This window comes from Vulpes vulpes, unplaced genomic scaffold (genome assembly GCF_048418805.1).
Source record: "Vulpes vulpes isolate BD-2025 unplaced genomic scaffold, VulVul3 Bu000000765, whole genome shotgun sequence".
Taxonomy (NCBI): Eukaryota; Metazoa; Chordata; class Mammalia; order Carnivora; family Canidae; genus Vulpes; species Vulpes vulpes.
Window position 1 is genome coordinate 1 of NW_027325727.1, and position 62,811 is coordinate 62,811.

The 62,811-nt window shown below is 38.9% G+C and overlaps 1 long non-coding RNA gene across 1 annotated transcript; it reads right to left on the reverse strand.

Moving 5' to 3' along the window:
- Positions 1–8,051: 8,051 nt before the first annotated feature.
- Positions 8,052–30,838, reverse strand: LOC112923621 (uncharacterized). The gene is made up of 7 exons (XR_011998622.1): positions 30,693–30,838; positions 28,467–28,630; positions 17,005–17,115; positions 15,169–15,207; positions 13,375–13,417; positions 10,889–10,977; positions 8,052–8,411 (listed from the first exon to the last, which is right to left on the reverse strand). It is a non-coding gene; the product is annotated as an uncharacterized lncRNA (long non-coding RNA).
- Positions 30,839–62,811: the final 31,973 nt, after the last annotated feature.

Below are 62,811 nucleotides of genomic sequence, written 5' to 3' on the forward strand. Positions count from 1 at the left end.
ATAAGTATACTACATTCTGAGACATGCAAGGCATTGAGAAGGGCTGGTTTAGAGGGCTGACCCATACGCAGGTAGTTGTCCAATATGCAGTAGTCCAAGCTCGAGAAGTCTGGAAGGAAATAAAAACCACCAAACACAATGTGAAACATCTGAGTTTACTGCTTGCTTGGCAAAGCAGAGACCCAACACTCAGGGGATAAGTTCAGCCCCTCCCCCAATGGGAAGAACTAGATATGGAGTGAATAGAAGGAAGAACACCAGATAAGGCACAGATCTGAGCTCCAGATCTCTTTGGCTCCAAGGTGGACTGTAAATTTTTCACAAACGAGCACGCATGTTGCTGATGCTGTTAAGATGGGTTTTAAATGCTCTAGGATGAGTTGGGTGAGACGCAGGAGGGCATGGGGTTATTTCATAGACCACCTTGCTCAAGTTTGCAGGATTTCTTTAAATAAAAGAAAGCAGGAAGAAGCTCATTAGGGATTCTGTGGCATGCTAAGAAATTTCACCTCTCTTTCACCTCATTACTCACCAGCCTTCTAGTTGGCTTCTCTTGCTTCAGCCCTGCATCCCCACAGCCCTGCATTCTCTACACCTTGTAAACCAAAGTTTGCTGGTGTCCACTCAATGGATATTTCTCAAAGACCCATTAAATGCAAGCCACTCTTTGATTCCCCTGTTTAAAGTTCTTGTTACTTATAAAGTCCAAGGTCCTTGCTGGGACATGGAAGGCTGTCTAAGATCTGATACCATTTTCCTTTCCTGTGATGTCCGTCATCACTCTCCCGATTAAATCATCTTCCAAAAGCCAGTCGTGCTTTGAAGTTTGGTTATTTTTAGCTGAGTTGTCCATAAGGCCATATGTCTTTGGGTATGTTTCTTAGCCCCTCAAAGTCTCAGCTTCCCCATCTATCATATAAAGTAATAATGGTGTCTATCTTCTAGGATTGACTTACAGATCAAAAGTAATCTTGCTCATAAATTACTTAGCCCTGAGCTTGACATATAGGTGAGGTTCTGTGAGGACAGATGGAGAAATTCAAATGTCTGCCTGTCCCCCCAACTTTTCCCCAGTAATGTTGAATGGCTTGATGCCACTTCAAAACCTATATTCTTCAAATACTTGTTCAAGATTCATTTGGAGGGTGCCTGGGTGGCTCAGTCAGTTAAGTGTCTGCCTTCAGCTCAGATCATGATCCTGGGGTCCTGGGATCGAGCCCCACCCACATCAGGCTCCCTGCTCTGTGGAGTCTGCTTCTCTATCTCCCTCTGCGCCTTCCTCTGCTTGTCCTCTCTCTCTCTCTCTCTCTCTTTCTGTTAAATAAATAAATAAATAAAATCTTTTTAAAAATATTCATTTTGAGGAGAGTTGACCTGCTCAGAAGATGTCAGGTGCTCCCCTCTTGAATACATCTCTTTCATCAAAAGCTAATCAGGCCCACTCTCCTTAAAAGACAGCTTGTCATCACCAGCATTCAACTTCTCCCTGGAGTCACTCATTGCCTTCCCACTCCGCCCAGTCATCCTAGGTCCCAGTACTATATGAGTTCCTTGGCAAGGGACAAATACAGAGGAATTTACCATCAGCTTGCAGCCAAGTCAGCATTAATGTTCCAGCAAGACAAGCAAGGAGAATGGTTCTTTTTATTACTTTTCCTAGGGCAAATATCCAATGACAGCTTTCTTTTTACCATATTTGGAATATAAGAGGACAAATTCTTCCTAATTTTTAGAGAAACGCATAGAGCAAATAGAATGTGTGTTATAAAAAAACTATTATTTTGATAATAATGTATTTTCAGAACTTCAGTGTTCCTTCTCATTGTAGATATGCAGCTCATGCTGTAGAAGGTCTAGCTGAACCTTGCCAAAGAACACTAGATAGCAGTAATAGGACACTAATGGCAGAGTCAGGAATCTAAAACCCCACCTATGGACTGTTCCTGAGGATCTTCCATAAACAGCTGCCAGGCTGTCTTACACCCCAGGCCTCTACTACTCTGAGTCTCCTGTTTACTCTTCTTCCACATTCTTCCATGTTTCATCTGTATTAGATTCGTAGGGTTGCAGTAACAAACCACCAAAAACTTGCATGCTTGAAAACAACAGAAATCACCTCACCAGTTCTGGAACCTAGAAGTCCAAAATCAAGTTTCCAGCAGAGTTGGCTCCTTCTGGGGACTGGGGGGAGAGTCTGTTCTATGCAGCTCTCCTAGTTTCTGCTGGTTGCCAGAAATCCTTGGTTTTCTTGGACTTGTAGACACATCATTCCCATCTCTGCCTCTGTTGTCACATCCCATTCTCCTTGTACATCTGTGTCCATGTTTCCTTCTTCTTATAAGGACACCAATCATTGCTTTCAAGCCCACCCTAAGTCCAGTATGACTTCATCTTAACTTGATTTCATCTGCAAAGACTCTGTAAGACCATGTTCATAGATACTGGAAGTTAGGACTTGAACATATCTTTGGGGGAGTACAATTCAACTCACAATCACCTCTACTTAGCAGACACCTAGCTATCGGAAAGACTCAGCTTACTCATATCAAAACTATGACCCAAACATAATTTTTTTAAATAGCTGTGTCTCTTGGGTTCTGAAACTGTTTTTTTCCACTCATATCACTAACTTGATGGCCAAATCAGTTACTTCTTTTCCTATTTTCAATGTACTAACTTAAGAGATCTATATAGATTGAAGGGTTTTATAGATTCTGAATAGGCTCATGATCAATCTATATTCAAACTTGAGCCTCAGTAGTTCTTATTTTACCTAATGTGCCAGGGGATACATATTCAATACTGATTATAAAGGCAGCATTTTTTGAAAAATAGAAGAATAAAATATTTTATAAGTACCATATCTGTATACTTTTAGTTCTCAGTATACATATCTTTAATTTTTATATATTATGCCCAAGAATATCAACTGTTATGACAATGGGAAGCAAATAATATATTAATGGATTATATTTCTATCTTTTCTAACTATTTTATTTAGCAAGTAAAATTATTATAATTGTGTTTCCAAAAGTGAATTTTTGTGTCTTCTGTAATTGTACAAAAAGTATCTGGGATTATAATATACTTCCATGTTAAGACAGAAGGCTTTAAGCACTAACATTCTGAGATTTTAATTAAATGATTAGCTTTGGATATATATATATATATATATATATATATATATATATATATATTTACTATAATCTACATTTATTTATATGGAAACTCAAAGCTGGTATATTATATACACAAATTCAAAGATAATTATGTATATAATTATATAATTCAAAACTAATTATTTATATATGTATGGAGAGGGGAATGGGCAATTACTGTCAATTACTGTCAAATAGGTACGAAGTTTTAGTTTGGGATGATGAAAAAGTTCTGGAGATGTATAGTAGTGATAGTTGTGCAACAAACTGAATTATTTAATGACATTGAAATGTACACTTAAAATGGTTAAATGTTAAATTTTGTTTAAAAAAAGAAAAGACTTAGCTTAACGGTACCTCACAGAAAATACCTCTGGTCCAATCTTCCCAAGTAGAATTGACCACTCCCTTGTGTGTTCCCTCTGATGCTCTGTACAATTTTCTGCCACCTATATCCTACAGCTTTATTTGTTCGCTCAAAATATTCAATCATCAAAAAATGTTCAAGCATCAATATTAAGAGCTTCTCGCTTCCTTTCTCCCCCTTTTTGTCCTACTCCCAAAGATATGTATATTTGTGTTGGGAGCTATTTTGTGCTGGTCAAAGTAATGGGCACAGCTGACAGAATCTAAAGGAGGCAGCTAACTTGATTTACATGAGAAATGGAATGAACCACTCTCAGAGGAAGATAATACATCCAGAAGTCAAAAGGAAGATGGAAAGATTTGAAAGCCCCTTGAGATCCAACACACACATCATATCTTTTTGATTCACCAGTGAATACCACAGTCCCTGGATCATGGTACGTACTTATTGAATAATGACTAATTTTGTGATCTTTGGGAGCCACTGAAAGATTTTAGGGGTATGAAAGTGGAGACACAAGAAATTTTGTGCTTTAGAAAGATCGCTGTCGCAGAAGTCTGGAATTTATGGAGATACATCCTAAAGATCTAGAACTTCTAGAACTCAGGTTCCTTATATCTTTCACAAATGGTGACATCAGGGAAAAACCAGTGAAATCTGAACAAACAGTAGAGCTTAGTTAACAGTATTGTACCAACGTTGGTTCCTCAGTTGTGACAAAGGAGTCATAGTAGTGTAGGATGCTAACAACAAAGGAGCTGGGTAAGGGGTATAGAGGACCCTCGGTATCATCTTCACATTCTGAAATCTACAGTAATAAAAGTTTATTTTTAAAAAGTTTGGGGGAAAAAAAAGTTTGGGAAAATCAATGTTATTTACTCTGTATAAACAAAATCCCACTTTCTTGCCTTATTAAATGCTCTAAACACACTTGACACATTCTTTAACATTTGAAGAACTTATCTCAAACTCATGATCATCAGTCTGAATATCCAGGCCACTTACAGGGTTATTTAGCTACAGTGTGAAGCAGAAGCCTTGAAATTCTTGAATTTCAAAAACCAGTAAAAGTTCAGATAAAATCTAAGAATCTCTGAGTATTGTATATTATTCATTTTGTCAAATGAGAACAATAGCTTTATGGGAAAACTGCCATTCTATTGCTGCCAGTACATTATAAAAGAATGATCATTTTCACAACCCAAAATAAGAGTAAAGAAAGCCCTCTTACTTTTTTTTTTTTTTTTTTTTTTTGGAAAGTCTTTTTTGCTTTAGGATTTCCTACATCTTGCCACACACGATAATATGGATGAAATTTGAGGACATTACGGTAAGTGAAAATAAGCCAGTCACAGAGGATCATGTACTACATGACTCCACTCATATGATATATTTAGAATAGCCATACCCATATAAACAGAAAGTAGAATGGTAGTTGTTAGAGTCTGGGGAGACAGAGAATGGGAATTCACTGTTCAATGAATCTAAACTATCAGTTATGCAAGATGATTAAGTTCTAGATCTTTGCTATACAACATTGTACCTATAGTTAACAATATCGTATGGCACACTTAAAATTTTTAAGAAGGTAGCTCTCATGTTAAGTGTTCTTACCACAGTAAAAAAAGAAAATGAAAAAAGAAAAGCCCTTTTATTTGAATATTTACCTTTATGAAAAGCTTCTGCATGATTCTTATTTTTCTCACTTTGCTGCAGCTTGGCCAAAACTGTTTCCTAGATATAGATCAGCATTTGGGAATCGAGGGCATAAAGAATGTGGCTAAATGTGTACTGGCCCCAGGAAATCATTGGAAGGGCTCTCTGTTTTGTTCTGTTTTCTATTCAACAAATTGCTGATGTAAGTTTATTTCCTCATGATTTAGCTCTTTGTCCTTTTTTTTTTTTTTTCCTAAAGAGATTTTTGGAGCCAGTAGAGGTGTATTTGCTATTTAGAACCTTAAAATCAGAGTTTACTGCTGGTTTTTCCCATGTGGTGGTTGTAAAACCTTGATCCAGTTGCTTAATCTCTTTAACATTTTTTTCTCCCATAGCAAAGCGGGGATCATAATGCTGTGGGAAGCAACCTCTTAAGGGTCCCTGATCATCCATTTCCTGGTATTCATGCCCTCGTGTGATCCATTCCCCTTGAGTATGGGCTAGAACCATGTTTACTTCTAACAGACTGAGGTGAAAGATGAGATGTCACTTCTTAGCTTAGGTGACAAAGAAACTATGGCTTCCAAATTGAGGGCATTTTCTACTTTCTTGCTTAATCACTATAAGGGGAATTAGCTGTTGCAAAATGCTTTGTGGGGAGGCCATCATGGCAATACACTGAGGCTTATCTCAGCTAGGCTAGGTACTGAAGCCTCCCAAGGGTCATGTGAATGAGCTTGGAATCGGATCCACTCCTTCCTTCAGATGAGACCACAGGCCAGACCAGCCTTAGAACTGGAGCCTCCTGAGAGACCTTGACCCAGAGGTACCCAGCTAAGCCATACCCAGGGTACGGACCCACAGGAATTGTAAGATCCTGAGTATTGTTGTTTTAAGCTGCTAAATCTTAGTGTAATTTGTATATGGCAGTAGATACTAATACAAATGCCTACCTCGTAAAAATTGTTGCAAAGAATAATTGGGAAAATGTGCTTAATTAGATTATATATGCTAATGAGCTAAAACGCATAAAACAGGAAGCACAAAATCCCTAGCTCCCAAAAGACAGCCTTGAAATGTTAGTTCCCTCCTCCGTTCTCCTCTAAAATGAGAACAATCATACCTGCTCTATTGTGAAATGTTTTGAAAGCTGTAACGCACTATAGAATTATAATACATGTAATATTGTAAGCTATTATTGTAATAGGGAAGAAAACATTGTTACTTTAAAAGCTGTTTGCAGTTTACCTTGGCCCAGAAGGAAGGCAAAATTCTTCTTATGAAGAAACTAGCTCTTTTGTCAAGGAGGGAAAAAATCTAACTCAGCAGGTATGATTATGAAAAAGAAAGGAATCCAGTGGGAGCTGGAATTCAAAACAGGAGGTGAACGCTGGTGGTGCAAGACCTCTGAGAAACTCTGGTAATCATGGAGAAGGTGTGGTTTGGTGACATGGGGCTACCTACTATTTAATGTATATATTCAAAGAAACCAAGTTCCTAGAAAGGTAGAAAGCCTGGAAGCACATGGACAGGAAATACATAGATCACACAATATGTACAGGACTGAAATTTGTCCCCAGAATAAAGCTTTGAATTATTTGAGGACAGACTCTAAAATGAAAGGGTAAATTATTATGTAAACACTCAAGGAACATGCTCTTTCCTGAAACATGGAGTACAATAGGTTTGTTATAAAAAATGTTTACTAGCTTTCTTTTTATTTGTTCTGATTTATCTTGATTACTCTTATTGATCATTAATTAATCAATCTTACGAATCTCATCAATTTAAGGGATACAAAGGAGGTGTGTTATTTACTAATCAAGGACCTGAGTCCACGGTAAGTAAAAATTTCCCAAACTTGTATTATTTTTAATAAACCTTTGTGATTCCTTGGGTGTTTTTCTTTTTCTTCTTTTGATGTGATTTTTTTAAAAAAAAGAAAAGAAACAGAATACTAAGAATCCGGGCAGTTCAGAGAATGAGACATTCATATACCCAGCTTTGGTGTTTGCCTACAGACAGGGCTGTGTCTCTCTTTTATTTATATGTTTCACAAGCCTCCGGACAGAGTCTACGCTGCTTGGGGGCTGCATTGAAGTTCTTTCATGATCTGCCTTCTGAGCATCTCTCCAACTTCACTTCCCACCCAGTCCTTACCTGTCTTGCAACATACTCTGACACCAAACTGCCCACGTTCCAGAACTCACCCTGCTTTTTCAGACTTCTCTGCCTACAATCCACCACCTCCATCATTTGGAAGAACCCAACTCAAAGGTCACCTACACCAGGAAGCATCTTCCATCCCCCACTAGTCCCTTCCCTCAGCCCCTTCTGTCCTGGGCATCTGTTTCCAAAACTAACTGCATGTATGGCTGACAGTGTGGGCTGCCTGGAGCCATCACTCACTAGTTGTGTAACCTTGGCCAAGTTTTTCACTCTTCTATCTCCCAGATTCTTCATTTGTACAATGAGGGCAGGAATAGCACTTGTAATAATAGGTTTATCGTATGGATTAAATGGTTGATACTTACAAAGCATTTAAAACAGTGCTTGGCGTATAGTAAGTGCTCAATAAATGTTATTGTAATTATGAATTTGCTCTTCTTTGTTTGCTTATGTGATTCTGAGTGCCTTTGCCTTAAAGACACCACAACGCCTAGCATATGATAGAGCTAATGAAAATTGTGTGTGTGCATAATTTTTTAAATCAGAATCTTCTGTGGCTATGGATTCCTTAGTGAATTCTTTAATAATCCCCAGATGTTACAAATATGAGCCAAATTTAATTTTTTAGATCCCATGAGCAGCTACTGATAATGATAATAAAATCCTATTTTTGTTTAAAAACAAGCTCCAAAACACAATGCTCCCAGTCCATGGTACTCTATATTTTCCTTCATGGAAACAAAACATCAAATTTAATTTGCATTTGCATCAAGAAGTTTTTAAAAAAGGATTTTCATTAAGAGCAGAATATGGCATTTAGGGAGGATAATTAAATGCATCTGAAACCCAGGAGATAAAAAGAGATGAAGAATTTTGTAATAAAAACAGCCTAGCTGGATCCCTTCCCCCTCCTTCTAGGTTCAAAAATTACTGTCCTTGGAAGACAGAGTGGGCTTTTCATTTAGAGCATCACTGAAGGCTTAGTATGGCTTTTGTCTTTGGGAGCCTCCATCTCCTCTTGATGCGTGAGGTTGACATTGTCACAGAATTGGCCTTGACTCCTAGGAATAAAGACAGGCTTAGGAATATTTCATTTCCAACCCCAATTTTCCCTCCCTTCCTTCTCCTCACTTCTCTGTTACAGAAACATTCTAGGTTTCCTTTCTTTTCTTCTTCCTTCCTTCTTCCCTCCCTTCCTTCCTTCCTTCCTTCCTTCCTTCCTTCCTTCCTTCCTTCCTTCCTTCCTTCCTTCTTATATATTTCCCTTCCTCCTTCTCTTTCTTTCTCCCACACCTCTTTTTTCCAGATTGTGTTTCAGAAAGAAAATGTTCCTAGAATATCATCGAACCAGCTAATGGAATGACAGCAATGATTAGTGGAGGCGTGAAGCCCGCCAACATCCCTAGGACAAAATGCCAGCCTCCCCCGTGTCTCTGGTGAACTTCCTCCTTGTTAGCACCTGCCCCCTCCCACCTCAACTCAATACTATCTCTTCACTGGATCCTTTTCCTCTGTTGCCAAACAAGCTTGTAGCCCCCCCAATAATTTTTTTAAAAATGTTTTGCTTGCCTCTTCTGCCTCTTTAAACTACTATGGAATTTTTTTCCTTTCAAAGCCACATTTCTTGAATATGTCACATACTATTTTTGTCTTCCTCACTACCTGTTTAGTCCACAACTCGCTACAATTCACTACTCTGTAAAACAGCTGTCTAGACAGCTGTTCTTAAATTTGGAAGATAATTCAAAATCTCTTTGGCAATCTGGTGGAAGTTATAGACTACTTCATCAAAACAAAATAAATTTTTTTGGTAATTTTTTACAACAAAAATTTCCACATAACTTTAAAGATTAATAAACTTCCTGAAGCTTATCCAGGGAACCCTGTAAGGACCAAAAGATTACAATCCTTTGCTCCAACAAGTCACATCTTCATTTCCATTTTTGAAAGGTTTAGGGGAGGAGCAAGCACTTTGGATTCATACCAAGAACTTGGATTCAAATCCTTCTACTTATGAACTGAATGACCTTGGCCAAATTGCATTGTGTCTCTGCCCATCAATTCCCTCGCCTGTAAAGTGAAGATGGTAATATCCATCTCAGAACTTATGGTGGACATTCCATGTGTTACAACATTTGGGAAACACCTAAGATCGCATTTCACATCTGTGAGGCACTTGGTGGATGAAACTCTTCATTCTTCTTTCCATAGCCTTATACATCTCTCTTTCAAGCATTTGGACTCTTCCTTCTTTGCTTAATTTATTGGCTCTATTTTATCCTGCTGTCCTATCAGCTTAGATGCTTCCTAGGATTCAACCTTGACTGGCCTTGTCCATCCTTCCTCAGAGGATGTTTCTGTTCCCACCTCTTCCCTGACTGAATCTCTGCTCCCTGTGTTCCTATCTCCAGCCTTACTGAAATGGCATATTTCCACCATCACCTGAAGCCTAGCATCAGAAGCCAAACTCACCTCTTCCCTCCAAAATATATTCTTCAATTTCGACTTTCCAATATTTCTCTATCAGTCTCCCAGTCGCCCAGACCTCTGGGACACTTGGCATGATCTCTGCTTCTTCCTTCTTCCTTACTTCATATACAACCAGACACTAAAGTCCTTCAAAGCCATCTCTTTCCTTTCTGCTGCCACTGTCACCTCACAGTAGAGCTTTGCCACCAGCTTCTCTGGTTGTCCCTCCGTTCAGTCCATACTAAATAACACTTACTGCTCTACCTCACCCCTGTTTTGTATCAGCTCCACACTGCCTATTGCTCTGAACTCAACATTTGGGTCCAGGAGTAAAATGAAATCAACCACAAATTTTAGTAACAACTAAAATTTGTTCATGTTCAAATACTTTTTAGAAATAGATTTATTCTGTGGAGGGAAAAAAATCCCAGCTTGTTCTTAACATAAAACCAATTAAAGAGGACAATAAAAATAAGTCTACTTAACAACAACCAATGATGCCAAGACAATGAAAATGAAAATTCTGGTTCTTTGAAAAATTTGAATCACAGAAGTATATTGTGGTTTGCAGACATTGAGAAGAATGCCATGTAGTATTGGCATTATTCACCAAGGAAGGACTACACTGGTACTAAACACATAGCCCAGTACCCTAAACAACTCTCTAGATTAGAACACATGTCATGAGATATTGGAAGTAAATCTGATTTGGGGTTGTCGGCTAGTGGTACTGCCCTACACAAAGGGAGCCTTGAGCAGAAATCTCTATGCATTCAAAGAGACACCAAAGAATGAGGGAAGTGTAGGTAAAGAATCAATATGTAAATCTAAGCATGTGTTCATGCATTTCTTAAAATCTGAGGAGTATTGGAGTATTGTTTTTCATATTGTTTTTCTCACAGATCTGACTCAGGTCATACAACCCCCATGTGTTCTTTCCTGGCCACTCCAAACCTCTCTGAATTCATAGTACCTACTATCTAACCCAGAAATCTCCAACTTCCTCTGTTCATAGGCTCTTAAGTGTCTCCCTTTTTTCTTCATGGTGTCCATTGACCAAAAGACATACCTAATAGTCTTCATCATTTAGTCGTTATGTCCAAACAACTCAATAAATCACATTCTGGCAACTTAGCAGCTGTTTGGATGAAATAGTGCCTGTGAATTAAAAGAAAACAGCTATTTACAATTTTATTCTAATATAATTATAATTACTTACTAATGGATGTATGTGCCTATAGGGCACTGCACAACTTCTCAAATTTAGAAATCAGATTAGACACCACCACCCTCCTTGCCTATTCCACATAGTTTTTTGTACAGTACTTGCATATTTATCACAATAACTGCCAAGAATCCAGCTTTGCAAAGATGTAAGATTAAAGCAATGTAGCATGACCTAATGTCAAAACTATGAACTAATAGTAGCTCACATGGCAGATGATGAGCATTACTGTTTTGTTTTGTTTTTTTATAAAAAAATATCCCATAGTGCCCCTGTAAATTTACTGTGGTACCCTGGGGTGCCTCATCATACAGTTTTGGGATCTCAGACCTAATCTCTGGCTGCCCAAAATTTGGTCATAAGCCATCAGTGTTGGCATCAGCAAAGAACTCATTCCCAACCCCCCGCCCAGATTACTGAATCAGAATATGCATTAAAAAAAAAAAAAAAGATGGGACTCCTGCGTGGCTCAGCGGTTGAGCATCCGCCTTCAGCCCAGGGCCTAATCCTGGAGACCTGCGAACAAGTCCCACGTCGGGCTCCCTGCATGGAGCCTGCTTCTCTCTCTGCCTGTGTCTCTGCCTCTCTCTCTCTCTCTTCTCTCTCTCTCTCTCTCTCTGTCTCATAAATAAATAAATGAAATCTTTAAAAAAAAAAAAAAGAAAAAAAGAAAAAAGAATGCGCACTTCAACAAGACGCCTAAGAGATTTGTATGCAGTAAAAGCTTGAGAAGCACAGTTATAAACCATTATTTGTCACCAGATCTTATCCTATGGTTGTGGGATGTCTTCTATTTTGCATATTTTTTAGTTCTTGCACTATTATTTAATCTTTTCTGCACAACCTTCCCAAGCGGACAGTTAGTTGAATGGAGGACAGAGATATCATTATGTTTTTATGCTTTGTGGTTCCCCCAGTGTCCAGCACAGTACGTTGTATGGAGGAAGAGGCTCAAATATCTGCTGAATGACTGGATTCAATCTCTAGGTTTCCCAGACATCCTGGGTAGAGTCCACTTGTGTAGGAAAATTGTTGATAAAGCCAGATCCAATGATACTAATAACATTCTTAGTAGGTTTATTTATTTATTTATTTATTTATTTATTTATTATTATTATTCATTCTTAGTAGGTTTAAAAAGAACATGGCATTTTAAAGATCTTGGGCCTCATATGTTAGTTCTTCAAAAATGGACACATCCCATTATTTGAGTCATGGTGAGGAGAGAATTATATCTTACTATTCAGCTTGATAAGGAATATAGTTATGTTGTAGAGATATGTAGCCCAACACTACAGTGACATGACTATATAAAAATGAAGACTGACTGAGTAAAAGTAGTCAAAAGTTAGGTAGGCTACATTTCCTAAAAACATAATGCACTAAGTATTCCAAAATAATGCTGCCATTTATTAATTGCACTCGTGAATCATTTGAATGCCAAGATCTGCATGTGTGCAAAATGCCATGGAAATTGGATTTAATTCTGTTTGAAACAGCTGTCTCTACTACAGCCAGTCTGAATGTAGCAAGTTCTTGGGAACAAATTTGAGAGAGAAAGAAAGCAGAAAGGAGTCTGCTTTGTCAGAAGGTTCAGGTTTGTCTCAATGCCACGAGGTACTCTCTACTTATTTAACCATTAGAGATATTTCTCCCATCGGACAATCCTTTGCTTCAGTGAGATGAAGCATCATGGTAGCAGAGGCAAGGTCAGTCTGTGATTTCTCTGCAGCCACTCAAGTTGATCTCATACCCGTGAACCACTTTTCTCACCCTAATCAACCGCCTCCTACATGTAGGATGGGAGAGAGGGGAACTCAGATGGGAGCATGGAAGAATGGAATCTTCTAGACAAATAGATAAAAAAAATCATAAACATCCACTCCTTAGCAAGTACTCTTGGCTTAAACTCTGTGACATGTCCCAACTCTCTTTGTCCCATGACCTCCACCACTACCATCATCTCTCAGCTGGATTGCTGCAGCATATCTAGTGCCTTTGCTTCATTCTTACCCATTAATACAGCCCACCTCCACTCAGCACCTTGAGTCATCTCTAAAAACAAAACAAGGCAAAAATGCATCACATACTCACTTGACTAAAACTGTTCAATGGGTCAAATTGCTCATGACTACTAGAATAAAACCTAAACCCCTCCTACAGCCAGCCATACCTTACAGAACCTGGCCACTGGCCACTATTCAGACTTCATTGCATTTCACTTTCCTTGCCATTCACTATGCTCCAGCCACACTGATCACACTTATCCTAGAATAGTCCACTATTTGGGACCTTGCTCTAGCTACTCTTATTGCTTAAAATGCTCTTACCTGAGACCTTGGGGGGAATAACTCTTTCTCATCATTCAGGACTCTGAAAAGAAGCAACCTCATCAGAGAAGTTTTCTTCATACCCGTCCCGTAGAAATAGTTGATCCCAACAACATACATCTCCCTATATATCATTACCCTATTTCATTTTCTTAAATACTTATCCCATCTGAATGGGATCTCCTATTGTTTATTAATTAATATGTCTGCTTTACAAATTATGCTGTCATAAAAATGAATGCTCAAATGGGATCAGGATCTTATCTGTTTTGTTCACTCCCACATTCCTTCAGAAGAACCTGACATAATAGGCACATGCTTGTAAAGTCTTTAGAAATGATTTATTCCTCCTCTCTTGTTTCTAAGAATAATTGAGATCCAGAAAAACCATTGGCTTGTTCTGCATCATATGGGAAGTTAGTGCAAAGCCAAAACTCGGACTCAGTCTTGGAGTTTCTGGGCCACCTCTACTTCTGTTACACCCCCTGGCTGTTCATTCAAAGATAACATAACCTCATCCAAGTAGTTTTAAACAATTGTTCAAAAGAAGTTCAGGTAACTCTGAGTCAGGAATGCCCCATCTTTGGATATGAAAAATGGTCTGTGAAGTTCATCATGCAAACCCTTCTCTGCCAAGACCTCTTTACTTTGCCATACTTCCTTGGGGTATTAACATACAAGTTGGTTTAGACTTCAAGGTGGAAGGCTTTTCTCTTTTTGTTTTTTAGTTTCTTCTTCCATTATTAAAATAAATCTGTTGACGAAATTAACATATCAGATGGAACAACACAACTAGAAATAACTTAGATCTCTGAAGATAATTTATTCATTAGATTAGAACTTTTAAATACAGGCAAAAGAGAAAATAACTATTATTAAAATGTTCCAACCAAATTGCTGCTTATCTTACACTATGCTAATTAGTAACAGCACCCAAAATTCACTCTTCCACAACTATCAGAGAAAATTGGAGATTGGAGAAAAGCTGTGGGAGGGGGGTGAAAGGCAGGGGGTGGGGTGCTACTAGTTATTAGAAAGGCTGAATAATAGCCATTAAGGTTTGAGTTCAAATTCCATCCTTAGGATTTGTGCCCAGATTCTTAATACTTCTTTTCTCTGCCTACCACGCTGAGGACAAATCTTTCATATGTGGATTTAGATTTCAAACAGGATTAAATCCCCTTCTATCTATTTTCTGCACAGCAGACAGAATGATCCTAACAAAGCTCAAGTTCTATTAGGTCATGTTTCCACTTACGACCCTTCCATGACTCCTGTTGCTCTTAGGAGAAAAATGCAAACTCTTTAATGTGAACTACTGGTCCCATTATAGTCGTACACCTGCTATACAAATTTTATCTTTCCCCTCTATTCTCTACCTCAGCCATATTGAATTATAGTCAGTGTTTTGCCTGAGAGCCTTTATAGATGCCTGACCCCTTTGCTGGGATGTACACTTTTCTTTTAAATTTTGGAAGTATTACACAATAGTATATTCTAGGGACTGAATTGTGTCCTCTTCAAATCTATTTATTGAAATTCTAATCCCACAATGTGACTGTATGTGGAAATGAGGCCTTTAGGAGATAATTAAGGTTAAGTGAAGTCATAAGCATATGGTCCTAATCTGATAGGATTAGTGTCCTTCTAAGAAGAGAAACTTGATAACTCACTCTCTTTTCTTCTCTTTCTCTATTTTTCCATATGTGCACAAATAAGTGATCATTGAACATACAGCAAGATAGATGGTGTCTACCTACAAGCTAAGGGAAGCAGCCCCCAAATTAAACCTACCTTGCTGGCATCTTGATCCTGGACTTCTGGTCTCTAGAACTGTGAAAAAAAAGATTTCTGTTGTTTAAGCCTCTCAGTTTGTGTTATGTTTGTTGTTTGCAGCCTGAGTTGACTAATATCTATAGTATTAAAATACAGTGATGTAAAAAAAAAAAAATAGCAACAACAACAATAAGGTACTTTGTGTGTTCCAGGCATTGTGTTAGTCATTTTATATGGATTACCTCACATAATCTTCAAGACAATTCATTGCATAGCTTGTAGCTATTACTGGCTTCATTTTATAGATGAAATAACTGAAGTTCAGAGAGATCATATCTTTCTTTTACAAATGATAGACCTGAAGTCAATAAAGGTTAAGTAACATACACAAGTCACACAGCAGACTTGAGGTGTATCACGGAGCAAGGATTATGACTTGGCTTTATCTGACTTCATGCCCTTTGCATCTAATTGCTACATGACTCAGTGTCTGCCTTAATGAGGATTAAAGCCGTAATGTCCCATGAGGGACTGCTGAATGATTTTGGAATATTTTGCATAGACATATATGTGGTAACTGCCTCAAGTATCTAAAGGATTATAAAAGGACTAGATTTCTTTTCCAAAAACTTAAGCAAGAGCACCTGAATCCATGGCAGGAAGAGTCATAAAATTGCTTTCAGCCCACTGTACCAGAGAATTTTCTAACAGTCCATATACAGAATGGGCTGTCTGGAGACCTGGGTCTCTTTTCATGAGTGGGATCAAGAAGGAACCAGCAATTAATTCAAAGGCAGTATGGAGGTGACCAGACAGCAGATGGTGGTTGAAAACAGATGAACTCTGAGCTTCCATCCAGCTCCAGGAATAAATGGCACTTGGTTTGGACTGTTCATGACCTTATTGTTGGTACAACCATTTGAGTTGGCAAAACACATGGTCCTAAACCAGCCAGACCTGTTTGGTGAAGATACGGTTGCATTTTTCTGCTACTATTATAGCCAGCCTTCCTCTTACTGAATGCCTGAGGGGAGGTACAATGAAGATCCTATTCTTATCTGGGGATGAGTAATTCCACTTGTGGTAAAGGCCCTCCCAGGTCCCCATTCTTACATTCCCCCTTTCCCTCACTTTCTAAAGCCTGACTGCGATGGTGAGATACAACAAGGCTCAGGAGAGGAAAGTTACACTCCCTAGTTTCCATCTCTAATAAGCAAAAGCACAATGACATTATTTTATAAAAGGAAGTGTTATATTTTATTAAAAAAAAAGTTTTAGTTTAAAAACTATTGGGGAAGGGGCACCTGGGTGGCACAGGGGTTGAGCATTGGACTTCAGCTCAGGTCATGATCTCAGGGTCCTGGGATCAAGTCCCACATCGGGCTCCCTGCATGGAGCCTGCTTCTCCCTCTGCCTGTGTCTCTGCCTTTCTCTCGTTTCTCATGTATAAATGAATAGAATCTTTAAAAAAAAAATTATTGGGGAAGAGCAAAGGGAAATAAATATTTTTGGCTTCCTATAGTTCAGTTTGCCAAGTTGGCAGCAGATTTATTCTTTTTCTGCAATTGTTTTACTTTTTCACTGTTTTCCCCACACTTAGTCATACAAACCATCAAGTTCTTATTCTCCCAAGAAGTAACACTGGATGCTTTCTTTTCACTTTAGATTGATCAGTTCAGCTACTTTATATTTCACCTTAAAACAATAAATAAAGGTCTTGAGTGCCTACTCTGAGCCAAGATCTATGCCAGACTTTATGATACATCAGTGAGCAAACCGTGGATTCCACCCTGGAGGAAAGCCTTATGGGACTCTTTGGGTTGCAAAGACAAAAAAGATAATTCATTGACTCACATATTCAAACTCAGAAATGGCTGAAACAACAGGAATCAGAGCCTTGAGCACTTTCAAGATGTTCTCTTCCCATCTATTATCTCAGCTCATTTTCCGTTTTGGCAACTCTTCCTATGAAGTTGATACAAAAACAATCAGAACTCCAAGAACTCAAGGTTCCACCTTCCCGAATTCACTGGCCAAGAGAAGTCTCCTCCACACAGTTGTAGACTTTAAAATCCTGGGAAAGAACTTCACTGGTCCAGCATGGGTCACATGCTGCCAGTCACTGTGGCCACAGGGGCAGGGCCAGCTTCATTTTTTTTTTTTTAAACATCAGCTTTACTAAGGTATAATTGATATACAAAGAACTGCATGTATTTAATGTGTACAGTTTGATGACTTTGGACGTCACCTACCATTTGTATCTCGTATTAGAGTAGAAGGATATGCCAGGGGAGAGAGAGGAATACTTTCTCAAAAAGATGGAGGCACTGGGGATCCCTGAATGGCTCAGTGGTTTGGCGCCTGCCTTTGGCCTAGGGCGCAGTCCTGGAGTCCCGGGATCGAGTCCCACGTAGGGCTCCCGGCATGGAGCCTGCTTCTCCCTCTGCCTGAGTCTCTGCCTCTCTCTCTCTCTTACTCTAAGTGTATCATGAATAAATAAATCTTAAAAAAAAAAAAAAAAAAAAAAGATGGAGGCGCTATTCCCTGAATAAAGATTGGCTACTAAGTGGATGAAAGACCAAAACATACTTTAAGGAGCTTACTAGCTGATAGGAAAGGCAGTCATGCAAGCAAGTAATAACAATGCAATGTTATACATGCTTTAATGGAAGTACGTTCAAGAGTAAGGTGGAGGATCATCAAAGCATGAGAAAGCAATTAATTCTGCCCGGTGGTTTAGGTAAAACTATAACAAGAGGTGACAAGTTCATGGACAAATGAAAAGAGATATGAAAATAGGCTGAAATCAGGTTGTGCTAGGCCTCGTGTACTAAGTTGAGTTTAGACAAACTTCAGTGGGTTACAGGATGGGACTTGAGAATTTTATTCATGGGAGCTGTGTCAAACTGCCCTCACACTGAGACACAAAGGCCCTCCACTGGAACACTACACTTTATGAGCACAGCTCTAGCCCTCTTTTAGACGCACCAATCTTTTCAAGGCAAGGAGTTCACAGTTCACATCCAATGGGATGTGTCCACCCAGAGCCTGTACTCACTCCTACTTCTATATCACAGTCTGGGTGTTCAGGAACTGAAATTCTCTGCTCAAAGTATCCCAAGCCTGCTTTTAGGATTTGGAAGTTGTGCAGGCTTCCATAGATCCATTCTCTAGGCCTTAAAGGTAGTTGTTAGGAATGTGAGAAAGAGCTTAAACATGGAAGCTGGGCTGTTTACAGGTATGTCCGTGAGGCCCTTCATAGTAGGATAGAGCCTTGGGGTAGAAAAGGAGGGGTTTGGGGAATGGGTTGAAAAACCCATTTTAATTCTTGTTTGAGGTCCTGCAAATGTCAGAGGTGGGCCTGAGTTATACACTATCAGGTTAGCCAGAAAACTGTGGGGAATTTTAATGGAAAAGAGTGGAAGCAGAGAGGAGCAAATGATTGAGAGATATTTCTGAAGTAGGCCTTACAGGATTCAATAACCACAGTTAGTGTGAGGCATAAGAACAAAAAAGAATGAATAAAAGCTCCAGTTTGCAGCTTGGGTGATTGTAATGTCATAACAAAATGGACAATAAAGGAAGAGAAACAGGAGTAGAGAATAGATAATATTATGATAAAAATTATTTTCTTGTGTTTTCACTATAAATGTGAATTACTAATGTCCCTTTGGAGAGATAGTAATAATCAATATCCCCTTTGGGGAAGGAAATGATAAAAATCAATAAAATAGAGAAGAGAAAAATAGAGACAATCAATTGAAACCAAAAGCTGATTGAAAAGATCAACAAAATTGGCAAGCTTTTAGCTTAGATTTACCAAGAGAGAAGAAAGAAGACTCAAATAACTAGAATCATAAATGAAAGAGGGAATGTTACTACCAACCTTATAAAATAAAAAGGATTATAAAGGAATACTATGAGCAATTGTATACCAGTAATTAGATAACTCAGATGATATGGACAAATTCCTAGAAAGACACAAAGTCCTGAAGCTGACCTAAGAAGAAATAGACAATCTGAATAGACTGATAACAAGTAAAGAGATTCAATTAATAATCAAAAACTACCCACAAAGGAAATCCCAGGCCCAGATGGCTTCACTGCTGAATTCTCCAAACATTAAAGAATATCGAGTACCAATTCTTTATAAACCTTCACAAAATAAAAAAGGAGAGAACTCTTCTGTTATGGTTTTTTTAATGTGTCAAATTGACTGTGCCACAGGGTGCCCAGATAAACATTATTTCTGTGTGTGTATGTGAGGATGTTTCAGGATGAGATTAGCATTTAAATTGATGGACTCAGTAAAGAGATGGCTCTCCCCAATGTGGGTGGGCATCATTCAACCCTTTGGAGTAGAGAAAAAGGCAGAGAAAGAAGGAATTCATTCCTTCTACTTCCTGCCTATCTACCTCATTATTGATAGAATAAAAAACAAAATCCACATGATTCTTTTAATAAACACAAAATTTGACAAAATCCAACACTTGTTCATTATATAAACACACACACACACACACACACACACACACACACACACACACATCTAGGAATAGCAAGGAGCTTCCTCAACCTGGCAAAGGGCATCTACAAAAAATCCACAGCTAACATGATACTTAATGATGAAAGATGCTTTCCCCTAAGGTTAGGACTGGACATTTTTCCTCTATGATTAGGAAAAGACAAGGGTGTCCACCCTCACCACCTCTATTCAGTGTGTCCTGGAGGTTCTAGCCTGGGCAATTAAGTAAGAAAAATAAATGATGGCATGATCCTGTGTAAAGGAAATCTTAAATAATTCAATAAAACGATCAGAACTAATAAATGAATTCAATAAGCTTGCAGAATGCAAGATGAATATACAAAATTAAATTATATTTTTATATGCTTTTAACTAACAATCCAGAAATGAGATTAAGAAAACAATATAACTAACAACAGCATCCAAAAAAATAAAATAATTAAGAATAAATTTGACAAAACTATTGCAAAATTAACACTCTGAAAACTACAAAGTATTATTGAAAGAAAAAAAAGATCTAAATAAATGGAAAAGCATCCAATATTCATGAATTGGAAAATTTAACATTGTTAAGATGTCAATGCTCCACAAACTGATCTACAGATCTAACATAATCCCCATCAGAACTCTAGCTGACTTCTTTTTGGAAATCAATAAGCTGATTCTAAAATTCACATGGAATTGCAAGGGATCAAGAATAGCCAAACAATTTTGAAAAAGAACAAAGACAGAAGACTCAAATTTCCCAATTTCAAAACCTACCGCTAAGTCGTGGTAATCAATACAAATTGTAGTAGTAGTACTAGCACAAAGATGTACATATAGACCATGGAAGGGAACTACAAGTCCAAAAATGAACCATTGTCACAGTCAACTCATTTTGGACAATGGTCCCAAAACCATCTAATGGGAAAAGAATAATTTTTTTAAAGGAAAAGCTGAATATCTACATGCAAAAAAAATGAAGTTGGATCCTTACCTCACATGAGGCATAAAATTAAAATGCAACAAAGCCTCAAATAATAGACTAAAACTTTTAGAAGAAAATATTAGGGTAAGTCTTCATGACCTCAGATTTGGCAATGGGTTCTTAGATATGACACTGAAAACACAAGCAATAAAAGAAAAAACACAGATAAATTAGACCTCATCAAAATTTTAAAATTTTGTGCTTCAAAGAATATTATCAAGAAAATGAAAAGACAACCCACAGAATGGGAAAAAAAAATTTGGAAATCAAATACCTGATGAGGGACATGTATCTATATATAAAGAGCTCACACAACTCAATAGGAACAAGACAGATAACCCAAATTAAAAATGGGAAAATGAAAAAAAAAAAGGAAAATGAACTGAATAAATATTTCTCCAAATAAGATGGATATACAAATAGCCAAAAGCATATGCAGATGCTTGGCATCATTAGTCATCAGGGAAATGCAAATCAAGCCTGCAATGAGATACGACTTCACACCATTAGGATTGCTAGAATTAAAGTCAGATAAGAACGAGTGTTGATGAAAATGTGGAGAAACCAGAACCCTCATACACTGCTAGTGGGAATGTAAAATGGTGCAGCCACTTTGGGAAACAGTTGTAAACTTCCCCAAATGGTTAAACATAGATTTAACACAATATCCAGCAATTCCTTTTTTTTTTTTTTAAAGATTTTATTTATTTATTCATGAGAGACACAGAGACAGAGAGAAACAGAAACACAGGCAGAGGGAGAAGCAGGCTCCATGCAGGGAGCCTGACGTGGGACTCGATCCTGGGTCTCCAGGATCACACCCTAGGCCGAAGGCGGCGCTAAACCGCTGAGCCACCCAGGCTGCCCAAGACCCAGCAATTCCACTTGTAGGCATACACATAAGAGAAATGAAAACCTATGTCCCTATAAATTTGTACACAAATATTTGTAGTCAAAAGGCGAAAACACCCCAAACGTCCAACGAATAAATAAATAAACAAAATGTGTTTTGCCATCTACACAATGGAATATTATTCACATATTCATAAGAAGGAATGGAGCACTGACACATGCTACAATAAAGATGAACCCCAAAAACTTTATGCCAGGTGAAAGAAGCTTGACACAACAGACCACATATTACGTGATTTCATCTGGATGAAACGACCAAGTCTAAAAGGACAGAAAGTAGATTAGCAGTTGCTTAGGGCTAGAGGGGATGGAAGGACAGGGAGGTCATTGCTGAAGTGTATAGGATTTCTTTAAAGGTGACAGAACGCTCTAAAATTAACTGTGCTGCGGGTTGCTCCTATCAGTGCATATACTAAAAACCATTCTACTATGTTCTTTAAATGGGTGAAATGTCTGATATGCGGATTAAATCTCAACAGAGCTTTAAAATGTTTTTAAAGGCAGTTTGAGGGAAAGGAAAACAAGCAAAGATGCCAAAGTTGTAAGTTACTCTGCAACCGAGTACACAAATGATATTTAGGTATCAAACTTCACAACTTCTCAAAATTTTAAAAATGAAAGGAGTTCTCTCCAGTCCAACTGCCTAGAGGGAGGTAACCCCCATTCCCTGGCCTCATGTTTCCACGTGGGGACTTCTTGCAGTGTAACATTCCTGGCCTGTCTGAACCCCCTCTCCCAACAGGAGCAATTTACCTGATTGGTGAATTTGAAAATGGAACTGAGCATCCTGTGTCTCGTGTAGCTGGGCCTGCCCACAGAGAGGCATTTAGCAAGCTTCTTGTGCCAGACTTTGCCCCTGCTCTTGTGGCTGGGAGCTGAGTTCTTTCAGTTCAGGGGAGAAGATGTAGAGAAACTAGGTGATGGCACAATGGGGTGGTTTTATTTATTTTTTTATTTTATTATTTTTTTTAATAGGATAGTTTTAAAGCATGTCTGCAAGTTCTTCAACATTCTTCCCATCAAGAGGTGGAGTGTATATCCCCATCTGTTGAACTAGCTGGGATTTCGTGATTGCCTTAATAAGTAGAAAGTTGTAGAAGGGGAGCAGTGTAATTTCGAATTAAAAAAGCCATGTGGCTCTTGTTGGTTTCTCTTAGGACACTCACGTTGGGACGCTTCAGCCACCATGAAAGAAGTCCAGGTACCCGGAGGTGACCATGTGGTGAGAGTGTATGGGAACAGGGGAGAGATGCTGTTCCAGCCTAGGTGCTAGACCTGCGAATGAATGCTCCTGCTCCCTGCCACCACCTGACTCCGACCACATGAGGTACCCTCCTGAAAGTCACTGGGTGGAGTCCAGCCAGTTCCCACATCATGAGCAAATTAGTGGTTAGTATTATTCTAAGTCACTCATTAGGGGTGATTTATTAAATTTCAAAAAAGAAATCTGGAATACACCCATTTTCTATGCCAGTAGAGAATTAAATTTACTAATAATGAAACTTGATCTCCCTTTACCTGACCCCTCTTTCTTATTTCTCAGTAAAAGTTGATTCCAAACTCAGAAGGGAAAATTTGTATTTAGGGGGCTCCTAAACCCTACAACTTTATCTGCCTAATATAAGAATTTCTCTGCCCTTCTCTGTGGCCCTGGATGGGCCTCAGGCCCCTCTGCTTGATTCTCTCTAGTGACTTGAAATGTCCCTGTAAACATTCAACTTAGAATGGCTCTTCCATAAAACATTTTTTTAAAGATTTTATTTATTCATGAGAGACACAGAGAGAGAGGGAGAACATATGAGAGACACAGGCAGAGGGAGAAGCAGGCTCCATGCAGGGAGCCGGACGTGGGACTTGATCCCGGGACTCCAGAATCACGCCCTGGGCCGAAGGCAGGCACTTAACTGCTGAGCTACCCTGGGATCCCCTAAAACATTCTTTCTTCAGTTGATCGAAAACCCCTTAAAGCGGCGCTGAACAAACTATCTTCTACATTCACACCTTTCAAGCCTTTCACGGCAGACATCACCTATTTCTTTAGTTGGTTACCTCTACTTCCTTCAACTTTTCCTCGTCAAACTTGAGTGTACATCAGCTGGAGGACTTCTTACCACATAGGTTCTTAGGCCCCCTCCTCAGGGTTTCCTCTGATTCAGGAGGCCTGGGGTAGGGTGGGCGAATTTGCTTATTTAACAAGCTCCCAAGTGCTGCTGGGGCTGACATCCAGGGCCTGCTCTCTGAGAACCACTGAGCTTGAGAAACCAAATGTCTAGGGTGGTGAAAGAGTCCTCATGCTGGCTGTGCTATGTTCCGATAAAATATAAAGGTCCCCAGTAAAAACCAGGGTCCTTGCCTGTGTCACACAGTTGCCAGGTTCTATAGCCTGACTCCGCAAACAGTCTGGGGTTATGGAGACAGGAAATATGGCTTGAAGAGATTTGTCTGTGGACTTCATCTGAGTGTTAATATCCTCTTTCCAAGTGGCATGAGAATCAAACAGAATAGGATGGCTGAAGACCGTAGCAGAATCCACTAACCCATTTCCTGTTTGTTCCCTTGGCATACTCCTGTGCTTTCTAGGAGCTCTGATAATGCAGAAGTAAAAGCAAGAGGGTGACAGGTACTGCATGCTTTTTGTGTACGTATGGAAGAGGCCACATCCCTGAAAGAGGAGAAGATCCCTCTTCGTGGCTGGGACCATTATTCAGAGCCTCAGCTGCATTTGCAGAAAAGGGTAAGGAGAGCCTTACCTCACAGGTTGCCGTGAGGATTAAGTGAAATTAATATATGCAAAGCTCCTAGAAACAGACTTGGCATGCATTAATTATTATTGCTGCTACTATTATCTCCTCCGTTTTAAAGATGAGGATTGAGACTTAGGAAGTTTGAGGAATATACCCCAAAACCTCACAGCTGGAAACTCGGCAATCCTGCCCCTTAGTCAAACAGAGGGATTGCAATGAGGATGCCCGAATAAAATGTGCAAATCACACCCCTGACACCATGGCCTCCACCTGTGAAAGGCATGGCTCGTGGGTCACAGCACACAGCTCTGCAGAGCCCAGGCGAGGCTTCCGAGGCCTCCTGCAGCCCATGCCGGGGCTTGGCAAGGGCTGCCTGGAAAGAAGCCCAGAGACAGACCTGCTTGACCACACCTGCAGTGGGAACACTGAAGCTGGGGATGCTTCTAGAACGTTATAAAATGAAAGGTCCAAACCCGATAGTAGAAACCTGGAATGGAAGGCTTACGCTACCTACAGATAAGGGAGGAATCCTATAACGTTCCCTCTGGCTCCTTCTGGCTCCTTCTGGCTCCTTCTGGCTCCTTCTGGTTCCTTCTGGCTTCTGTTTCCCTGACTCACTATGGCGATAAAGTCAAAGAAAGGAAAAGCCCTTACTGCCCTTCTACCTTTGGTACAGGCCAATCATTTCTTCGTAATTTTTTTTTTTTAATAATAACTTTGTATTTCAAAAGGCACGCTTCGGTGACTCAATTTTGTCTAAGGCAAACCTCACATAAAATGCTTCCTGATCAGCAGCAGGAGCTCCATTAAAACCAAATAAAAAGGGAAACGTTTTAAGGATCAAAGCAGATGAAACATTACAGAAATGCCACCATCATATTCAAAGGTCCAGTAATTCCGCAGAGCGGATCCCCGATTCTTTGCAATGGTGTTAGAGAAATTAATTGTTTAATCATGATGAAGACGTTGGCTATAAGTAATATTAATTAATATTGCCCTGGGCCTATATTTTATTCTTCTCCCACACTGAGAAGGGGATTATTATGCATCGTGAAAGATGCTCTTCAAAGAGACGTTTTAGCATTCTCCCCACCGCTGCCCCGGCACCAGGCACACAGGCACTGTCTCTCACCCTTATTCCCTGACTTCCCAAGCTCTCAATCGGGTCAAGGCACGCACATGCTCCTCACTGCGTGCCGGGCACCGTTCCAAGCACTTCACACACATTAACTCATTTAATCCTCACCACGATCCAATAATAAGCTTTTACCTGAGAACCAACCTGGGCCCAGGAAGGTCAAACGACTTGTCTGAGGTCACACAACTAGAAAGTGGCACCATCCCATTCCGAGCAGGTGTGATGATGTGGCCTGGAGGGTGTATCATGTGAAGTTGCGTGGTGAAGCTCTGGCTGTCTGCAGAGGGCCTTCCCCCTGGGAGTGAGTTGTACCCAATTGCACACATTATCTCAGATCATCCCTCAGGGACCCTACAAGGAAGGTTCTAGTACTTCTTTCCATTTTACAGTTAATAAGAATCAAGAGGAAAGAGGCTAAGCAACTTGTTATAGCTGCACTGTTAATAGGTACATGAGGGGAATCAGGCCTGGCAGTGGACGCCAGAGCACCCCTATGAGGTAGGCTGTATTGGAGAAACTTCTAGCTCTATTCCTGCTGTGTGTACTTCATCTCGGACATGATTCCCTGTTTCTGGCTTTCCACTGCTACCACTGCTGGTTGGTTATGTGGATCATAAACAGTTTCATTCAAGTATTCCAACATTCACCTCCTGAGTGCACTGCGCAGCTGCTCCCAAGGCGAGTCCAGACACACAAGGAAGTCTGCCTCCCTCTCCGACACCGGGATCAAGGTCCTCACCCAACAGTCAGGCTTTGGTCATGCTCACCACCAGGCACTCTTTGGACCCCATACATCATCAGACCTGCCCAACTAGGACTGGTGTGCCAAGGGACAGACAACTTCCTCGTTGGTTGGTTCTTAACCTAAGAATTTGCATTACCCTGGCGATTAAATTGTCTTGCCTACACACCAGGAACACTCATCTATGACCGAGTCTGGACCAGAGAATGAAACGAAGTTTAATTTTAAGTAAGGAGTAGAGGGAGAAGGCGATAAAACGAAGTGCAACAGAATTATTAGTTTCTCAGCTCTTCAACGTAGTTAGCATTTGGTGGACATAAATGTTCTCTGGAGGTGTTGGAAACCAAAATACTTGAATTCCAGGGGTTTGTGTTAAGGGCTGTCTTAGAGACAGTCTCTCTCTGTCTCTCTGTCTGTCTGTCTCTCCTTGTCTCTCTCTATGAAGCAGCATACCCCCGTTCATTTCCTGATGTGGAGCTCCCAGGAGTTGGAAACAAAATGTTTTCGATGGATGCCCTTTATCTTTGGAATCCCTTCCTTCCTGGACTGGCAGAGACTAAATCTCTTGGCCTTCCACAAAGCCTGTTCCAAGGTTTGTCTTTTTAATTGAGCTTCCGCTTAAAAATGCTTAAGACTATTTGCTTACTACTGACAACACAATGAAACTTGGTCATCAAACAGTGCTAGGCCCTCATTTTTTTTTTCTGACTCTAACAAAAAGATCCAACTCAATGCTCACTTAACTAGTAACTATCCCCCCTGTTGCAATTTTCGATTAAGGATTCTGTTCTCAGCCCCTAGTAAAAGGCTTTATGGTGTGATTTGCTTTGGACTTAATTTTGACTCTCAGAGGAGTGTTTAACCCCTGGTAAGAAGAATGCACAAAGAGAAAGCCTGCAAGAGTGGATTCCAAAGGCCAGGCTAAGTCGAATATGGGCATCAGATGTGAGTTCCAATCTCCAGAGCCTCCAAAACAAATGATAAGGCATAAATTAATTTTACAATATTTTTATGTGAATGAGTTTAAAGTTTTAGGAAGTTTTCCCTAAGTTTATCTTGCACTAAAGAATTAAAATACCATTTCATATGTCCAGGTTTGAGCAAACAAACTGACCTAAGATCATTAAATTTTTAGAAAAAAAGATTATATAAACACAGATTTTCCAAAAGCAACATGTTTGGTAACTAATGAAGTTTATTTTCTCCACTGAAATTCATTTTATTGTGTGTCCCATTGTCCTAGTAAAACTTGAGTGAGAAAGTCAAAATACATGGTGTAATAGGAGGAATATGATATTTTGCTGATCTGGCTGGCTTTCCTTAACTCTTGATTTGCACATTTCCAGAAGGAAATGTTAGCCAGTGTTGGTCACTGCCTATAAAACTAGCCATCCCTTTTCCGAAATCCAATTCTTAAGCAGGACTGGACTTTGTGTTCCCACCATTGGTCATCAGACCGCTATTTCCCGGCACCTGTCAAAACCCAGAGGTGGTTTTTTAAGCCACTAAGGTCACTTGTGGTGATCCCGGGCAGTAGGCAGGAAGACCGTGATGTTTGTCAGTCAGAGTATGCTCTCATCTTGGCTTCTGTGCTCCTGCTTCCTGCCCACTTGCCCTTGAAGGGGTTCCGGTGGAACCATGAGCTAGTGAATACAGCTTCTACAACTCAGATGCTAGCCAGACTCCAGTTCTTGGATTCTCAATGACCTCCGGGCCTCTAGCTGGCTGATTTCCCCGGTCCTCCCTCCCATCCAGGTGTCTGAAATGACAAGTTACTATTTACTTAGCTCCCTTTCCTACTTTCAAGAGAAACCAGTGGGTAAAATTGTGCCAGGTGGTGCTGTTGATAAACAAGTTCTAATATAAGATTTCCTCCTGGAACTCCGGCTCCTTTTCTTCTGGATGATGACTGAGGTGGGAGGAAACTTGGCTCTGCCTTCTAGAGATTTTTCCTTTGATAGCTCATCTCCATGCCTCATAGAGTGACAGGAGAAAGAGAATGGTAAGCTGGCTTTGCAGGAGTCCCTGAGGTGGTTTCATTCACCCTAACCTCACCCAATTTACTGAATCCCTGAGGCCAGGCCACCTCCGCCCCTGAATGGCTGGTCTTAGGATGGTGCCCATATGACTCAGATTCCACCAGCAGTGTTCCTTCATCCACCACAGCCCTATAAATTCTATCTCTTAGATCTTTTGCACATCCCATCAGGATATTTCTTATCTCTGTTCTTGGACATAGGAAGTACTCAACAGATATTTTTGAAAGTTGAATGAACTCTACTTACTGCTTTCCAGCTTTACTAATAGCCCTTTATTCCAGAATTAATGCATCAATCCAGTAACTGGCCATCTTGTTTCTGAGTTCCATGAGAGATAGTAGAGTACACAGGAACTCTACTAGTAGAGTAGATACTCTACTAGTAGAGTAGATAGTAGAGTACACAGGAACCTGAAAAATAAATATCAAAAATATTTAAAATGTGAGGTTGACAAATGTATAAGGTGCCATGGGGGGCACTGCATTGTAAATAAAGACAGTGAAGATATATTTTGCAAGTAAGTGGACATACAGCTTAATTTATTAAAGCATTTGAAGCCAAAAGGTTTAGCAGTTAAGCAATAAATGTGAAAGTCATGTAAATTTTTTCATGAGAGACATCTGCAGGCAGATGTAGGAGGTCTGACTCTGGTTATCTACCACAATGACTGGGGGCTGAGGGAGCTACTTGTCTTTGGTTCTTGGAAACCAGGGCTATTGCCCATTCTAAAACCCACAGGGCAATCTTGCATCAAAAATAACTGCACCCCTCGAAATGTCAATAATGGGCCCCCACTGAGAAACACTGATGATTTTTAATGTTCCTTCAATCGGTCTGGACTCCTAAACTTAAGTGGACTGTAGAGATCTTTAGAGACTCAGAAAAGAACTTGTGAGGGTAAGTAAATATTTGGATTATACAATTTCATAGAAAAAAGTTCAACAAAATGGGTTCACTTCCCTGGAAGACAAAAAAGGTGACCTGAGAAGTGAGTCTATGATGATGATACAGGATTGAGGAGTGGGGGGCAGCTCTGACCAGAAAATTCTCTATCTTCATGAGAGAAGGATGCATTGTCATGCTGGGAGGTCAGGAATTACTTCGGCTTTCTTGGCAACAAGGTTTCTAAGAAAGGAGAATCTATATCAGGTTCCAAAAGGAAAGTGGATACCCAGGTTGGAAGGGTTTGAAGACAAACAGGTTCTCATTGATTTCGGACAGTTCAAGTGGGATCTGGCTTATAGAAGAGGGAAGAACATTTAGGTAACTTCTGAAGTCCTTTCTAGTGCTTCTGTTTCTATGGATACACTTATTAGGTTACTACACGCTACGATTTGCTACCAAATTGACAGACTGGAGAGATGAAGGTGGAGGCACAACTTCCCAACCACCCTCTCCCCCAGTACATCCTGTGCGCCTCACCCTTCAAAGTGAGTGAATCATGAGGCCCGACAATGAAGGGTGCAGTGGGAAAACTGGAATCTAGCCCAGCACTGCAGTGAAATCCACTTTGATTTCTCAGTAGAAATAAAAGAAATAAAAAGAAAACCCACAGAAAAGGGCCATTAGGGGAGAAAACATTTGTCACTGTGGACAGAATAAAAGTCCAACCAAATGAAATAAACGCCTGTGGAAAAAGCCATGTCATTCTAGGGAAAGTACGATGTTCCTTCTCCCTTGCTCTTCATTTAGTTTTCGTCCACTCAATGTACTGAGCTTTACCCTCTCCCCGTTTATTTTCCATCGATGAAAGATGCATGGATTGAATTCAGCCTTTGGATAGGTCTTTGTCGGGAAGACCTTTGTACTTCCAAAATAAAAGTGTTTAGCTTGGTACTATCTCAATGGCAAAACATGTACTTCCAGAATAAGATGCTTGCTGGGCTAGCATGCTTTTTTATTGAGTAAGAAACAATATTGTTAGCAATTTTTCAAGCTGTTAATATACACATATTAAACAGCAACAACAACAACCCTGTTCTATCATTATAAATCATAGGGTGAGTACCCCTTGGTGGAAAGAAATGAAAACATTCTGGCCACTGAGGCTTTCTCATTTAAAAGCTGTCATAGTAATAATACTAGTTGATATTGACAAATGCAGTTTTGATTTTTTTAATGTTTCAAAATATAATTTATCCACAGGCGTCTAATTGATAATACTTAACAAAATCTGATATATATTCTAGACACTCAATATAAATTTACTGAATATTCAGTTAGAATTTATGAACACAAAAATAAAGTGTGCCTTAAGCCAATGTGGGGGATATTTCATTTTTAATATCCTTGTAACATCCTACAGGGTATACAGTAGTAAGTATGAGAAGTAGCATATCTATCTACCAATGAAATAAAAGGCTTATAATCTATGCAAAATCTATTCCAGAATAAGACTATTATCCACTTTAAAAATACCTCTCAAAATTAATAATATCGTCACTAAGAGAAATTTTAAAAAGTAGCACGAACCTTAAGACCTCCAGCGGATCAGAAGACAAGTATGGTCTCTGGAGGATCTGGTTGAAACAATATATTCACAAAAGTCTTTTAAATCGAAGCTGTTCACAAAGGGAGTCCCGAGGAAGACGGTGTGGCTCTGACATGCCAGTCGCTTCTGGAAGGAAAGGAAAGCACGCTATTAGGAAGTATCCAAGTACCATTACTGCCGGTCTCAGCCATCATGGGGTCTCTAGTAGCACCTACTGCTATTATTAATATAATGGCATTAGTTTCTGCTACCTTATACTCTCAAAATCTTATTCATAAATGGCAGGGTGGGACAGTAATCTCTCAGGCTTGTATCTAAAAGCCTTTGAAGAATAAAAGAGTATTTTACTAACTCTACTTTTCCCATCATCTAAGCAGGGTGGGACTGAAGACTTGTGCATGGAGAATGAGCAGAGAGGCAGCGATGCTGGATTCACGGAGTGCCTGTCAGCACAGCAAGAGGCTGTGCAAGGGGCTGTGTGTGTGTGTGTGTGTGTGTGTATACATATATACGCATATACATACAGGCTTTTTAATCTGAACCACAGGACTGCAATTGGAGTGTCCTGGCTCCATTTCACAGGTGAGAAAACTCAAGTACAGACTCCTGAGGTCAGGCTTAGAACCCGGTCTGTCATAGCCCGAAGGCTTCAGGGCTGGCTCTTTCCCTCACTTCACTCTGTGGCCTATGTGATTTAGGAAAAATATTTCTAAAGAAATGTTTCTAAAGACAGGAGAACAGACAATGCTGCGATTTCTTAAATTAATTCAAGTATCGTTAAATTCAGATGTTTTCTTTCCTGATTTGCTTTAGTTTTATATATAGTAATATCTTAATTCAGTCACAGAAATACAGACCCCTGGTGCTAGGCAGGGGCGGTTTGTCTCTCATCTCTGCTCTTTCTGCAAAGGCAGGAGGCTCGCTGGAAACTCCGTAGGCCCCTTGTTGAGATGGTTATGCAGGCTGGTGTGTTGTGTTACGTCAAGGAGAGAAGCCTCCTTCTCTGGTGCTTCAGCCTAACTCACTGTTACTGCCCTGAGTCAGTGAAAGAGGATACTGCTTTTCCCTAAGGGTGCTCCTGCTATGGTTGGAGCTGGAAGCCACACTTTCTGTGGCACCTGAGAGCTACTGCTGTATCTCCTTGTGGCCACGTCCACCTGAAGGTAATGGGGCAAGGCTCACAGGGCACCATCTAGGTTTCCATGCTCACTGTTAGTCAGCTAAGTACACATTTCCCAGATGCTCCAGTGCCAACACGGCCTCCCCCCCTTACAGGGTGTCTCAGGGTCACTGCCCACCAATTAACCACTTCAAAATCTCCCTCAAAGGTCCAGCTTTTAATGCCACTTATTTCTGAGTACTGGGACTCTTAGTCCCTATCCACATTGCATTTGGGAAGTTCCTCAGAAAAGCTGGAGAATGATGGAGTAAGAAGGTCATGTGTAACTGTAAAAAAAAAAAAAATTATTTTATTTTTGGCAACAAAAGCTGGAGTCATGAATAAAGAAACAGGGGAAAATGATTGATAGCATTTTCAGAGTTCTGTAGGGCTGGAGCCTGGGATTATTACATGGGGGAAAAAAGAAACAGAGCCGAACTGAGCCGAACAAAGCCAGTTTATCTTTGCATAAAAGAAGGAAGAAGAGTTTGACAAAGAACAGGGGAAAAAATATTTGGACCATAGGATCTAACCTAAATGACAGGGATAAAAATAAATAGAAACTCGTAAAACCTCATAGAGTAGCATTCTGTTTTCTTCCTATCACTCAGAAGCAAAGTTTCAGGTTCTATGCCTAAACATGTAGACCCTGTTTCCCATAAAATCTAAATGGCAATTTTCAAGTACTCACTCAGCCACTATTGGCTGCTCATTTATTTATAAGTCAATCAATAAGTCAGAAAACTCTAGGAATACGGAAATAAGCAAGGTAGTCCTCCCTCAAGTGTGTTAACTTTCTTGGAAGAGGATATAAGTAGGATGTCAAAATTATAAGAAGGGCATACTAATAAGTGCTTGAAATAATGGGGTCCGGATCCTAAGGATGCTCTTGTTTCATGACTTACCAGTGATATGACCTGGGGCAAGGATTTTGACTCTTTACCCTCAGCTTTCTCATCCACAAAATGCAGAAATGATATACTTCCCATGCAGGTTTTTGTGACCATTAACTAAGGCAACCTATATAAAGGGTTTAGCGGGTTGAGTGGCGCACAGTAAGAACCCATTAAATGTTAAGGACTTGGAATATTATTAGTGTATAGCAGACCATGATGATGTCAGCAAGAAGTGCTCCAAAGCTTAGTGAGTTGGGATCCTCTCTGTAGGGGATGAAGGGAATCAAGAAGGCTGCAGTGGGAAAGGTAGCATTCAAGATCAACCATAACTAAACACGCACAAATGATTAGGCTTTTATAGAAACCCTCTGAAGATAATGGAAAAGCTAGAAAATGAACTACTTTAGGAAAAAAAAAAAACAGGTCCATGAAATTCGACTTTATTTCCCAGGATTTGGTGTGAAAGTAGATATCTACCATAACAACACAGCCAGGGAATGATACAAAGAAGAAAATCTATGTGTTGCTGCTAAGAAAGATACAGTATCTCGCTGAATCCTGTTTTATTCAACTGTAATCCAAAATGACACCATGGCTTTTAATGGAACTTGGCAAGCTCTAGATACACTAGTTTTAAACTTAGCTTCAAATTTAAATCACAGGGCTTGTGACTCAAATCTCCAATGTGACCTTTACAGGCTATTGTTCAAGAAAACATGTCTGTCACTGTGCAGACAAACTATACACCCTTTTATTCTGGGAAGTATAATGAAAAGATGTACTATATTGTTATTAAGCACAGAGCCACAGAACGATTGGGACTTTGGTTCTCTAGAAGCAGTGAAAACAAAGACTTTATTTGATTTTGCATCATTCATTTAGAAATGTTGTCTTCTTTTCATGAACATCCCTATGTCCCCCCATATTCTGGACTTTAATTCAAAAGAAGCTTAGCAGGAATCTCATCATTTATAGATTTAAACCATGGTCCCTCTGAAATCTCTTTTCAAGGGCTTACTGAGCCATGCTATTTTGTCCTTGCCAGATATATACGGTATCGTACTAAACAGAAGAGCTAAAAGCATACAGTGGCTTGAAATCTCTCACATCCTCCCTGTTTCCCGGCCCAGGGAGGGCTGCACAAGGAGAACGAATCTGCAAAACCTCTGGTAGCATCGTTCCCTTCTCACCACTCTTTATTCCTTCCACTGAGTTAGGAAATCCTACCAATGATTCTCCCCACTCATCCAACTTATGACATTATGTACTCTAGTAAGCTTCTAGCCGGTTTTCCTTCTTGTGGCTCATCCTGAAAATAGTCCAGAGATCGGTCATCTTCTCTGACTGGTCTATGGTGGTGATAATCCAATATTTGGAAGCAAAATAAATGAATGACTGCATAAATGAAAGAAAATGCAATCCTAATTATGTATATTCACCACCGCAGAACCTACATAATGGCTCCCTATCTTCTCAAGGATCGGATCTAAGTTCCTCATTAAGAACAGTGTTCTCACCATCTCTTCTCACATTAAAACAGACTCTTTCTGATCTGAACCTTGGAATCAAATAGAAATGGCTTGTTCATTGTATTACAGTGAATCTCAACTAGAGGTGTATGACAATCACCTGAATTGGAATCAGTGGAGGAAAGGTGTCACCATAGGCATGTAAAAAAATGCTCCCCAGGTGACTCAGATGTATATGACTTCTTAAGAACCACTGCTGTGCCTTCCCCTCTTCTGTGTATCAAGCCACCTTCACAGCATACTAGAAGCCTCACCATCTTCATTGAATCTTCCTAGGCCTCAACAATATTTCATACGTCTTCTAGATTCTCACTGTAGAGTTAAAATATTTTAAGCTGGAAAGGATCTTCCATTGATTCTCTTGCTTGAGTCTATACAAGTACCACACCCTTGTGTAATCCCTTCTTCTTCCTCACCTTGAGTGTGGGCTACATTTACTGACTTCTAATGAATAGAATATGGCAAAAGTGATGGGAACTGACGTCTCTCTTGTCCTATGACTCTGATGATAGTCACTGTTTAATTGTGAATTGCCCAATGGGGTGGCCTATCTGGCAAGGAACTGGGGGAAATTTCCAGCCTAAGGCCTTCAGTCCAACATGGGAGGAACTGAATCCTGCCAACCACTGAGTGAGTTCAGAAATCAATCTTTTCCCAACTGAGCAGGGTGGTTATATATCCTGAGCCAGCTGGGATGACTGTGAGTCTCACCCAATACCTGGACTGAAGATTTGTAAAAAATCCTGAGCTAGGGGACTCCTGTAAGCCATGCCCAGATTTCCAATCATGATGGTTAATATTATGTGTCAACCTAGGTAGGCCACAGTATCCAGATGTTTAGTCAAATATCCATTTGGATGTTGCTATGAAGGTATTTTTGAGATGAAATTAATGTTTAAATCAGTAGATGTTGAATAAAGCAGATTACCCTCCATAGTTGAAGATTACTCTCCAATCATCTGAAGACCTTAAAAGAAAATAGACTGAGGTATCCCAAGAAAGAGGGAATTCTGACCGTAGACTGCCTTTGGACTTGAGTTGAAACATACTCTTTGCTAGACCTCCAGCCTGCTGGGCTGCTCTTCAGATTTTGGACCTGCCAGCTTCCATAATAGCATGAGCTAAGTCCTTGTAATCTCTCTCTCTCTCTCTCTCTCTCTCTCTCGATAAATGGAACTATAGATGTATGTGTGCATATGTATGTGTATACATGTATATATATAAGCATATACATCTCTCTCTCTCACACACACACACATACTATCAGTTCTGTTTCTCTGAGGAACTTGCTAAGTTTCAGGAGAACCTGATAACAACAATACATAACTAATATGGGACTCCTCCCCCTCTCTAGTACTTACCACACTGAGTTATAACTACTTTTTAAATTCCTCTGTAATCAGATCCATCAATATCTGACAAGGGAAGGACCACATCTATCATGCTTGCCACCAAATTTATAGCTCCCAGTATTATGTCTGATATATGGCAGGTACTCAATAGACATTTGTTAAATAAACTAATGAGTAAGGGATAAAGCTTCAGCAGCAGTGTCTTTATGTAACTACACACTGCCCCCAAATCCCACAAAACAACCAACCTTCCCCCCCCAAAAAAAAACAATGAAGCAATACCCCAACTAACTTCTTATCTATAGTTAGAGGTACCTTCAAAAAAAAGTACGAGTAAATATGAAAATTGTTAGACTGTAAGAGGATATGTATATCCCATCAATGCTGTGCAAAGAAGAAGACATGAGGCAAATCACACATGTTTGGAGACTGGAGTAGAGATTTTATGGAGTTGGAGAATAAGACCAGAGTCTGAACTCCAGAGTAGCACACCTGAAATTTTCTAGCGTGGCACAGAGCCATTGGCAGGGTTTTGTATCAGATGGAGGTTGACGTGGACTGTGTGTTCCTAAAGATGAATGTGGCATCAGTGTTCAGAATAAGGGGGGATAAGGGCAGGACTACCTCTAAGACTGAACTAGAGAGGAAGCAATGAAAATACTGAGGAAGTGCTAGACAGGAGGAAAAAAGTAGGGAATAGAAGAAATTCCATCAATTAGATGGAGTTCATAATAAGAGAAATAGTCAAAACTTATAAGAATATTTTGAGCCTGGGCCTGGGGTAAATTGTAAGAATGCTGATAAAATGCGGACATTGAAGATGGGGCCCGGCATGTGTCTGCCTGCCTGAGAAGTGAAAAGCAATAATGTACTCTGCTCTGAGGTGCGTGGAGTTTGAGAAATGTGACATTCCTTCTTATGTTTATGAATACTGAAAACCCAAGGTTTGATTAATCTTTCCCCAAAGATCAGTTCCGAACTTCCAAATTTCAAAGACTAGGTCTTTATTTTTTTTCCAACTGGGATATATATTTATATACACTAAAAGGCACAGATCTTCAGTATACAGTTCAGTGAGTTTTGTCAAAGATACACTTCCAAGTAACCTACATGCCAGTTAAGATGAAGACCAATTCCATCACCCTAGAAAGTTCTTTTCCAGTTAAGTCCTCCCAAAAGAGTAGTTCTGATTTGTGTCACTATACATAGTTCGGTCTATATGTGAACTACATGTATGTAGGATCATATAGTATATATTCTTTTTCGTCCAGCTTCCTTTGCTTAACATAATGATTATGATTTATTCTTGTTTTTAAATCTATTAGCTAATCCATAAGAATCGCTCCAGTGTATAAATGTGTAGTATTCCATTGCATGAAAACACCATAATTTGTTCAATCCATTCTTCTATGGATGGACATTTCAGGTTGATCCAGTTTTGGCCATTATACACAAAACTATTATGAACATTCTTATTCAAGGCTTTTTGTGGATACATCTTTTCATTTTCTCATGCAAATAATGAGGCGTGAGATCTCCCAGGCATAAGGCAGGTTCATGTTTAAGTTTCAAAGGAATCACTAGTTTTCCAAAAATGCCTGTATTATTTTACCCCTCACCAGCACTGTACGAGAGTGTCTGCATTCCCATGTCCTCACTAGCATTTGGTGTCATCAGTGCTTTTATTTTTATCTATTCTAGTGGGCATAAAGTAGTACTTAAATTTCCATTTCCCTTATGACTAATAATGCCATTATTACATCTTCAAATGTGTTTTGTGTGTTGTAATATCTTCCGTGAAGGTTTTGTTCAAGTCATTTGCCCTTTAGGGGAAGGATGTTGTTTCTCTTTTTTTAAATTAAGTTGCAAGTTTCTTTATATAGTCTGGATTCAATTCCTTTGTCATATATACGTATTGTAAATTATTTTTCCAGTCTGTGGCTTCTCTACGAACAATGTTTGTTCATGAGCTTCACTTTGGTGAAGTCCACTTTACTATTTTCTACAGTGTTAGTGCTTTTGGTATCCTAAGATATAGTTGCCATCTTTCTAAAACATACTCCTACATTTTTTTTTCTAGAAGCTTTATAGTTTTTTTAATGTAAAAGTCTATGATATATCCTGAATTAATTTCTATGTGAGGAAAGTACTAAGTTTCATTGTGTCTCACTACAGTTAATAAATTGCTCCAACACCATTTGTTGATAAGTCTTTCCCTTATTCCACTAAATTGGTTTGGTGGTTTTGTTGAAAGTCAATTAACTGTATAATTGCTTCATTCCTGACAGTTGATTCTGTTCCACTGATCCACTTATCTAACTTTATCTAATGCCATATTTTCTTAATTATTGATGCTTTATATAAGTCTTATAATCAGGGAGTGAGAGTCCCCCAACATTGCCATTCTTTTCTAAAAAAAATGTTTGACTCAGAAAAAAAAGAAAGAAAAAAATGTTTTGATTCTTTTAAGTCTTTGTATTTCCATATAAATTTTAGAACTTGTCATTTTCTACCAAAAAACAAGAACAACAACAAAACCTTTTGGGATTATGTTACATCTGTACATTATTTTGGGGTAAAAACAGTTTAAGAATGTTGAGTCTTCCATTCTAGAACCTGATACATACCTCTCTGCTATTTACATCTTCCTTAATTTTTATCAGAAATGTTTTCTAATTTTCAGTGTATAGGTCCTGTACTTATTTATTTAAATATATTACTATTTTGCGATTCTGATGCTATTATAATTGACATTGTGTTAAATTCCACTTTCCACTTCTTGGTGCATAGAAATAGAATTGATATTTTACATTGACTTTGTATCCTGAAGCCTTGCTAAATTCCATACATTTTTGCTAAGTTCAAATAGGTTTTCCTGGGTTCCTTAGGATTTCCTAGATACATAGTCATGCTATTTGCAAAAAGATACAGTTTAATTACTTCTTCCTTTCCAATCTGTGAGCTTCAAAAATTTCTTTTACTGTTGATTCTACTGCACTGGCTAGGACTCCATCCAGTGCAGTGTGAAATAGAATTAGTGAGAGCAGACACGCATACATTCTTCCTGATTCAGGAGGAAAGCATTCATTATTTCAACATTGTTAATTGCAAATTTTTCATAGACATCCTTTATCAGATTATGGAAGATCCTTTTTATTTGTGGTTTTACTGAGAGTTTTTACTATGATTTGGTGCTGAGTTTTGTCAAATGCTGTTTCTGGATCTATTGACATAATCATATGATTTTTACCCTCTATGTGGACTGATTTTTTTAATGTTAATGCATACTTGGAATAAACTCAATTTGGTCCTGAAAAACATTTTTAAAATATATGACTGCATCCTATTCCTAAATTATAGGTAAAATATTTTTGTGTCTCTAGTCATAAGGGATCTCAATGTGTAATTTTCTTTTACAGTGTTCCTTATCAGGACTTAGTATTTAAGCTATGCAGGTCATGGGAAATGATTTGTGAAGTGTTGTCTCTAACTCTATTTTCTGTATTTGCTTCACATTTGTATTATTTCATTTTAAATATTTGAAGGAATTCACTAGTGACACCATCTGGATCTGAATTTTTCTTTGTGAGCTGACTTTTAATTATAAATTCACTTTACTTAACAAATATAGAGCTATGCTTGCTTTCTAGTTCTTCTTATATCAATGTTACTAGATTTTATCTTACTAAACAAGAAATTTATCCATTTCATCTAAGTTGATTTTGTCTCTCACTCCTTCTCACACCATATAATATATAATAACAATTCCTGAACTTAATGTCTTTTCCTTTCCATTTCACTTGACTAAACTATACGTATCTCTCCCTAGTGTTTTTATTGACATATTTACCTAAATGTTATTTTTTCTTTTCTGTAAGCTTCTCTAGCTCTTCCTGATTTAATATTGTTCTCCTTTATTTTTTTCATTACCTTTCATTAGTTTATTTTATCTCTGAAAATAGATAGAATCCTTGAAGGCAGAAATTACTTCTTCAACTTAATTGTTCTCCATTGCGCCAAACATACTCGTTTAACATTAAATAAATGTTACAAGATTATTGATATGTCCATTCTGTTGGTTACTCTAAATATCTATTATGGATAAGCTTGGAGCATGTTATAATGCCAGGAAGCATGTATGTGTTAAAAATAACCATACTAATAAAAACTATTATTCAGCACGTCAAAAGGCAGAGAAGCCAACTTGAAAGAGCTCCCAATGGCCAATTTCAGAAACAAAATAATGATAATCTCAGACTATGTAACCCAAAACTAAAATAAATATCCATGAGTCCATGATAATACAAAAAACAACCGAATAAACAAACAAATGGGAAAAAGGAGACAAATCTTCTACAGAATTAAAAAAGAAAATGTAGAAGGAAGGAGGGAAACAGAAAATAATCAGAATGCAGTAGTAATTCCTACAGACAAGATTTAATAATGAGGACTAAAATCAGTGAGCATAAACTTAAATAACATGATAAATAGCCTCTAAGAAGCCCCCATAAAATATTAAAACTACTGGCATAGTTTTAATATATGTCCAAAATGCTTTGATACTCTTCTATCCAGGAGATGGAACTTAATTTTGTTCCACTTGACTGTATGCTAGACTTAGTGACTTGCTCTAAATGAATATAATATTGAAAAAGAAAATAGTAACTGTGAAGGAATCAGGCAGATATTACCTCAAAAAAGCGATCAAGGTTCATACATCAAACTCATGTTGATATCATGTACCTTTGATATAATGAGAAGGATATTTCATCTCTGTGGTATTGTTCCCTAGAATTCAAAACCCTAGTTTAATCATGATAACACATCAGGGAAAGAAAATGAGGAAAATTCTACAAAGTGTCTGTCTAGTACTCTTCAAAACTGTCAAAGTCATGAAAGATAGGGAAAAATTGTACAACTGTCACAGATTGGAAGAAACTATGGGGACATGATCCCTGTGGTAGCTTAGATGTGATCCTGGAACAGAAAAAAAGGACAGAAATGAAAAACTAGTGAAGTCCAGATAAAGTATGGAGTATAGGGGCACCTGGGTAGCTCAGTCCATTAAGTGTTCCACTCTTGATTTCAGTTCAGGTTATGATCTCAGGGTCATGGGATTGAGTCCCGGGTCAAGCTTCCTGGTCAGTAGGGAGTTTGCTTGGCCCCTCTCCTTTTCCCCTCCCCTTACTTGTGTTCCCTCTCTCAAATAAATAAGTAAATCTTAAAAAAATAAAGTATGTAGTATAATCAATTGTACAGTACCAATGTTAATTCCTTAGTACCAAAGTTAGGTAATCATGGCATAGGTACCATTAGGAGGATCTGTATGAAGAATATACAGAAACTCTCTGTATTATCTTTCTAATTCTTTGGTAAAACTAAAATTATTTCAAAGTGAAAAGGTTTTTTTAATTTTTAAAAAATATCTATTGTATCAGACCACACATTTATGTTTGGATTCACAGGAAGTCTGTGCTCCTTGTGTTTATATCAATAAATGAATTTATGATCCCTTTTGTGAAATCCAGTCTAGACTGGATTTAAAACTACACATAAACAATTTTAAGAGATGGGCTAAACAAGAGTAATTTATTAGTAACATCATCAGTAATAGCCATAACAACTATATCCAAGAAGACACAGGATACCATTAGAGAAGTAAATAATAAAGTCAATATCTAAAACCATCCTCTCCAAAAGTCAGCAATGTAATACTGACTCTCTCAGGAAACAAATAAATAAAAGAAACTTATAGATTCCTGTGGTGAGGTAGTACCAAATTACTTTACATTTTAATTTCTCAAGCAACTTTATAAATAATGAAATTTATACTGGTTCTAGAGGTTTCCAGCTCAAGATGACAAACCAATCATGCAATTCATCCTATGCCTTCCTAGGTTCCTACTAATATTAAAGTCAAGAAGCCAGATGACCATAAATCTGTAAAACCAAAAACAATAGGAATGGGTAAAACAATTCATCAAAATTCTAGATATGATGAAATCGAACAGAGGACTAATAAAGTAATAACTTAGATACATGTAGGAAGACAGGGTGATCAAAATAATCCAGAAAGTTGGAGAGTACTGCAGAAAAATAATACAGAGAAATAATCAGATTTCCAATAAAGTCTTAAAAAAAAAGCAGGATGCTAGACTATAATCTCTCAGGACATGGACTTCCCAAATTTTCATTCTTAAATACAGCTGGATAATAACTATTGACAGACATCTGAAAAAAAGTTGGAAAGACGAAAGAAAATATATACAATAAACACACATACAAACAAAATGACTTTTGAGGAAACCTGAATAATTTGGGGAATAGAACTTTAAAATCTCTAAAAAGCAAGAACAAAGACTCTTCAAAAAATAAGGAACAAAAGATAAGGAAGAGTACTAGAAAGTTAAAGTATAATAGCCAAAAATTTTTAAAAATCACCATAAAGTAAGAAAATCATTTTGAATAAGCCTACCATTTTTAAAAATGAGAAATGGAAAACACGAGAGAAAAAAGACATACAAAGATCTAACTAGAAGCCCCAACTACTAAGAATTCCAAAGAGATTTTCAAGGAAGAAAAACATAGGAGATAAAATAATTAAATAAATAGTTTAAAAGAAACTCTCACAACTAAAGGTCACAAGTTTTCAGAATGAAAGAGCCCATCAAGAAGGCATATCAAGGAAAGAACTATAAACAATACATACTAGTTAGAGATCCTAAATACAAGTGTCTAAAAATGGAGGTAGGAAAAGTAACTTTCAAAGGACAAGAATCAAATTTCTTATCACTAGTACTAAATGGATACAAGGTTGCTGAAAAATAGAGCAATGTTGCTCAAGTTCCAAAAAAACCTATTTAACATATAATTCTTTATCTAGTCAAAACATTACTGTCATTTTCAGACATGTAGAAATTCAGAATATTTACCTCCTACATGCCCTTTTGAGGAAGCATCCTAGGAAGGCTTCAGCAGCATATAGGATTAAAGTGAGAAAGAGGAAGGCATAGATCCAGGAAAGATCAGTGCCCAATAAGATGCCCAGGTAGCAACTGCTCCACCATAGGTCAGAGGAAGGTATCCAGGAAAAGGGGAAACACCAAGGATTTCATTCCACCTTCAGAGAAGCTGAAAGCATTTAATGATAACATAAAGGCAGATTATACAAAGAAAAACAAAAGCAATTAGAAACTGTAGGAAAACAAAAAGCTATAAAATATAAGGCAATGTAATCATAGTATACTATTTAGATCAGCAGTTGAGTGATACTTACATATTCATAATAATTTTTTATTGTTTTACAAGCTTTAGAATCAACCTACGGACAAAACACTAAAATCTTAATATGGTTAAAATAGAATATAAATGTAGAATTAACGGCACAAATGAGAGAAACTAGAAGGTATTAAAGGGAAAAGAAGTTATGGAGGGCAATATTCTCATCTTACTATGTAAGAAATCGTTAGATACTGTCTAAAATTAATGAGACAGAAATATAGAAATAGGTATATTATTTTAAGGTATATAGGTAATAAGAGAACTAAAAAAAGGGAGTATATTGAGAATAGGGAGGTAATGGTACAAATAAGCTGGATTCTTATCCACCATGGTAGTAAGTCAACAGATCTTTTTGCACCCTAAGACTCAATTTCCAAAGTGGGGAAGGGTGGTTCTTCCCACACCAACAAACAAGTTTCAGATACCAGCAGAGTGTCTAATAATTGGACTCCATTATGATACCATATACCTGGAGATAGCAACAGATTCTACAGGCAAACCATCCTACAAGACTGCCTTCCCCTGACCCACTTCAGATGACAATTGCAAGCTTGGGTCGTTACCTATGCTTCAGACCCACAGACGTGAGGTTCCCACGACCACCTCCATGGACTTCAGATACCTGTCACAAGTCCAGATTGTTATCTGCACTGTTGACCAATTGGCTATAAATCAGAGTTCCTAAGGCCTCCTCTTTGGGTTTGATTAGTTTGCTACAACTTCTCACAGAATTCAGTGAAACATTATACTTACTAGATTATCAGTTTATTATAAGAGGATATAACTCAGCAACAGCCAGATGGAAGAGATGAGAAGGCAAAGTACTGGTATGGAGATTCCAAGCTGAGAGCAGTACTCTCCCCAATCTCCATGTATTCACCAACAAGGAAGCTCTTGGAACCCTGTTCTTTGGGTTTTTATGAGGGCTTCATTACACAGGCAGGAGTGATTAAATCATTAGTCCTTGGCAATAGATTCAACCTCCAGTCTCTGCCCCCTCTCAGGAAATCAAGGGGTAAAAATGAAAGTTCCAATCTTCTATTTATGGTTGGTTCCCCTGGCAACCAGCCTCCATTCCTAGGTGCTTCCAAAATTCACCACATCAACACAAATCTGATTGTGGTAGAAAGGGACTTATTAAGAACAACAAGACACTCATTTTGCCTTCATGGATCTGAAGCAGATTTCAGAAACTTAGGAAAAGATCAAATATTATAACCAAAGACAATCTACTGCTCTTCTTGCTCAGGAAATTCCAAGAGCTTTGGGAACTGTGAGTCAGGAACTGTGGACAAATGCATAAATCACAATATTATAACAGATAATACCTAAATTTTATAAATCAGGAAATGGTAGTTATAAACACACACACACACACACACACACACACTTGATTTAGCCAATATTACAAACATATTTAGACCTTTAAAGGCACTAACAAAAGTATAAACACGGAAAGAGTTAAAAGAATTACAAGCTTTCATCTGGGCAATAACTCTGGAGGTGGAATCCAGAACTATAGTTTTTCATTATAAGCCTACTGCATTTTTCAATTTTTAAAAGCATATATATGTGTTTTATTGATGAAAGTAAATGTGAAATATTTATTTGGAAATCATCCAACTAGACTATGCTACATAGTGCAGCCCTCAGCATTTAAATAAGCTCTTGGTATTTCAGAAATTAAAATACAACATTTTTAAGCCTCAAATAGAACTGTCTGCTACAAATTCTACTCTGTGGCAGACAATATCATAGAAACAATTTAGAACTTGTGACAGTATAGCCTACTTCAGGTTGTCAGGTGTTAAAGATATTAAAAACTGAAGTTAAAATACTTGTGAGAAATATATGAAGTAAATGCCTACCCTTTATGGCTCTCTCTGATGGTATCTAACACATGTTACAGACAGGGGCACATTGGTCTTATTAGCTCACTAATACAACGACAGAAGATTGCTTAAATTGGAACCATCCTGTAATACCCTGAACCTGTCATTTATTCCCTCTGTGATTTCCAGTGAGCAAGGTGACAAACTGCCCATCAGAATGAGGATCTGTGAGCCACATCCCCAACTTTCATTTCTAGGACACAATACCTCCACCATCAAACATGATATAGCTCAAATGACTTTAGGCATACTATGACACCACAGAATTTATGTCACCTGAAATTAGGGATGTACTTGATATGACACGAATTTGAATTTTCTGGATATAACAACTACTCTGTGATATAGATTTGAAAAAAAAGTCAAAGTGAAGTCAGAAATTTTAAGAAGAGACAAATGTCAAAATAAGAAAGATTGTAGAGTCTGTGGATGGTATTCTCATTCATCTTTAAATTTCCTTTGCTCCATGTTTAAACATTTCAAATAAAGAGTTTTTCCAATGTCATTCGATATAGGCAAACATCTGAAATTCAACAGCAGACTTTAAATATTTCCCGTCTTATAGGAGCTTTAAAAATGAATGCTGGCTTGCTTTTCCTAAAGGAAAAAATATATGGGCTTTTATCCCCCTTCTTGAATGAGAGTTTTCTGGCCGTTGCTAAGTTTCCAGATGTAAGTTCTCGGAGTTAGACAATCCATATCTAAATACTCCTTTTTAGCAAAAAATTAAGTCCCAGAAAAGTTCCCAAGTAGTAATAGACTTCAGATCTCTGTTGGAAGTCATCATGGAAAGAATTTATCTATACATATATGTAGATATAATTAGAAGAGGGAAGTCTTTGTCATAGAATAGCAACTAAAAAGTAAATAATCTATAAATGTTTTAAGATCGCTTTACTGTGGATGAAATCAGAGCTTAAGCAGACTTCAGATCATGCCATGAAGTTCATGTGAGCTTTCACAAGCCTTCCAGAAACAAGAAAGGACAAGATTTTGCTGCCCTACCAGCCTGTACTGTTGTTTCTGACGCATTCACATGTGATGGTGGCTGTTACTATTATAATTACTACGCAATTCTTTTAAGTTCTATGAGAACAAGGATGTTGTCTCATTCACTACTGTATTCCATAATCTAGAAGAGTGTCTTCCATAAATTTTTAAATGAATAACAACTTATAATTTTATTGTAAAGAGCAAAGGAACAAGTACAGGTGAAAGTGCTTTGCAAAGTCTAAAACATTGAGACATCAGTTATCATTGTTGTTATTCAGCATCATCTAGCCCCCCACGGGAACAGCTCCTATGCGTGCTCTGACAGTCATCCCTGCGTTTTGGATCCTAACTACTGGGCTACGTAATTAGACTCACCTACAGGTGAGACTCAGAATACCACAGTCTTCAGAGGATAAATGCAAATACTCACTTATTGGCTGAATGACCTTGAGCAAGTTATTTAAACTCTATGCTTAGTTTGTGCATCTGTAAACTAGGTGGTGTAACAGGGCCTACCAAATAGGGCTGTTGTGAGAATTAAGTGGGTTACCATATGTAATTCACTGAAAACAAAGCCTGGTATACAGAAAGTGCTAGGTACTGCCACTAGTGCTGAGGCTACTACACCCATTACTAGAGGGATTCAGAAAACATAGAAGGAAATTCAGTAATGGCCGTACTGTGATTTAAAAACAAACAAACAAACAAAAAACAAACAAAACAAAACAAAACAAAATAACTAATGCCATACAAGTTAAAGACCAGATTTTTATTTTAATTCCTGAATTCCTCTGAAGTTTCAGGATAATGCTCTATTCTTCTACATATTTAGCTCCTTAAAGAGCCCTACAGAGCATCAGCTCAGTAAGTTGTATGTTTGGGGAAAATATGGATATTAGCTGAGGCATTTAATCACAGAGGCAGCTCCAAGGTCTCTATTCACTCTTTGTGAGTTTTTCAAAGCACACTGCTAAATGTGTTTTCACTTTCATGAAGGCCTCTTAATGTGACTTGGACATGATGAGCTTCTTTAAATGTGAAATAGTTTTACTTTTGATTGAGATTTGCTTTAGGAACATTCTCGGTGTTGGTAAGCTAACGTCTTTCCGGAGAGCAGCTTCATTCAGAAGAGCTTAGTTTATTATTATTGTACACATGACAGAGCTTGTGCAGTTATATTTATATTGACTCTTTGCTCCATTAGTATTGAAATCCACATGTCAGCTTACCTCAATGTAAATATATCAGATCGACCTGAATTTTTCTTGAGCATTTAAAAGGAAAGGCCCCAAACAAAACAACACACTATTTCTGAACCGTACTCTGTGCTGTAAGACCTTTCCATTATAACTTCTAAATTAGGTCAAGGGGTTCTTCTGGGGGAAAAAATAAGTAGTTTTCCAAACAAATTCTAAAATTCCCAAAATAAAGCATAAAGCAATATGCCATTTCACTGATTCTTGTTTGTTCTTTTATAGCGCTTTGGGAAATGTTAGACCATTGGTGTGCATCATTTCACCTCCTTGTAAAGGAAAACTGTCAGCAGCAGCTGTTGCTTCAGACTTTAATAATCTTCCAGGTTTGTTCTAAGAGATCCAAGAGGACATCATCCGAAATTTTCTTTCTATAGGTGATCATGCCAATGCCCTACTATAAAGTTTAGTAGTATGTGTCTCTTTGCATTATGTATTTATGTATGTATATATAATATACAAAAAGTTTATTTATTTATTTTTTGTTTTCCAAAAATCAGGTTGAACTTTTCTATTACTAGTAGGTCTACAATTGGCTGCTCAGATTTAAACCATTACAAACAGTTACACAAAAGTCCTCCCTGAGTAACAGAGCCCAGGAAGCTACTTCTAACTTGCTTCCTTCTGACTGTACTAATTACACAACACTACGAGGTTCTTCTACCATTTTACATATTTTCATCCCAAATTCAAACCTATTTCATCCTGAGAACAAAAGCTGGCAAGAAGCACTCAAGTGATGAGTGAACAAAATGCAATAAAAAAGCAACATACTGACATGGAAATGTCATGTGAACTGCTGAATGGCACACAGCTCCAAAGTTTACCAAAATATTTTGAAATGCTTTGCCAATGAACATATAATTGACGGAAAGACTTGCCAGCACTGTTCTAGAGATGTCTAACATACTATATAATAAAGAAAATCATTTACAAAAAATTAAATGTTAGAATACATTTTTAAAGATCTTCCAAAACCAATGTGTTTTTCCCCCATTTTTGGCCAAGAAAATAACTAAGATGTTATCAAGCTTTCATGTTTTCATGTTCATATTCTACTTGCTGCCTATCACTTGCATTTCTGCATGACAGTCAAACAAATCAATCAACTGTATTTATTTTTGAGAACCTAAGAAGTACAATTTTCCTGGCTCAAATTGCTGTTGGTGACATCCTGATTCACGAGGCCAGCATCTGTCCTTCTTTATGAGCATATATTCTTCCATCAACCATCCATCCAACCGTCCATCCATCCATCCATCCACCCACCCATGCACCCATCTAACCATCATCTATCATTTTTCCAACAAGTATTAGGTATCTAAACTGTGTCAAGCATTGTGCTGGTTGCCAGAGAAATAATGTCAAACAAGAGGGACCATCAGGGATTATAGAACAGCTGGGAAGATTCACTTTGTGCTATGTGCTAGGATAAAGAAAGAACAGCCTGCTAGATGGGGAGCAGAGAGAAAGGTCATAAAGGCTTTCTGAAAGAAATAGCATTTGTCCTGAGACTTTAAGAATAAGTGGTACTGGGTCAGAAAAAAAAAATGAAAAGAGTAGGGGGCCAGAAGGAACAGCACAATTAAATGACCCAGAAGAAAAAAAATGCAAAATATTCAAAAAACCCGTTGAAGGAAAGGCTGGTATACAGAGAACAAGGAAAGAAGTGACAAGAAGTAAGACGGGGGAGATGGGCACAGGTTGGAACTATTCCTGTTTTTCTGAGATTCATCCTTTGCCCTCAATCCCTCTGACAATTTATCGTTTTAATGAATACTAGATAGGATGACTCTAAGGATACACCCTGAAGTAGCAGGAAACAATGCAAGTGTTACCCCAGTATTCTTAACACGAACCTCTCCTTGCAACCCAGTGAACTGTCTATAGCCAAACACGAGCAACTCTCCACCTACTCCACCAGGGAATTCTGGAGAGCTTTGTAAGTAACAGGTCAAGCATTATGGCTATGTCTCCATCTGTTGTTTATCTCTTTTTGAAACATCATCATCTCTTTTTGAAACATTAAAATGAGGAAAACTAACACAAAACTAATGAATACTTTGAATGTCAATAAATAAAAAAGGAGAAGCATCACCAGTACTCCTTTACCTTCAAGTAAAAGTTCTTCCTTGGTTGTTGATCACAGTTTGAAAAACTAGTTTTCAAAGAAAAAATAAAGATCTCAATGCTACAATTTACTATTAGTTTATTATACAAACAATGAAACGCTTTCATAGAAAACATCAAAATCTTCAACTATGAAATTCATATATTAATGCAATGCTTGTTTATATTCAGACATATTTATACACACATTTGTATGTGCATTTCCTAACAGGCAGTGAAGGGAGCAGTAACAATTAGCTTTTATCCTGTGGGTTAAGGAGAGCAACAATATCTACTTCATATTCACCTCTGAGGAACAAAGAGGCAATTTTGGATTTTAGGCCTTTTTCTTGTTGGATTCTTTTAAAATTAAAGTAGAATAAAATGTGACTCAAACCAATTTTACATATCCTAATTTCCAATTGAGGGTTTGTTTTTAGTACTAAATGCTTCGTTTCATAACAGTAAGTCCCAATGGGTAGCTGCTAAATTCCCAAACCAGAAGCAACTATATTGCAGGAAAATGTTTATATCTAGTAACAGATTTATTTTTATTTTAATAAATGATAACATGTCTCTCCCATCCTTTTGTTTTTTTCAATCCTCTTTCCTTTTTATTTTGGAAAGTGAACTTGTAGCTATAGCCAAAGGCATCGGTTTAGAGTGAATATTCACTTAAACAGCTGGCGCTTAGGAGCCTCTTCAGCTGGTCGGTCAATGTGTCTTGAGCTCTCCCCACCCAAGTTCTGGATTCTGGCCCAATTGATCGGAGCAGCCTCTTCTAATTAACCCTTCCACAACCCAGTTGTCTAAAAATGACATCGCAAAATCTACCAGCAGGCCTGTTTTGGCTTAATATGCAGAACTTTCTTACAACCACAGCCGTCTAATAACTGGGACAGTTTGCTTCATAAAGTAGGAACTCCCTTAACCTAGGTCTGCTGAGCACCGGGCTATTAGCTGGATAATCAATCAGGATGCTATAGAAGAGACAGTGGTTTCTATAGAGGGATGTGGCCAGAGGCCCAGCTTCAACCACACCCCACTCCCCCAGTCCTAAAACAGCCTCGACGTCAGGATAGAGGTTTCCTATTTGCCCAGTTTCTGGGTTGAGACCCTGTGGGTTCCAGTAACAAAATGACTTTCAGATACACATTTAATTTACTCTTCGCAGCAGTGCAATGATATTATTCACAGACAAAGAAATAGATGCTCAGAGCATTGATTTACTTGTCCAAAGTCACACAACCAGGAGTGAAAAGAGCCGAAACTAGAACACAGGGGGGTGTTAGTCCCTGTGGGTCACGTGCTCCAGAAGGGTCACGTGCTTGGGAAATGTCTCAAAAAGATTCTGGGACGGGCTGCCTGAAAATCACTACGGAAAATTTTAAGAAATGCATATTCCTGAATCCTAGCCAAAAGCTTTAAATTAGATTCTTGGAAGGGGGACCAAGAATCTGCATTTCAATAAGCTTTCTAGGTATTTCTTATTCACAGGAGAGTCAGAAACTGCTAATCTAACTCTTCTATCTCAAACTTTGGAGACTTAGCTTTTCATCAGGGACACTCCTGGGATTTTTTCCTTTTTATTCATCATTTGAATATCTTCTATGAACAAACCACAACCATGACCCTCCTGCTCTTGCACTTTTTATTTAACAAATACTTATATTGTTTTTACTACATGCCAGGCCCTATTGATTGGTGTTGAAATTCTCCCTACAGCCTTATGTGCTAGATAATATTATAATACTCATGCTATAAATGAGGAAATTTATGCACAGAGAGGCTAGAGTTTCTTGCCTCAAGAGTCCCAAGATGTGATCCTAGGCTGTCTGGCTTGAGGCCATGTGTCAACCACTACACTATGCTTCCAACAAAGACCTGCAGCTTCCAACAAAGATTTAGAATTGTCATGGGAAGTGCTGGAAGCACACTGCTTCCCAGCCCCTCGGATTAGAGCTTTATGGAACAGCTTAGACTTCCTCCAAGATGTCCTCCTGCTCCATATCTGTGTCCTTCACATGCTCTGCTTTCTCTGCTAACATGCCCAACACCCCTTCTGCACGTAGCTAATTCTTCCTCATCTGACAAAGCTAGATGCTACTGCTGAATGTCCAGGATGAGTTAGATTCCCATCTTCATCACTCCCAGATCCCGGTGCTCTCTGGCCTCATGGCTCTAATTACACTGAGCTGTACCCACAGGTCTGTTCCCGTCTTCCACAGGAGACTGTGAAGCCCCTGAGGGCATACACTGGGACGTATTTATTTTCTGCTCCAGGTGTCTAGTGATGAGAAGGTGCTCTATAGATGCCTGTGGCATAAACGAATGGTTGTATACAAAGCAAGGAATGATTATTCGCTTTATAATAAAATTTACCAAAGGTTTCCAAACCCCTGTGTTCATTTACATATCATTAATTTCTGGACAGAAAGCCTGGAGGGCAGAAAGTTAAAGCCATTGCCAACTGGAAAGCAATCCAAATTTCAGATAAAATGTCTCTGAAATTATAATTTAAGTCAGTGGGAAATCTTCTATTGATCTATGAAAATGTGAATTAGACACAGGTTTTCAGGGACACTCCTGTTGCATAAAGGGAGGTGTACACATTAAAAGCATGTTGGCTTTGGTGCTGTAAATGTGTAAGCAGATGGGGGAAGTGAAGCTTGGCTTGTGAATTCAGTCCTTTCCTCTCCAGCTGGCAGAAGCAAGAAATTTTGAGAGCTCTGCTCTCCTGACTACTGAAGAAGGATCAAGTTTCCCTGCTCTGCAATGACCATTGAAGCCATCTGGGGAAAACAAAATTCTTTCACACCAGAAGAACATAAGGAACAATGCAAATGCAATACTTTGGTCCTTCAGTTCCTGCTTCTAGAAAAGTCAAGCTGGTGTGTTATCTAACTTGTTTCTCTAAGTGGCCCAGTAAATCAAACAGGATAGTTGCAAAATGTTCTACTGTCTTAGGATAAGAATTTCTTACATGCCCAGAAAGCCACAGTCATAATTAAATTCCTCAAACAAGCAAAGCAGCCCCAAACATAGAATATTAGCTTCCCCATCTTGTGCAGCTTACATTTTTGAGATTATGTACATGCTAAACAGACTCCCTGACATTTTTCTTCCTTTAAAAGAGATTTAGACTTTTTCCCTCACATCAAAGAAAGTATATCAAAAAAATACAAAACGGAATTTGTGATTAGCAGAAACAGACCATATTAATTTTTCCTTCTAAACAATACCCTAAGAGGAAAGCAGGCTAAACCCATTATGCTAATTCAGTGATGGAGTGCTCAGATTACATCACAAAAATAAACAATGTGCTTCAGATAAAACAGACTACACTGCATCTCGTAATTGTATGTCCTGGTAAAAAAAAAATAGGTTTCTTTTGGCCTGGTGATTTAAGGAAAATGCCCTACAAGCTTCATATGAAATATGAAGTTCTGTGAGACTCATAACTTATGAAATCAAGTCCAGTCAGTGTTTCTGACCAAAACTTCAGGAATGAGTGCCTCCTGGTCCATGAATGCAGCATTATTTCCCTTCAAAACTGATCCTGTGGGACAAGGCAAAAGCCTCCTGCGTGATCAGAGAGAGGAGCCCCAAACAAAACCAATGGAAACAATGCATTCCTCACCAAGGAGAACTCATTAATCCTATGAATAAGTTTTGCTTTTCTTTAAATGCCTATCCCTTCACTCAGTTTGTTCTCAGGAATGCACTGTGAGAACTGATCTATGCCAATCTGATCGTTCCTCCACATGAAGTTCCTTCTGGTAGGTGAGACTCCTCTCCCACAAGCTTGGTGCCCAGTTGTGCCACACACCCCAACACACATTCTGCACATATTGGTGAGCAGGCGTGAAAACAGTTATGCAAACAGCTCCATGAGAAGTTCCTCTCTGCTCTTTTCAGCCTTCCAGCAGCATTTTGGATGAAAAGTTCAGTGCAGGCAGATATCATGATGTTCTAATCCAACATTCTGCTATCTCTTTTGTTAGCTTAGGACTCTTGCATACAGGACGGCCCAGAACTATAAACCTATGGTCATCTTCAAAAGGGTTCCCCACACTTACTTAACTAAATCTTAACATCTTGCTCATGCGAGGGTACAGAATCCACAAATCTTGAACTCTATTCATTTCCACCATTGTCGGGAATAATAATCCTAAATCTCCCTTGTTGATCAGAAACAAAGATCACTGAAACATTTATTGTAACCATCTCATGAATCTTTCAAATACTAGCTAAACACCCTGAACTAAATATTCTCAATTACTTGTTCCAGATATTAGTTTGCCATCTTTGAGATGCAGATTAATTCACATGCAATACACATACCCTACAGTGTCTACACTGAAGAATTTAAAAGTAAATTACAGAAACCATAATCAAGTGAAATCTCCATTCATTTTAATATCCTTTTTATTCAATTTAAGATTGACATTAGTGATTCTAGGCAGTACATGACAAAACTCTCCCTTCCTGAAGTCAAAACTCCTTTCTAAATCTTACTTCCTTTCCACTGAATAAAAATGACTGGGATCCTAAAGAGAACTTGGGTGGAGAACACAAAAAGCCTGGGTATTAGTTCCATGTATGCAGATAACCATGTGATTCCTTTTAGTTAGGAACGTTGGTGCTAAAATTTCCCTAAAATGTATTGTTAGAGCAACTGAGATGTATATTAATTCATACCAAGACAAGTGCAACAGAATAAATGAAATTAAATAACATTACTTAACATGTGTTTCTCCCAATCTAACCATCTACCCTACATATCTGCCTCTGACCCATTAGCCTAAAATACTGCATTAATCATATGACAGTTTAAAAAATCTTATGTGCCTACTGAAAATGAATAGATTCTCTGGCCTAAGAACAAAACTTCAACCAATCTCTATAGCCCAAGTAGCCACCATTTTGACCATTTTTTCCTATTTCCTGCCTCTGTCCTTGCCTCAGCTCCAGCTATTCCCAACACCTGAAATGCCTTTCCACACACTCTCCAGGATTTACCTCTAACTAGCTCTGAGACTGCCATAAATTCATCTCAGTTTCCCCATCATACTTGGCAGAAAGTCTACATTAGACACTTGGCTGGCAGTCAGACAAACTGGGCCTGAGATAGCAAAGGCCAGGAGACCCCAGATCACAAAGCAGATCCTTGGAGCAAGCCTTAGGGAGAGAAGGTAGTCAGCAAGAAGAAGCAGAACCAAGCACAAGGAAGTCCAAGGAATCCCTCATCCCATATCATCTAGTGTGTGCCATATCCCACCCACTTGGCAGTCCCAGATGCGTACCCAATGCCCTCGTCTTCTGTACAAGCCACCGTTTCTCTCTATGCCCTTGACTTAGACAAGAGGAATGGGTCCAAACTTCCAGTGGGTTCAGTGTTCCTCCTAGGCCTCAATGATATGCACGATATCACCATCCCTGAACATTTACACTCCCTTTTTGAGCATCGACTAATATGTCTGTCTCCCCACTGGGCTATGAGTTTCCTGAATGAGCAGGGACCTCATTCATCTTAGTGTTCTCAGAACCTTGCAGAGCATTTAGCCCATAGTAAATGTTTTTTTTAAAGTTCATCAAATATTTTAACAAATAAGTGAGCTCCAGTTTAGAAACATGACAGCGCCTACTGACAGACTGCTCCCCTGGCTTGGCAATCTGATTTCATCACAATGACCTTGCACAACACCCATCCTTTTACTAATTCCCCCATAGTAGGTCAGAAGCAAGTCCTAGAGCTACTTCCCCAGCAACCTTTGCTGAAAGGTTCTTCACTGGTATTGTCTCTGCTTATTCTTTATATTCCCTTAGGTATAATGATCATCAGCACACACACACAGTATCTTGAAGTTCCATTATCTTAGTAGTGAATTACTTAAAGTAAAAGACAGTTTATTTTAAAGAATTTCATAACTATATTTTATTTAAATTCTGTAAAGTTCTCTGCTATCACTGCCATGGTCTGAATGTTTGTGCCCCTCCAAAATTTGTAAGTTTGAACCTACTGCCCAATGTGATGGTATTAAGAGGTGGGGCCTCTGCAAGGTGACCAGGTCATGAAAGGCAAAGCCCTCATGAATGAGATTAATGTGCTTATAAAAGAAAGATCCATTGCCCCTTTGCCACATGAGTTTACAATGAAATGACAACAGAAAATGGGCCCTTGCTAGACACAGAATCTGCAAGTCCCTTGATATTGGGCTGCCCAGCCTCCAGAACTGTGAGAAATACATTTCCGTTCTTTATCAGCCAGCCAGTGTTATGTATTTGTGAGACAGATAGCAGCCTGCACAGACTAAAATAATTACTAGCAAATACTGACTTAATCTCCTATGTGCAAGAAACTAGGCAAGAAACTAGCTGGTGGGGTCTAAAAATGGTATGACATCATCTTTCTTTTCACAGGGCTTGTAGGTCAAGGAAGTGATAGCAAGCAGGATGCTCTGTGGTCAGGAAGAGGCCAGGGGCAGGCTCTGTGTCAGGATCCACGGAATCATGGCAGCAGGTTCACCCTGGGCACCAACTGTCACTGTTTAAAGGGAATTCTTTCATTTCCCCTTTAGACATTGGGATAAAAAAAACAAAATGAAACAAACAGAACAAAACAAGAATTTTATAAACTAAAGACAGGTAATAAATATTTTAAGCTGCTGAAAACTTTCCTGTGTGGCATTTTTGTGGTTAAAAAAAAGGAAAGAAAGAAAGAAAGAAAGAAAGAAAGAAAGAAAGAAAGAAAGAACTGATCTGGTGAAAGAAGAATGGCAAGAATCACCACAGATGAGCCCCAAATGGCCAACTGCTTTAGCAAACACCTTAGAAGATGAACGATGACAATGGGCCACATATAAAGGTGAAGGCCACAGCTGTATAACGTGGTGGAGCTTCATGCTTTCTCAAAGAAAATCTCTGACCATGTGTAACTGCATATACTCATTCTTTAGAGACTCAGTTTTAAAGATCTAGTATAAGAATTCTAAACTACCACAATTTTTTGCATAGACACATTATAATATATTAGCATAGTATCCAGACTTTAATCAAAATTAAGTGACTTTCTCCAACACAGAAACTTACATTTTTCCCCCTCATTATCTGTAGAAGGTTTTCACATCATTTCTAAATCAAACAGAAGATCTTTCCTATTTAAAAAAAATGTCATATTAATTCAAGGAATTGAAATATAAGGGCTGCACCTACTCACTACACCTTAGAAAGAATGCAGCCATTTCCCTTCTTTCATTTATAATCATACTAGGTGAGAGAAAGGGAGGAGAGAGCAACATACTGGTTACCTTATTTAATTTCTACAACCCTGTAATAGGTTTGACTATCTTCATTTTAACAGATGAAGGAAGTGAGGCTAGAAGAGTAATATTGTCCAAGGTCACAGAACTAATATGCAGTGTAATTAGGGCACCACCTCACCTTGGGTCCCAAACCTCTCAGGTCCTTGGCTTACAAGAGAACAGGAGCCAAGCACTTTGACACGCTTAGTGGATGATGTAGGAAAGGAAACGGGGAGGAAGGCAGTGTGTACAGGGATTAGCAATAAGGCGATAATTATACCTATCAGATGCTATTTTTAAAAACAGAATTTGATGTCAAATATCTCGCAGTAGAAAAACATGATTGCTCAGATGATTTGGCTCTCTGCAATCACCCAGGCTGGCAGATGTGGAGAAAAGGTGGGTCTCCTACAGAAGAGCTTACTCATTCACTCTGTGGCTCCTCACTGACCCCCAACTATAGGAATAGTAGCTCACTGATTAGAATGGGAAGGAGGGAAGGAAACTCTTGTGTATAAACTTCTAGGAATTTGGTAATATACGTACGCTTTGCCAGAGAAGATTTCCTTAACATAGGGACACATGAAAACAATTCACTATCTTCCAAACAAACCCCAGAAGAGCATGCCCTGGCCCACTCTTTCCTTTGGAGCAATGTGGAAAAGTAAACATAATTTGAGTTTTGCCTAGACCTTTTATAGGAAGTGCACTGACTGGTACAGGTAAACTGCCTGGAAACAGGCCTTTTTTCTGTAAGAGAACAATTAAATTCCATATTTTATAGGTACATTATGAAAGACACCAATCGATAAACTCTAGTGTTTTAGTGACATGACCAATTGAATAATAAAACATTTAGCATCGATTTTAGGACAATGAGATTTCCACTCTTAGAAGACACACCTGGGTACAACCCAATGAGATGATGCATGCCATGTGGAACTGTACAGGTTTTGTAGAGAGAAGCAATCAGGATTGTCCAAATGCTGCCACCAGAGGCTCATCTCAGTTAGCTTTATAACTGATTTGGGGCCAGTGCTCCCGCTCCCACCGGGAGTTTTGCCCAACTTCTCTTCCCCAGGAGACCTGTGACTACCCTCAAACACATACAAAGGGCTGTAAGGGTTCCCTAAGTCCTCCCCCGCTTGCACACAAGTTAAGTGCTTTGGTTCCAAAATAGTGCTTTGTCCTCAAGGCCCACAAAGCTCTCTTATGTGCCCACCCCCCTGAAAAGGAAGGACAGGGAGCAGGGCTTCCTGCACTAGAAGATGCTTTGCCCTAAAAAACCATTGCTTGGGGGTGCCTGGATGGCTCATTTGGTTTTAAGCATCCACCTTTGGCTCAGGTCATGGTCCCAGAGCCCTGGGATTGAGCCCCCAAGTGGGGCTTCCTACTCAGCGGGGTGTTTGCTTCTCCCTCTCCCAATGCCCCTCCCTCACTCATGTGCTTGCTTTTTTGCATAAATAAAATCTTAAAAAAAAAACAAAACCCTGCTTGGAGCAAACATGAATAGAAGTTTGAGTATAAAGACTAAAGATACAAACTTTTCACTGCCACATTTATACTGCATTGTAATGATTCATTTGTAGGCCTAACTCCTGGATCAGGTGAGGAGCTCCCAGAGTCTGGGATGGTGTCCTCAAGGCCTTGCCCACCGTTTGGCAGATGGCGTAGGCTCACTGCTTGTTGAATGGGAGAAAAACATAAATGTTGCGAAGGCAGGAAAGCTGCCCCGAATGAAAAGTTGAGTTTTAAAGCTAATATGACATTGAAGTATTCATGAGAGCATAAAAGACTGATTTGTATAGAATCATGAATAGTATCAAATCCTAAGTATCTGAAGATTTATGGACCAGAGGATTTGAGCACAATCGTGGATGCCAAAATAGGTCCACCTTAAAACAAAAAAAAAAAACAGATTTTTAAAAAATCTGTTTAAAAAAAAAAAAACAGATTTTATTTATTTATTTATAAGAGGCAGACACACAGATAGAGGGAGAGATAGGCTCCCTGTGGGGAGCCCGATGCAGGACTCCATCCCAGAACCTGGGATCACGACCTGACCCAAAGGCAGATGCTCAACCACTAAGTCACCCAGGTGCCCCAAAATAGGTTCACCTTCTGGTAAGACAGAGATTGATGCTTATTGACATACATCTCTCAGCCACATCCAGTTCCTGACGTACGAGGAAAAACTCTAAAAATAGGGAAATTGAAAAAAAAATGAGTCTTGCATTAACTATATCCAGATAATTCAATATTTTCACTACTAAACCACAGAGATCTAGATTACTAGGGAATAGCAATTGCTTTGAATTAAATATCACTCTGGGTAAGCCAGTGTTGGCTTAATGAGTTTTCTGTATACTAGGCTTAATAAAAAATTGTATTAGTGGTTTCATACAAATATGGTAGAGCTGATGAATTACTCATAACGAAGGAAAATAACCCCTAATCCTTTTTAATAATTCCTTTATTTCAAAATAGAAATTCATCCTTAAGCACACAGAATCCTTGATGATGATACAGGGCCAGAAAAATGAAGTGATTTGCTAGAGTCACATAGCTAATTAGTGATGGAGGTAAGATTAGAATGTAGGTCTCACAACACTGTGTCTGGAACACTTTTTGCCACATTAGTTGTTTTCAATTAGTACTCTGCAGAGCCTGCTAGGCATCCCGGACAGGGCACGGGGGGCTTGGAGGGCACAGTTCCACTGTTTGCCTCATGCTTTCTGTTCCGGTAGACACATTGGGCTTTAGAGTGCAGAGGTATCCAGATTTGGGGATTTTGTGCTATAAAAAAACTACATATGACTACCATCATGTCATAAAAGAAGGGATGTTTTATTTAAACATTAAGAAAATTTTAAAGAGGAGGTATTTTAAGAATAAGGACTTTTGGAAGGACAGCATCTCAATAAATGGAAATTTTTGATAAAACATAGAGCCATCCCACATTTTTCCCATTCCACTAAGGATCACAGAAGAAAAAGCCAATATGGAAAGTCACTTTTTTGTGGACCTAAATTTGGGAAGCAGTGGTTTTACAGAAAGGATGTAGAATTTGGGTCTCGAACACATCACAGTTAACGGGGCATTCTTAGGTGAGTCATTTTGATCTCTGTCTATCTTTTATCCACAAAGTTCAGCAATTCCTGACCCACCCACTGCTAGGGTTATTCCTTCACACACACAAAAATTGAGCTTGGTTATTCTCAAAACGTGGCCTCAGGACTCCCTGCATCGGAATCACACGAGGTATGTTACAAAGCCCAACTCCCTTGACCCTACCCTGGATGCAGTTCTCAGGGATGAGGTCGAGTTCTCAGGGATGCTGGGTTCGTTCTTTTCAAATGATGGTTGACAAAATCTGCTCTCATCTCCATGGAGGTTGGTGGTAAGATTACAAGGATAGAATTCCTTTGAGAATCTGCAGCAGCAGTGGAAAAGAGGAGAATAAGAAAAGGGGAACGAGAGCCGGAAAGGATGAGAATAGAGAGAATATTTGAAGAAGGCAAATCATTTATTTTCACATTCTGTGCTCTCATTCGACAGACAAGGATTGTGAACAGAACCGGGGACTTTTTAACCCCCTTCTTAGCAGCTAAGCTATTGTCAAGCAGTATCGTTCAAGGCAGTGGTATCTTTGGAGGAACGGATTGCTACTCTGGTAAAAGTGACCAGGAACCCCTGTCCCTTCAGCACCCCCTTCTCAGATACCCTCCACCCTCCAGGAAGCCTCTGAGGTCCCCCACGCTGGACAATAACAGAACCACCTGACCTTTGAGGTATCATTCTGCCTTCAGAGAAGGTAAACCTAACCATGGAACACCAGTCATCGAGCGATGCCGTTGGTTTGACCGTCATCAGCACAGAACATGTAGCCACTTAATCACCAGATTCACCTGACAAGGGATGCAGTTGTGCAACGAAGCGGCATGGCACATCCACAAACATAGTCAATCAAAAGATACTACCCCAACTTCTTTTTTTTTAACCCATTACGATTCATAACACAGAGGTTCTAACCAAATATTGTGCCTCCCTTCTTTCTTCATAGTACCTATGGAATCTGTCTCTTCCTTTCCATCCCCCATGGCGACAGCCGCAGTACCAATCTCTAGAAACTATGAGACACTCAGCTGCCTTCCTCACATTGACCCAGGCTTCAGACTCCGTAGGTTAACCAGAAGCCTTCTTTCTAACTCATTGTGTTGATAACGACAAATCTGTGATCAGGTTTAAGTTCTTAACCCCCACAGCCTTCATGGAAATACATTAAAAACTCGTCACCTGCTCAGCGGTTGAGTGTTTGCCTTTGACTCAGATCCTGCTCCCGGGGTTCCAGGATCGAGTCCCACATCAGACTCCCCATCAGGAGCCTGCTTCTCCCTCTGCCTATCTCTGCCTCTCTCTGCCTCTCTCTCTCTCTCTCTCTCTCCTCTCTCTGCCTCTCTCTCTCTCTCTCTGTATTTCATTAATAAATAAATAAAATCTTAAAAAAAAAACTCATCACCTGCCAATCACCCACATTCCCCAGCAGCTTTTATTGGCAGATGCATTTGCCTAGTGCTCTTATTGAATAATCAGGCTCCAACCTCTTGTTCCCCACCTTCAACAGGTGTTTCACTCTGGGTCCCTGTCGTGCTGGACAGAAGAGTCTACATTAACCCAAGTGAGGTTTTGATGCCAAGTCTTTGGATGCATTCAAGACACATTTGCTTCCCTCCCGTCCTGTCCAGCCTGAGTCCTGTCATAACCATGAAATATGGCCACCCCCTCCCTACCCCCCGCCCTTTGCTCAGCTCACTTTGCTCCTGCTTCCTGGATTCCTTGCTGTCCTCAAGCACATCAAGCACATTCCAGTTTCACAGCCTTTGTACATGCTGGTTCCTCCACCTGGAATACTCTTCCGCCAGGTATCTGCATGGATGTATCATTCTTCTCACTCAGGCTTCTGTTTAAAGGTCATCTCTTCAGACAGGTCTTAGCTAACCACCCTGTTTAAAATTTCTCTGTCTTTGCTCTGAGTCATTATTTTTTTCATAGCATTACCACCCGAAATTCAATTATGTATGTGTTAGTTGATATCTTTATTATCTGGTTCCACTCTCCTCAGTTATTCAGCAATATGAGTTCTGAACTGTAACTTTATTTTTAACCCGGTATCCCAGTGTCAATAGTAATACAGGGCACTTAGAATGTGTCTGATAAATATTAGAAAGGAAGGAAGGAAGGAAAAAATTTGTGTCCTTAAAGCCCTCATTTCATCAACTACCTTGTCACGCTTCATGTCAATGTACATACATCTAAAATTTTTTAATTCTGGTAAAGCACATATAAAATCTACCATCTTAACCTTTTCTAAGTGTGCAGTTCAGTGGTATTAAATACATTCACACTGTTGTACAACCATCACCATCTTCCATCTCCAAAACTCTTCTCAGTTTGCAAAACTGAAACTTTGTAGCTATTAAAGAACAACTCCTCACTTCTCCCACCTTTAGCCCCTGGAAACCATCATTCTACCTTGTGTTTCTATGAAGCTGTCTACCAGGTACCTCATACAAGTGGAATCATGCAGTATTTGTTTTTTTGTGCCTGGCATGTTTCACTTAGCAAAATGTCCTCAAGGTTCATCTACCTTGTAGCATGTGTCAGAACTTCCTTCCTTCTTAAAGCTGAATAATATTGCGTTGTATATATAGACCATGTTTTGTTTACCCATTCACCCATCAACAGACAACTGGGTTGCTTCCACCTTTTGGCTATTGTGAATAATGCTGCTGTGAACATGAGTGTACAAATATCTCTTTGAGACCCTGCTTTTAATTCTTTTGGATCCATACCCAGAAGTAGAATTGCTGGATCATATGGTAATTCTATTTTTACTTTTTTTGAGCATCTGCCATGCTGTTTTCCATAGCAGCTGCATCATTTTATATTCCTACCAGCAGTGAACAAGTGTTCCAATTTCTCTCCATCCTCACCGATACTTGCCATTTTGTTTTTTGGATAGTAGCCATCATAAGGGGTGTGAGGAGGTAGCTCATTTAGTTTTGATTTTTATTTGCTTTTCTCTCATGAATAGTGATACTAAACATCTTTTATATACCCGTTGGCCATTTGTAGATCTTTTTTTAAAGATTTATTTATTTATTTGAGAGAGAGAGAGTAAGTGCAGTGGGAAGAGAAGGAGAGGTAGAGGAGAATCCCAGGTAGACTCCATGCTGAGGGCAGAGCACAACATGGGGGCTCAATCCCACATCCCTGAGATCATGACCTGAGCTGAAACCAAGAGTCAGATGCCTAATCAACTGTGCCATCCA